The sequence below is a fragment of the Squalius cephalus genome (genome assembly GCF_949319135.1).
Source record: "Squalius cephalus genome assembly, chromosome: 6".
Lineage (NCBI taxonomy): Eukaryota > Metazoa > Chordata > Actinopteri > Cypriniformes > Leuciscidae > Squalius > Squalius cephalus.
Window position 1 is genome coordinate 34,690,567 of NC_137127.1, and position 72,089 is coordinate 34,762,655.

At 43.2% G+C, this 72,089-nt stretch overlaps 1 protein-coding gene across 1 annotated transcript; it reads left to right on the forward strand.

Moving 5' to 3' along the window:
- The first annotated feature begins 10,443 nt into the window (after window positions 1-10,443).
- On the forward strand, window positions 10,444-13,079 carry LOC307160267 (uncharacterized protein). Its single transcript, XM_079874226.1, has 2 exons — window positions 10,444-11,038; window positions 11,386-13,079. Exons 1-2 carry the CDS (start codon window positions 10,533-10,535, stop codon window positions 12,794-12,796), a joined length of 1,917 nt encoding a protein of 638 aa, XP_079730352.1. The 5' UTR covers window positions 10,444-10,532; the 3' UTR covers window positions 12,797-13,079.
- Window positions 13,080-72,089: the final 59,010 nt, after the last annotated feature.

The following is a 72,089-nucleotide window of genomic DNA, read 5'->3' on the forward strand; positions in this document are numbered from 1 at the left end:
GTGCGTTCCACTTCGTGAAGTGGATGAGGGAAGTTTATATGGAAAGATCCTCGTTCCCTCGATTTTGACCGAGGGAGCGAGTCTACTTCATATGTACACTTCAGGCACCTATATGTCCCACAATGCAGTACGACTGTGACGTCACCACATATCTCGTCTAAGCCCCCCTCTCCCCCCGCTCAGCCCCGCCCTCGGTTCGTCACCTCTATCTCCGCTGGGTTCTGCCCACTTTTCCAGCATTTTTCAAATATTGCCAGTGGGTGGAGTCAGGCTCTGACCAGGGGTTTAGTTACCCTTTAAAGGGAAAAAAAATAAATAATAAATAAAGTCCATAGCTGATTCCAAGTCTGCCCTACTAAGGCAAAAGACCTTAACTCACCAGAGTGTGAAACTGAGAAAAATGACTTTAAAGTTATCTTAATGTCCTGGCAATTGAGTTATAGGTATAATATTGTAATTTTCACATGTTGTAGTGTATACCTTTATTAACCCATCTACAAAAAAATGTTGAACTCAAATTTGACCTTTGACCCTTTTTCGGAAGTTACTGTATTCTGCCTTAGCATTGCCCACAAAATGACAATCGGTCATACCAAGGCAAAAGACCTTAACTTCTATTTTATAGCCAATGTTATGCTTAAAATGTAAGCAATATTAAAATTGGACTCACTATGATAAAAATGGCTTTACATGTATCAACAAGAAGTTAAAGTAGTGAGAATAGTTGGAAAAGTATGAATGGTTTTAATTAACATGAATTTCATAAAACAAAGTTGATTAACATCACTAAAGTATAAAAGATGTGGAACATTTAAAGTTTTTTTTTTTAAAAACTGACTCTAAAACTGAAGTGTGTGTGTGTGTGTGTGTGTGTGTCGAACAGCGTCCGCGCCTCTCTCTCTCTCTTTCTCACGCACGCACGCACGCGCACACACACACACACTTCAGTTTTAAAGCCGGTAGCAAGTTTTAAAAACTCGTGGTGGATGTAATGGATTTGCCTTCTCGTCGGTTGTTTGACATGGATTTTAACCAAGGTTCAACAAAAGGTAGGCTCTAAATTATTCCTGTTGCTGGTGTATAATGGGTGTGTCGTTGCGGCTCCAACCAACCAACTCGCGTAGTTTTCAGTCAGTGGACTGTCATTGGCAGGCGAGAGCTAGCTATGAAGCATATTTTATTTCAGTTGTACATGTAGCTTTATATTACGGGCTGTGAATTAAGATATCATACAAGCCTGCTCTATTCAGCGCTTGTTACTGGATAAATTGTTGATTATGGCTCGAAAAGTGTTTTTGTCTAGTTTGTGAAGTAGTATCGCTAGCTTAAGGCTACCGCTAGCTATTATTGGATGTTAAAGATTCAAAGCCATCTCCACCATCATTTTCCCCCGAGAGTATGCCATTCTTCAAACCTAACAAAAGCAATCACTGTGAAAAATGTACGTGTGTGTCTGAGGTGATTTAATTGCTACATCATAACCCCGTAACTCCAGCGCGGCAATACTTTGATGGTCGGTTAGAACAAGGCAGAGTGCCGTAACTTCACGGCAGTGCACCCGTAACTTCATTCGAGTGTTCAGGAGCAGCGAGAAACGCAGGCATAAAGCCGTAACTGACGTTACGGGCTTCTACCATAGTTTCCCCTTGGCTTTTTGAAGTTACGGCAAAAACATAATCTTATTCCACCCAAAAAACAATCGAATTGAAACTTGATGTTTGTCTACATGATAAAACTTATGTTTATTGTCCTAAAAATTACAATAACTCATTTTCGCCAAAAATTGAAGTTACGACCTTTTGCCTTAGTGCGGCAGAAGTGATCAAGGGCTTAGGACGTTCCAATTCAGCCCATTGCAGTTTCCGCCAGTAGTGGGCACTCGTGCAACGTATGCAATGGGTCACCGTGATTTTGCCAAGTAAGACATGTTTCTGGATCAACATATTTTGTTGATCCTGGAATAACATTCCTGCCCCAAACTTTAGTCCTAACCCTACCCCTACCCCTAAACCTAACCCTACCCAAACTTTTCCCTAAAATCAGAGGACACTGATGTTGAAGCACCTCACCCTGGTTTTAAGCCTAAACTTGACATAAACTGTAAACTTGGAAAGTTGTTCCAGGATCAACAAAGATGTTGATCCAGGAACATGTGGTACTTGGTGAAATCACGTTCACCGTATGCAATGACGTACATCTGAGTGAACGAGACGAAGGGAAGTTAGCGAGTGAAGGGCATGACAATTTTGGACTGGAATGCAGCCTTAGAAGGATCCTTCAACTTGGGACAGCCTTCGTCGCGCCGCTGTGACGCAATCGGCCTTCAAATGCGCCCTCTGGAGGATGCAGCCTCTGAATTGGGACACAGCTTTATTGTCCCAAAAACTAAATTTCCCATAATATATTCTACCATAATATAATATATTCTACACAAAACTACATTCCCAACCGAATATATAAAGGACACCAGGAAAGGCTGCGCCCTTTTAATTCCAAGCTGCAGTCATGCATCCCGGCGGAACCACGGGTAAATACACATTCAAACAAACTTAAATAAAATGTCAAACCCCTTTTTTTGGTTGTGGTTTCATTTACTTACTAGCATGCACTCTAGAAACAAATGGTTATTGGCTTTGTCGCTCTTTGAGGTTTAATGCGCACTAAAGAGACAATGTAGCACCTCCAGTTCCGATGTTTGGGTAAATGTTTAAAGAAACAAAATAATTACATAGAAATGTATAAATAAACAGACAAAAAATATCCCTTAGAGCAAACGAAATATCAATTTCTCATTAAAAAAAAAAAAGAAATTGTAAACTTGAACCATTCAAATGAAATGTTCATTCAGTGTGGCCTTAGCCATCACAGGCCTAATGGTTAGAGAGTCAGACTTGTAACCCAAAGGTCATGTGTTTGAGTATGTGACACCATACTTGGCTACAGTACCTCATGTCACTTTCACGTCATTGCTTGAAGACATAAGGATCCGATGAATCGGTTTTTGAACCGGTTCATTGAAACGAACTGTCACTACTATTCTGACCAAATAAATATTACAGTGGCAAAAGACTCATTATGTTCAGCTCTTTTAACTAAATCACAGTCGACATAGGTGGCGTGTTTTGCTTATGCTTGTGTGGCAGCTTTAACTGGAGGTGCACTAAAAGGTTTAGTAAATTCTTCTTAACCTATACGTTAGCATGGATAAACAGACCACAGAATAAGGTGGTGTAAGAATTGAGAAATTAGGAAATGCCAGACAGTCTGTTTGAAGAGTGACCAGACCCTGAGAGGACAAAGGACCTCTCTGGAAATTACCATTTGAACTCACCATGTGAGAGGCAAAGTCTCACCTCAGAACACATCTCTCCCCCTCTAACTGACTTTGACATTATTTTCATTAAAGAGTTAAAAGGAATAGTCAAACATTCGCTCACAATTAATGATCCACAGATATCATTAAAACCGTTTCATTTATGGAGTCAGATGAAATAACGAGAGAATACATATTCAAATGTATTGCATTTAATCAAAAAATACTTTGCCTCGAGAAAAGGACAGTAACATGTTAAGACCTTCCGCGCTGGTCGGACGCCGGTTTTGGGCCGATCGAGCTGCTACAAAGTTACCGACTACCCCACCCAGGGGCCTATTTCCAGGGAAATGCCCTTCAGACTAGAGCAAGGCTCACAGGTTCATTACAGCCGAGTCAGGTATCAGACATGGGTTGAGTATAAATAGAAAACTTGATTTTCCATCAAATAAAATATCCAATTTTATTTAACACACAAAACACCAACAAATGAAAGAAATCAAATTCACACAAATGACACATGGACGTTACCACTTCATAATTGGGTACTGGCACTCCTAGACAGGAAGGACACAGCAATCATACTTGCACACTCACACCAGGGCACGCCACACCTCACTGGGAGCACAGCATTCAGGCGAATAACCCACCACCACACCACACCACAGGGAGACGCTTATCCTCTGCAGCTGGCCACCCCCAATTCTGAAGGAAAAATAAAACAAAGAATGACAACACACACGCTCAATCAATTATTTAAAAAAAACATTAATCAGGGCGACATGTGTTTCACAACGCAGTTGCAAAGAGTTCACTATGTCAGTTCGGCCCATCTGATCGAGGTGCCGTGTCTGGCCACCACGACAACCAATTTTCTAATGGATGGAAACAGGCAGAAGCAGCCAACAATATTACTAAAAGAGACACATTCAATAGGACAACCTTAAGTCGATCACAATAATAAATAAAACACACAAACAGCTTAATCTCAAACAGGGCCTGAAGTTAACTTTTTTGTTAACAAAAGAATGAACTTTATCACAATATGCTAATTTTTTTAGAAGGACCTGTATGTTCCGAAACACTCAAACTGCGCTGCTTTCACAGATGCTTTCTTTACTCCAGTAATGTGCCGCCACATTTTTAGCTAAAATCCAACGAAACATACAACTTCGTTTGAATGTCAAAGAACAGTTGCAAAAAAAAACCACAAAAAAAAAAAAAAAAAACCTTCGCCCCTTTAGTTACTGTTGCTATGTCCGACAAGCTACACCGCGCTCACGCCAAACCATGATGTCACGCAATGAAAAACACATCGCGCAGCAAAGAGGACACTGACAACACGCTGACAGACAAGACAGTCCAGGTTACTTTTGATATTAAACAAAGTCTCAACGTTAAAATTTGGTCATTTTTAAAGAAATTTAGACAATACCGTTTTGTGGCTCTGTAATGTATCTTGACAGATCGCTGTGGTGCCTCAAGTTAAAGCTGCTCGTGAACCGATCATCTCTTCCTTCTAGTTAATTTATAGCATCAAATAAACATGAATGAACATAAGAAGGAATGTAGTTTTAACTGCGGAAAGATGTCAGTAGGCTTACTCAGTAGTCAGTACACTCCGTTTTTTCAAGTTCAAATCCTCCAACGTTGAACTCTCCTGACTGCTTTGTCGGACAAAAAAAAGGCGGATTCTTCTTCTACATGTACGTTTGTTTGTGTGGAAAGCCCGCTTTTATTAAGCAACTGTAGGAAGGCATTCGGAAATGTCAACAGGATGAGTGCATCAGCGCGCACGGAGAAACAAGCGCACTTAACATAGGCGCGCATGCACATGTTTGGTTGTCACGGCTACATAAACAAATTTGAAATTTGCGCACACAGGAAGACAGATGTTATGGTAAAATTTTACATGCATTTTAATCACAAAAACGAACGTTTGCATCAAGTGAAAGCATCAGGCACATTGGCTAACGTTACCTACATAATAAGCTGTTTTAAATTTAAAATGTTCAATGCCTTATCGCGCTGATGTGACCGAGCCCGACCCGAACCCGAACATAATTTCTAAATATCTGTCCGAACCCGGCCCGGCCCGTCGGGTACCGACGGGTCCCGTCGGGCTCAGGTCGGGTATCCATCCTCTAGTCCAGACCCATCTGAAGTTTGCCAATGACCATCTGGATGATCCAGAGGAGGAATGGGAGAAGGTCATGTGGTCTGATGAGACAGAAATAGAGCTTTTTGGTCTAAACTCCACTCGCCATGTTTGGAGGAAGAAGAAGGATGAGTACAACCCCAAGAACACCATCCCAACCATGAAGCATGGAGGTGGAAACATCATTCTTTGGGGATGCTTTTCTGCAAAGGGGACAGGACGACTGCACCGTATTGAGGGGAGGATGGATGGGGTCATGTATCGCGAGATCTTGGCCAACAACCTCCTTCCCTCAGTAAGAGCATTGAAGATGGGTCGTGGCTGGGTCTTCCAGCATGGCTACGACCCGAAACACACAGCCAGGGCAACTAAGGAGTGGCTCCGTAAGAAGCATCCTAGCCTAGCCAGTCTCCAGACCTGAACCCAATAGAAAATCTTTGGAGGGAGATCAAAGTCCATATTGCCCAGCGACAGCCCTGAAGAATCTGGAGAAGACAAACCTGAAGAATCTGGAGAAGTTCTGTATGGAGGAGTGGGACAAAATCCCTGCTGCAGTGTGTGCAAACCTGGGGCCGTATTTACAAAGCATTTTATCTTACCACTATGAGTACTCCTAAATCGCACTAAAAGATTTTAGCTAGGAGTTTTCTCTTAAAAGTTATTCACAACGCCTTTCAGACCTACTCTTAGTAAAGAAAAATGACAACTCCTAAACTAAGAGTGAGTCTTCGTTGCTATGGATGACGTCATTACTCATGCACGAGCTTGGCTGAAGTGACCACTTTGATTGGCTGATGATTGTAACGCAGGAATGATTCCTAACACCTCCCCTACGATGATGAGTGACAGGTGACAGGTCTGAGAATGCGTGCGCTACACAAGTAGTGCGAAGGACGGAAGATGATGAATAACTGAATAAATAGCCTAAATGAATAAAGAGTAAGGCAAAACAAATAGCCTATAGCCTAATGAAACATATGGATTGATGCAATATCTTTGCAACATTATTGAATTAATCTGTCACTATATGCCTCTGCCTACGTTTGCAAAGAGAAGAACATTTTAATTTGATTCACAATGATACGTTACAATTAGTTTACATGCAATGAGTAGCCTAGTTTTGGTTGTTGTTGGTGGCGTTATTGAATCCCTAGTTATGCCTACAATGCAAAATTGTTCCCCGATTGGAAGCTCCTGTAGCCGTCGCATACGCATTTCAAAACATCGCAACGTGAAATGCCACAAAAAGCGGTTTGTGAATAGGTCTTAGTGAGTTAGGAGTCCTCTCGACTTCTTTTAAGCTGTCCCAGACTTAGGTGCTACTTTTAGGGCTAAAATGCTTCGTGAATTACTCTTAGTGAAAAAAATTAGGAGTCCTAAAGTTAGGAGTGACACGCCCATTATTTTTAGGAGTTGCTCCTAAATTCGCCAGTTAGGAGCTACTTTTAGCCTTAAAACTCTTTGTGAATACGGCCCCTGGTCAAGAACTACAGGAAACGTATGATCTCTGTAATTGCAAACAAAGGTTTCTGTACCAAATATTAAGTTCTGTTTTTCCGATGTATCAAATACTTATGTCATGCAATAAAATGCAAATTAATTACTTAAAAATCATACAATGTGATTTTCTGGATTTTTGTTTTAGATTCTGTCACTCACAGTTGAAGAGTACCTATGATGAAAATTACAGACTTCTGCATGCTTTGTAAGTGGGAAAACCTGAAAAATCGGCAGTGTATCAAATACTTGTTCTCCCCACTGTACATAAATGGACCATGGTGAATGTATTTACACAGGTTTTCAACCCTGTTTGAATATAAAACAAAAAAGTTTAATTTAAAAAAGTCCAGTGCAAACGTTTCTCCTGCTCGTCATCAGCAGCTGTCACAGTTGCTAGGCGACAAGAACAATCCTCCGTAGGCTAGACCGGTCCGAGCGCTTCAGATGCGCCCTTAGATATGAGACACAGCTGTAGTTAGCAACAATTTGTTAATATTGTGACAATAGGCCTACATTTTGTTACTTTAATTTTCAAAATAACCAGTGGTGGAATGTAAGAAACTACATACATTGTTAAGTATTCACATACAAATGTAAAGTAACCTACTGAAGTACTTTTTTTTCCCTCACAGGACAACAACACTACAAAATTATGTTATTTTACCATATGATGCATAGTTTTACATTAAACTACACAAAAGTATATAGTTTAACAACCTTGAAAATATAAAGAAGTAAAATGCATCATGCGCAGTAATGCAGTAGTAGCCTAATATAAATGCAAAAGCATCATAAAAACCCTGACAAGGAGTTTTTTTTTCCTGCAGAATACATATCTTTAGTTCTCTTACGAGAGGTCTCTCGTACTGCGTAAGATATCTTACGCTAGGGGAAAATCCTTTTTCCGCGAGATATTGAAGCCAAAAATTATCCTTAATTTTTTAATAATGCAAAACGCGTTGCGGCAGCATACAGACATAGGCGAGACAGCTCGCGCGCCTATTGGCTGCTCTGCGGCAACTGCAGCAGCCTATCGAGCGAGGCCTGGGGTGACGTCAGACCCAATGAGGGCGCTTCGCGCCCGCTGCGTCACATCCCGCCGAAACGGGCGTGCCCTAGGCCTATAAATACAGCTCGCAGGCAGCTAATATCTGATTTTTCATCCTTCAAGCGAAGCACACGCATCGCTGGAGCTGGAGAGAAGCCGCGCCGTCTGAAAAAGCCTTTCAGCGGGACGAGTCGACACTCTGAAGCCGCTGGCCGCGCCGCCTTCAGTCGCCTTCCTGCTGCGCTATCCGGCGTTATATCCTTTCAATGCTACTGTGTTTTGTGTTTGTGTGTGTGCTCGCCACCGAGACACACACTCTCATTGCACTAAAAGAGCCGGGTGTCTTTTTCAAGACGCCCCTTTCCTGAGGATCACGCAGCTCTCGCGCTCGCGGACGGCGACTGCCCTCACTGCGAGCTAGTTGTTGCCTATGGTGACTCTTAGGACTCACCTGGCATCCTTCTCCGAGACTGCTCCTCCGCCCCCCCAACCCGCAAAGCTCGCCGGTTCACCCGCTTGCCTTGCCTGCTTGGGGGACGATACCTCCCTTTGTTCGAGCCACGCAAACCGCGCCGCTCACAGGGGATGTCACGGGGCTAGCTTTCTCTCTCCCTCTGTTCGAGCCGTGCAAACTGCACCGTTCACAAGGGAGGCTGGAAGCGGACGGTCGGGGTTAGTTTTTCTTTACGTTACAAGAAAGCTACCCTGCCCCTGCGCCCCATTCATGCGTCACTCACCTGCGAAAGGAGAAAGGAGTGTTTTTAGTCCCGCCGAGGATGGACTGACCTCAATTTCTCACATTTCTCAGTTCCCTGATCAGGCGACTGGAAATATCAATATTGCAGCAAACGAGCCTGTTATTTTACAAGCACGCCTGCAAGCAAACGCCGAAGAAAACATGTTGACGCTCTCTTATATGCTCGTGCATCTGAAAGCCTTTGTGTTCCCCCCTGTGGCTCAGTGGTGGAATCTTAGGTTTTTCGCACGAGAGACCGGTGTTCGAATCCCGGTCTAATGGCAGATAAATTATGCCGCCAATGCTCGGAACAGAGCGTCAGTTCCATGAAAGGCGACTGCAGATGTGCATTTTGCAGCCAACGAGCGCGTTGTACAACCCGCTCGCCTGCACCCAAACACCGTTCCTATGGTTCCCGTGCGTCACTGGCGAAAGGAGAAGAGAGTGTTTTTAGTCCCGCTGCGGCCGGGCCGACCTCCATTTTCTCACACATTTCTCATTCCCCCCTGAAGTTCGGGCGACTGGAAATGTCAATATTGCAGTGAGCAAGCCTGTTGTAATGCACGCACGCCTGCAAACAAACGGCAGCATGTTGACGCTCTCTGTTTCTATGGCAACTTCTCGCACGTTCAGTTACTGTAATGTGACTGTTCCAGTGTATTCTGCAGTAAGCAAGTCAGCGACGCAGCACGCTTGCCTGCACACAAACGCCGCTTTTAAGGCTACCCAGATAAATCCCATAAGAGTGATTTTTCTGGTGTCCCGGCCACGGCCGATGGTGTTTTATGTGTAGAAAAAATGCCCACTGCCCAGTGCCCATTCCTACACACAAGCACAGCCCGTCACACAGGGCTCGCGCACATAAAATCGACTCAGATCGATTGCGCATTAAACGTGGTAAATGTGCCCACTACCCAGTGCCCACAAACACTACGTTCTGCATGTCTCAAGGTTTCTGTAAAAACGAAACCAACGTGCATTCGCTTCACTCAAGCGGACAATGTTTTCAGTGTGGTAAATGTGCCCGCTATCCCGCGCCCACATCCACACACAGACATGATATTTCCTACGGGACTCGCCCAGCCCTCCCTCTCTTGGTTGACCGCCGCAGAGGAGTCGAGCGCGGGCAATCTGCCCGCTGTTATCAGCGCGCCCCCTGCCTCAAATGTCATAAGCGCGATGCTTATGTTACAGCACACCGAAGCTTCTCTGTCGCTGAGCGAACGGAGCACGCTTCGTATTCAACCCCTAGCCATTCATGCAGACGCATGGGCAAAGCTGCCTGGGGTTTTCGAAGTGGGTGCTAGACATTATAAAAGGAGGCTATTCGCTGCAGTTTCGCCGGCGCCTTCGCCGCTATGCGGCGCGCGTCGAGACCACGGTGAAAACAGAAGTAACACATTTACTTCGAGCCGAAGTCGCGAAACTATTGAACAAAGGGGCCATAGAGCCTCTCTCTCAAGTTCAGAGCGAAGGAGGGCTATACAGCAGATACTTCCTGGTGCCGAAAAAAGACGGGGGTCTCAGACCCATACTAGATCTAAGGCAACTGAACAGAGTGCTTGTGAAGCGACAGTTCAGAATGCTCACGACCAGAAAAATCCTCGCACAGATTCGCCGAGGAGATTGGTTTGTGTCAATAGATCTGAAAAACGCGTATTTTCAAATACAGATAGCGTCACGTCACAGGCGATTTTTGAGATTCGCCTTCGAGGGCCAGGCATATCAGTACACAGTCCTGCCGTTCTGCTTATCCCTAGCACCCCGTACATTTACGATGTGCATGGATACAGCGCTCGCACCCCTCAGACTGCGGGGCATGCGAGTACTGAACTATTTGGACGATTGGCTGATTCTAGCTCAATCTCGCCCAGAGCTCACAGAGCACACGACCATTTTACTCGATCACCTCGAGAATTTGGGTCTCAGAGTCAATTGGGCGAAGAACTCTCTGTCCCCCAGTCAGATGATATCTTTCCTGGGCACAGAGCTGGACTCGCTGTCCATGATAGCACAGCTATCACCACAGCGCACGGTAGACATTCAGCGGGCAGCGGGCTCTTTCCGCTGCGGCGCATCTGTCCCGCTCAAGAAATTTCAGAAGATGCTAGGTCTCATGGCCTCAGCATCATCAGTGCTTCAGCTGGGCTTGCTCCGCATGCGCCCACTGCAGTTCTGGCTGAAAGCGCGAGTGCCATGCCGAGCGTGGACCTCCGGTCTGCTTCGTCTCAAGGTCAATCAGAAGTGCATCACAGCTCTGAAACCTTGGAAGGCAAACGACTGGTACCAATCAGGTGTAAGCCTGGGGACTTCCTCGAGGGTGAGGGTGGTGTCTACGGACGCATCCACCTCGGGATGGGGAGCACTGCTCGAGGGCAGACCGTTCTTCGGCCAATGGTCAGAACGGGAGAAGCTTCTGCACATAAACTGCCTCGAAATGTTGGCAGTAGACAACGCGCTGACGCGTTTCTGTCCCCAAATAAAAGGACACCATGTCCTGGTCCACTCGGACAACATGTCTGTGGTGTCCTACATAAATCGTCAGGGCGGCCTCAGGTCCGGGAACCTGCACAGGCTAGCAGAACGCCTCCTGGTATGGGCTCAGTGCAACCTGCGCTCGCTGAGAGCAGCGCACGTGCCGGGGCTCCTAAACATAGGACCAGACAGACTGTCCAGGAACAATGTTCCGGCAGGCGAATGGTCTCTACACCCACAGACAGTCCAAATGCTGTGGAAGAAATTCGGCAGAGCGGAAGTAGACCTGTTTGCGTCTCAAGAAAACGCTCACTGTCTGGAATTTTTCTCCAAGAGCAGGGACGCGCTGGCTCATGTATGGCCCCGGCGCCCGCACTATGCTTTCCCCCCCGTCTCTCTCCTGGCTCAGGTGATAGAGCGGATCAGGGAAGAAGGATGCTCAGTACTGCTCGTAGCACCGTGCTGGGAAAACCAACCTTGGTTCCCAGTTATGATGCAGCTAGCGAGCACTGCCCCGTGGCTAGTGCCAGTGAGGAGAGACCTCCTCTCCCAGGCCCACGGCTCGATTTGGCATCCTCATCCAGAATTGTGGTCCCTTCATGTTTGGGCCATCAACGGGTACCCGCTGAACTCCCAAAAGGAGTGTTAAACACGATCACGCAGGCTAGAGCTCCGTCTACGAGACGTCTCTACTCCTTGAAATGGTCAGTGTTCTCGGGCTGGTGCACAGCCCGTGGCGTGTCACCCACAGACTGTGGGGTGACGGAGGTGCTCTCCTTCCTACAAGAGCTGCTGGATAAGGGCAGGACCCCTTCCACACTCAAAGTCTATGTGGCGGCTATAGCAGCGTTCTCGAGAACAACGCTTGGTCAGTCAATAGGAAGGAACAATTTAGTCATCCGCTTCCTTAGAGGGGCTAAGCGACTGAATCCTCTCAGACCTCCCTCAGTCCCTGTACGGGACCTTTCTACGGTGCTGGAAGCCATGAAAGGTGGCCCATTCGAGCCTTTACAGACGATTGATCTGAAACACCTGTCTTTCAAGACTGTGTTTCTGCTGGCTCTCGCTTCAGTGAAGCGCATAGGGGACTTACACACGCTCTCAGTGAGTGCGACGTGCATGGAGTTTGGGCCTAATGACTCAAGAGTTATACTCAAACCTAAGCACGGTTATGTTCCAAAATCCCTCAACACACCGTTTAGGGCGCAGGTCATTTCCCTGTCAGCCCTACCGGTCCCTGATGAGGAAGGAGACGCGAGCCTCCTCTGCCCAGTCAGGGCATTAAGAGCTTATGTGTCTCACTCGTCTGTTTTCAGACAGACAGAGCAGCTCTTTGTTTCATTCAGCGGGCGTTCTAAGGGACTAGCTGCGTCGAAACAGAGCCTATCCAGATGGATAGTTGATGCTATTGCGCTAGCGTACGCTTCCAAGGGCATGCAATGCCCGTTGGCTGTGAGAGAGCGCGCTCCACGAGAAGCATGGCTTCATCGTGGGCCTGGTCAAGTGGGATTGCCTTGCAAGATATATGTATGGCGGCAGGATGGGCCTCCCCGTCTACATTTATAAGGTTTTACAACCTAGAGGTTCCCGCCCTGCAGGCCAGGCTGCTGTCGGTCTAGATAACCAGTATTGTCTGTCCTGATGCTATCAGCTCAGAATGCTGCGTCTACTGAGCACAGCTCAATGATCGACAGTGTAAAAAAAAAAAAAAAAAAAACAGCACAAAGATGTGTTTTGGGCAAACTGTATAAGACCCACATTTCCCCATCAGTTCAGGCCGTACCCCGCCCTGTCTGTATGATGTAATTCGCGTCTAAGCGACGCTGCTATACGCGGAAGAGTGCAGCTTCGCCCCTCCCTTTTCCCGGACTCCCTGTGAGTTCCCTGGGTGATTGTGCACTATATGAACCCCGGGCTTTCGCCCTTGGGTCTTTGGTGTCAGATCCCAGCACGCACGGCGTCTTGCATTGGGTCCCCTAGCGTAAGATATCTTACGCAGTACGAGAGACCTCTCGTAAGAGAACGTACTCGGTTACTAACGTAACCTCGGTTCTCTCTAGTAGAGGGAACGAGTACTGCGTATCTTGCCGTGCATGCACACGCTCTGGTTGCTTCGATGATGAAAAAACAGATATTAGCTGCCTGCAAGCTGTATTTATAGGCCTAGGCCACGCCCGTTTCGGCGGGATGTGACACAGCGGGCGCGAAGCGCCCTCATTGGGTCTGACGTCACCCCAGGCTTTGCTCGATAGGCTGCTGCAGTTGCCGCAGAGCAGCCAATAGGCGCGCGAGCTGTCTCGCCTATGTCTGTATGCTGCCGCAACGCGTTTTGCATTATTAAAAAATTAAGGATCATTTTTGGCTTCAATATCTCGCGGAAAAAGGATTTTCCCCTAGCGTAAGATATCTTACGCAGTACGAGAGACCTCTACTAGAGAGAACCGAGGTTACGTTAGTAACCGAGTACGTTTTACTCTTGATACCTTAAGTACATTAGAGTATGCAAGATAATTTTGCTTAACTAAGTTTTGAAATATATGACTGGTAGTTTTTTCCCCAATGCAGTATTAGTAGTTAAGTGAAGTAGTTAGTAGTAGTAGTAGTAAGTACTTTAGCGTAATAAAGTATCTTGATATTTATTCAACCAATTACTTTGTCATAGCTCTAGACAATTTCTTTCCCTTCTTCCCCGAAATCAGACCAGACCCCTGTACTGCAGGATAAACCTTAATATCCCAGTGCTGGAAAGGTTTTTTAACGATGAAAACACGCGTCCTGATTTTCGGCTGAGCAGGGAGGCCCTGACAGTGTTGTTGGATCTGCTGCAAAGTGAACAGCAACATGGATGGGGTGCCACATTCGAGACCCTGGTCTTTCTTTTTCCGAAACCAGCTGTCTGCAGAGGTGTCTGCCCTGGAGGAGGTTCCCATTGACCATGACTATTTCTAACAGGCAAGTAAGATAATTGTAAAGCTGCAATGCCTAAGACAAATATTGAATGAACAATAGAATGGTTTTGCATGTTGAAATATTTTATGGTATGGTTTGAGGATGTGAGTTAATTTCTTTTACTCTTTCTGAAAAAAATCTCAGTGACATGGCAGCCGTCAATTGAGTCAGCCCTGCAAACCTGTTGGCAGACAACTTAGTGGATAGTGGAAATATGCACTCACTCTGGAGACCATCCCAGATGATGTCCCACCAGCAGAGAGGCTTTCCCAGGGTCTCTATTGTGGCAGCCCATCCCGGTCCAGCAGCACCACCAGTGTCTCCCTGCTCAGCTGAATAAAAGTCTACATCATTTTTCTTATTTTATGTACTGTAAATTTAAATGTTTATGCTGATTTTTATATGTTTAACATATGTTGTAAATAGTTGGAAAAAGTAATTTTATGTAGCGTATAGAACAAATGATTTTCATTTACCAATTTTATTTAAAAAAAAAAAAAGGTATAGAAGAATTTGTTTCTTGTAGAAATTATGACTGTCATTACAAAAATAAACAATGTCCAGAACAATTAATTATCTTTTATTTACACATTTAAAGTTGCATAAAAATAAATAATGTACAGTATTTTTTTTTTCCTTTTAAAAATAAAAGTGAAACAATATATAAAAAAATATATATATATATTTCAATCATTCTCTCAAGAAGAGAAAACGGCCTGTCCATCCTCTCCCTACTCTCCTGTGCTCTCCTCGCCTCTGCCTCCCTCTGTAGTTTCATGTCTTCTCCGATCAAGTCCCAAAACTCGTCCTCTCTGTCTCGCTGCCTTTGTGCTGGTGCTCCTACCGCTGGTGCTCGTGCTGCTGGCTCCTCCTCACACATTGCTGAACTTGGCCCTGGTGTGTCCTCAGGGATGGAGGCAATAAGGACAGGGGGGTTGGTGGAATGGCTCTGTCCCAACACGTCATCCATGAGGACAAACCACTGCCAAGTTGCAGCAGTGGGTTTCCCACTCACTCCCTCTCCTGTCCCCGGACACTTGCAATGCTAATGCAGAGCAAATAAAGCATGCCTGTTAACAACAACAGCACAATACATTTAAGCAAAGATGTGTTAAACTTTCGTACTTTATATATATATTTATATATATATATATATATATATATATTTTTTTTTTTTTTTTTTTTTTTTTCCATTCAGCAGGTCACCTTCCCCAGCAGGTCCATTTTCGGTAACACTTTATTGAAGGGGTGTGCATAAGACTGACATGACACCTTCATAATCATGACAGGACACATGAGTAAAAACAAGAGTTTTTATGCATGTTTATGACAACTGTCATTAAGTGTCATTCGCTTTAATTATGACATGTTTTATTTAAATATGACATTGATTGAGATGTCTTTGTTATGACAACTTGACATAAACCAATACGTTATAACCTGTCAATGTCTTTGTCATGACAACTTGACATAAACCAATACATCATAACCTGTCATAAACATGACATAGCAGATTAATTAGTAGTTAGCTTTATGGGTTAATATTACATTAAACTGTCTTGTATTTGGTTTTGACATTGGCTGTCATGAGGCCATTATAACTGTATCATGAATATATTTCTGACCACTTTTTTTCCACAGTATTCCAGTATTAGTTATAAAATAATTTGACAGCATTAACACTTAATGACAATCTAATGACAAATTAAATTTGTACCACTAGAAAAAAAGTGGTCAGAAATATAATGTAATTGTAATGATGAGTCATCGGATTGAGAATCCATCTGCAGCTTTATTAATTCAGAGTCGAAAACAGGTACAAACAAGGTCGAGGCAGGCAGCAAACATTCACAGAACAGAGGACAGGCAAGAGGTCAGGGCAGGTAGCAAACAATCAAAATCCAAAAGACAGGCAAAGGTCGGGGCAGGCGGCAAGGAGTCAAACAACAAGAAACAGTCCGAGATCAAACACATAATATAGTCCACAGTAGAAACGCTCAGAAATGATCACCACGGCAAATCAAGACTTCGCAACGATGGTGTGTGTATGGTGTGCTTAAATAGTGTTTGTGTGTGATGAACTGCAGGTGTGTGTAATCAGTCCCAGGAATGAGAGCCTATGGGATTTGTAGTCCAAATAGCAACAGTCAATATTCTGGTGAAAGTTCCCTCTGGTGATCTTGAGGAAGCGGAGAGGAAGCCTCTCCTGTAACAGTAATGTTAACCCATAAAGCTAAGTAGTGTCTTAAGTTTGATGATTAATCTGCTATGTCATGTTTATGACATATTTATGACAGGTTATGTTGTCTTGGTAATGTCAAGTTGTAATGACAAAGAGACTGACAGGTTATGATGTATTGGTTTATGTCAAGTTGTCATAACAAAGACATCTCAAACAGTGTCATATTTGGATAAAAAATGTCATAATCGAGCGAATTACACTTCATGACAGTTGTCATAAACATGCATAAAACCTCCTTCATATTCATGACATGTGTCATGTCATGATAATGAAGGTGTCATGTCAGTCTTATGCACACCCCTTAAGTAAAGTGTTACCCCATTTTGTCCAGAATTCTCCTAAAACAAGACAAAAGGGAAACACTTATGAAAAATATTAAGACAGGAGTGCAATCTGAACATTAGTGCAACCTTAACATTACAAAATATGACACAGCAGGACATGCATACAAAATACTCCAGAAATCACATTTTGTGAATCCAAGTTTGGTTAAAACATTTGTACACATACATGACAAGACTACAAAAAAAAACAAAAAAAAAACAACGTGAAAGACTAGTGCCTTATCCACTGGGCTTTGTACAGGGTTAGGGCTAATTATAATACACAAGAGAGAACCTGGTGGAAATATTACAAATGGGTCATTGCCTTACCTCCAAGCCACACTGGCTGAGTTTTTGGCCCCTGTAAATACTGTAGGTGGTCATTTTCGGCCCTCAAATGAATTAATTGAGCTGTCTGCTCTTTGCTCCCTTAATCAAAACGAAATATTATTTATTTATTTATTTTTGCCTCAGACCACTTAACAAATGAAGCTGCACAGTGGTAACATTTGTAGTTTAAGTCAGAATATGTGAGCGGATTGGAGCGCCAACAATTTCCCCTCCGTGTAAGTGTTCAATAATCACTCTGCTCCTGGGGCCGTATTCACAAAGCATTTTATCTTACCACTAGGAGTACTCCTAAATCGCACTAAAAGATTTTAGCTAGGAGTTTTCTCTTAAAAGTTATTCACAACGACTTTCAGACCTACTCTTAGTAAAGAAAAATGACATCTCCTAAACTAAGAGTGAAGGCTTGTTCGACTTCATGCAGCTCTGCGCAGACCGATCGGCGGCTGACTTAAAGCAGTGCATGCCGGTTAGAAATTTTGTCCGACTTGATACAGCGCCTACACCACGTGACTGTGACGTATGCCATCAAAGTACCGCGAGAGCGATTCGAGAGTAGCCGGAGAACTCAGCCAGCGCAGCTTCTCAAGAGCAGCTGCACGAGGGCTGATGACGACACAGCTGTTCCACGATTGGCCGGATTCACTGCATGACAACGATCACGTGTGTTTCGTGTTTATTCCTGGTTTATTCGAACACCTTTAGTTCCTCTAAAGCTCTCAAATCAGTTTTTTATAACAGTAAACACTCTTTTCATGTCGTTGCAATGTTATATTGTGTCATGTTTATCAAATTAAAACTGATTAAAAAACGTAGACTCCACTTCATTGAATAGTAGCTTATGTTGAACTTTATTCTTGTTCAAACAGACGCTGTATGAAGCAGTACATAAAGTATTGAATGAAAATGTCTCTGAAACATCTATTATTTGGCAAATATTGCATTTATTTCACTTCAGCTGTGGTAAAGTATGCAAACACCACGTGAGCGGTCACCACGGGAACCAGAAAGTGTCCGACTTCACGTCTCCGTTTGCAGCTCCTCCCCGCCTGCACGCGGCTACTCTCGCCGATCGGGTGCATCCAGCCGCAGCCGATGTCGAACACACCTTGAGTCTTCGTTGCTATGGATGACGTCATTACTCATGCACGAGCTTGACTGAAGTGACCACCTTGATTGGCTGATGATTGTAACGCGGGAATGATTCCAAACACCTCCCCTACGATGATGAGTGACAGGTGACAGGTCTGAGAATGCGTGCGCTACACAAGTAGTGCGAAGGACGGAAGATGATGAATAACTGAATAAATAGCCTAATGAATAAAGAGTGAGGCAAAACAAATAGCCTAGTAGCCTAATGAAACATATGGATTGATGCAATATCTTTGCAACATTATTGAATTAATCTGTCACTATGCCTCTGCCTACGTTTGCAAAGAGAAAAACATTTTAATTTGATTCACAATGAAACGTTACAATTAGTTTACATGCAATGAGTAGCCTAGTTTTGGTTGTTGGTGGTGGTGTTATTGCATCCCTAGCATGCCTAAAATGCTAAATTGTTCCCTCGCGATTGGAAGCTCCTGTAGCCGCCGCATACGCATTTCAAAACATCACAACGTGAAATGCCACAAAAAGCGGTTTGTGAATAGGTCTTAGTGAGTTAGGAGTCCTCTCGACTTCTTTTAAGCTGTCCAAGGCTTAGGTGCTACTTTTAGGGCTAAAATGCTTCGTGAATTACTCTTAGTCAAAAAAATTAGCAGTCCTAAAGTTAGGAGTGACACGCCCATTATTTTTAGGAGTTGCTCCTAAATTCGCCAGTTAGGAGCTACTTTTAGCCTTAAAATTCTTTGTGAATACGGCCCCAGGTTTATCATTTCCTACTCCGCGCTCCACTCCTCGCTCATTGACACAGAGACAACGCTCTGTCTTCCCTCAGTGAGGAAATTTCCGGCTAAATTATTTAAATAGCATATACTTCTGATAGCCTATAGCCTATAAGTTCTGTTCATAATATTAAATGAAAAAAAAAATAAAAAAAATAAACAATCCTAGGATAATTTCAACATGGTTTATTGGAACAGAACTGTTGTGTGCAATTTTTTTTTTCCTAAAAGTGTTTTTCACATGCCATTCTGGGGCCGTATTCACAAAGCATTTTATCTTACCACTATGAGTACTCCTAAATCACACTAAAAGATTTTAGCTAGGAGGTGCGAAGGACGGAAGATGATGAATAACTGAATAAATAGCCTAAATGAATAAATAGTAAGGCAAAACAAATAGCCTAGTAGCCTAATGAAACATATGGATTGATGCAATATCTTTGCAACATTATTGAATTAATCTGTCACTATATGTCTCTGCCTACGTTTGCAAAGAGAAGAACATTTTAATTTGATTCACAATGAAACGTTACAATTAGTTTACATGCAATGAGTAGCCTAGTTTTGGTTGTTGTTGGTGGCGTTATTGCATCCCTAGTTATGCCTACAATGCAAAATTGTTCCCTCGCGATTGGAAGCTCCTGTAGCCGCCGCATACGCATTTCAAAACATCGAAATGTGAAATGCCACAAAAAGCGGTTTGTGAATAGGTCTTAGTGAGTTAGGAGTCCTCTCGACTTCTTTTAAGCTTTCCCAGGCTTAGGTGCTACTTTTAGGGCTAAAATGCTTCCTGAATTACTCTTAGTCAAAAAAATTAGGAGTCCTAAAGTTACGAGTGACACGCCCATTATTTTTAGGAGTTGCTCCTAAATTCGCCAATTAGGAGCTACTTTTAGCCTTAAAATTCTTTGTGAATACGGCCCCAGATCAAAAAGAAGATCGAAATAACTTGTTCGAGGCACAAAGCATCTTTTAGCTTTAGGTAAGTGCCTATTACCAACATAATCCAATCTGAAGTTAATTAATATATATCGTTCGACCGGACATAACTGTTTTATATATATAAAATAAGTGAACCATAAATGAACCATTATTATTCATGAGGGGTAGCGCAAAATGTCTCGGGTTACGACTGTAACCCTGGTTCCCCGAGAACAGGGAACGAGACACTGCGTCCTGAGACACTATTGGGGAACGCCTCAGCGTGACTGGTATCTTATGCATTTGTTAAATCACGGCAATCCTATTGGCTGGCGACAGCCTATGACATCATACTAGTGCGACCAGGAAGTATTTAAGGGGCGTCTAGAGAACATGTCATCCACTTATCATCTGAAGGGATTGTTTCATTTCAAAAGGGAAATTGTACTGCGTCCTGAGACACTATTGGGGAATGAAATACCCACGCCGCCATGCTGAGGGGTGTGCATGCCAAGAAATGGCTGTAACTAAGCACAAATAATGGCAGTTTCAACAGAAATACCAAAACCAAAAAAAAAAAAAAAACACTCACACCCACTGGTCACAAACTAGGCTGTCAGTGACAGTACTCCCTATGGCCACTGCCCAAGCTATCACGCCTCAATGAGGAAGTAGCTTTGTATAGTAACAGAAGAACTTGTCAAATGCTGCTCAAAGGCTTGGAACCAGCATCTTCACTGGGAAGTGGTTCATTTAAGGGAATATGGCCAGGGGGCTGAAAGGAGCCCTGGCCAGTCACTTTTAGTTGAACATTGTGTCAACCACCAGAGCCACAAGGGAGGCTGACCCAGTTACAAACGAGGGGAGTTACTACAGAGCGCTTCTTTTTCAAAGCACTATGGAGGCTGGGTACTCTACATAGGATCCCTAATGAGAGGAGTACCTCCAGCTCTATCAGGAACTGATCTTCCAAGGGGGTTCACAAGAATCTCTCAACCTTTCAAACCTTTCAGCGAGGTTCTCTATAGGATGATCCTTTCAAACTAGGGAGTACCTACAGTACATCTCTAAAAAACTGATCTACCAGGGAGGTCTCATGGAAGTCCTTCGACCTTCTGACCAGACTCAGGGAGCAAAGTACTCTACAGAACGACCCTCTAAACGAAGAGAGTACTACCTAGGCTTGACCGAGTAGAGTATCGACCAAGCTCTAGAGCTAGTACCAGGGAGGCTCCTGTGGAGCCTGCGACATGATGCAACTCTACGGAGCCTGGATACTGAATTAGCTGGAAGTGTTAAAAACCTAGCTTGCCCCGGAGGATCGCCTTTCAAGGTTGCCCGAGAAGGGCCAACTACTTGGTAGCTAATCTAGAACTTTAGGGCTAGTACCAGGGAAGCTCCTTTGGAGCCTATGACATAATATCCATCTGCGCCACTCTAGGGAGCCAGCACACTCATTAGCTAAAATGCTAAGAACCTAGCTCAACCTGGAGGATTGCCTTCAAGGCGGCCCGAGGAGGGCCAACTACTTGGTAGCGAACCAATTTCTTGCAGAGATAGCCACCAGAGGTATGCTAGGCTTTAAATACTCATTCACATTGCCAACACAAGCGATGTACTCAACATAATGCTTTTCACCCTTTAAACAAGGAGAGTACAGATCTCAATGAACCAGACAGTCGAGGAGGCTTCTATATAGAGCCTACTACTCAAAAATATCATGGGCATGGGCTCGGGGCTAATGCTTGAGCTCTAAGGGAGCGTACTCAATACCGTCCTGAATAGGAGGGAGAACTTAGTCGGCTTGACCTGAGCATCATTGTTGTTGGACACCAAGGTCTTCAGAGCTCTGGGAGCAAAGCACTCTTAGAGGACCCTTAACAAGGGGAGTTAATACCAACTTGACCCGAGACAAAGCTCAAGGATGGAGGCCTGAACAAATAATGACTCTCCCTACAAGACTAAGCTAAGCTCTGGAGGAGTGGAGGCCTCAACAGGATGAAATTCCAAGGAAGAGGCCTAGGACACTCATCCCTGTGACTTGATGGTTACCATAAAGGAGCTTTCACAGGAGAGCCTGCTCTAAAATGCCACAGGCTAGATAATGCTACTAAGCAAAGCTCTAGAGAGTGGAGGCTTCAGCATAGTGCTTGTCACTCTCCAAGAGAGAGGATGCCTAACAACGCCCAAAAGACATCCACAGGGGAGACTTTCTATGAAATATCCTGCGACACCTATTTGTCTGTGCACTGGCTATTTGTCTGTGCACTAGGGAACTGTAGCTCCGCATATTGCTTTTTAACAAGAGGAGTCAAGCTCAACCTAGGCAAATTGAGGAGGACACGGGTCCTGCAACTCACTACCAAGCCTGGCACCGGACCCACAGAAGGGTTCCAATGATGGAACAAACTCATCAGTGGCCCAGCCTCAGGCCTGATATTATGAGCGCATGTGGGGAGGGGGAGGGAACGTTCCTTCTACGTGACCTGCTGTCTGCAGTCCTCAAACTGGGACAGACCAGGACTCCCTTGGTGTTTGGGCGTAGACTTGACCCGACACAGTATACAAGATTTGAATTCTGGTCTGGTCTTTCAGCGGGTCGGGTTGGTATGCTTAGAAGCACTGCCATAGTGTGCAGTGCAGCATGACCTGCTGGGGCGTATGTCCTGCCATATAAGGGCAGGGCCGGAGCTTTCAAAGTCGATGCCTCTCCAGCCGCGAGATAGTACGCAAACATCTTGTCTATAGGGGGCATCGACACATATCCATGCTCACGCACCCCCTCAGCATGCATAATTTGCAAGTTGATGTCAGCGGATGCAGTTCAAATAGCCGCGAGATTGATAACACCTTTCTCTAACTCTTCAACAATCTTCATCTGAGACCCCCGCAATCTCAGTCTCCTCTCAGTGAGAGGGATGAGCCACTGGGTACAGATGCCGGTCTGTCTTCCCTAGGGAAGATAGACAAATGAGATTGGGGTTTGCTTAAGGGAAACACTCACAGTGTGTGCAACCAGCTCTGTCAAGAACTGAGAACTTTATATTATTTTTGACCATAAATGCTCGTCTTGCAGAACTCTGCGAGGCGCCCCGCATTACGTAATCACGTTGTCAGGACACGCTGATCGGATAACATTCCGATCAGAAGCATCTTTACACTTGTCTTTTCATTGTGTATATGGATAACATCTGTATACAGGTCACATGTTAATGCCAAGTGTAAACACAGCCTGTGTTAACAACACAATCTGTTTTATGACTCTGTCTGTTCACACTTCACAGGCACATCTAATCCAATATATCTGTTAGATCTCTCTAATGGAACACTGATATGTTAGCACACCTCTCTGAGCTGTCAAGAGTTTTGTCATGTGCCTCCTCGAAATGGAAGAAAAACACACTAGCCATTTTCAAATAAAGTGTTCCTGACTGTCTATGAATTCCAGAGTGTGTGTATGAGTAGTGGGCGTTGTTTATGTTTGTATGTGTGTTTGATGCTGTTGTAGCAGGAGCAGGCTTCATTTATCTCTCTTAATGTGATCTTCAGGCTGACCGGTCGTTCACCTCATGGAATCAGGACCATGGGCAGGAGGTCTCGGGCTGGTGGAGTAACAGCGCAGGGCATTGTGGGACCCAGGGTCTCAGCTCCTGGCTTCCTGAGTCACCCCGCAAATCCTTGAAACAAACCCTCTCCATCAGCGGGTCACAAGGTTAACACAAGCCAATTACCAAAACAGTTAAGGTGGAGACAGGAAATACAATATTTATCAAATGACTGCCAGAGCAATGTGCCACACAGAACAGGGTGCTTTGGGTTAAAAAGTCTTTGTGTTCTCTTCTTAAACTTTGGAGGAAAGAGAGGGAGATAGCACACACTGTCCTGATCGCAGCAGTTTTACACAGAGCAGCAGTCTTCAAAGACGTGATTAGTCTATTTTCAAATATAAAGCTATAAATCTAAGATAATAAGAGTTTCACTTTTTTTTTTTTTTTTTTTTTTTTTTTACAATTTACAGTATTTCACCTGACACCATTTCCTAACCAGGAAAAACTTGTCTCTTCACACTAAAGGTGAAAATGTGCCACTACTCTTAATAGCAGTGCTTATATGGCTGTGTGGTCTTGGATTTTGGTCTAATGACATTCCATTGTGAGTGGGGCTATCTATCACAACAAAACCAAGGTCAAGGTTTGTCTGGTTTTCATTCAGTTTGCAATTTGCATTGCAAATATTTCATTATATTATATAGTAGATGTTTCACAAGTGCCTTTTTTTTTTTTTTTTTTTGGAGGGCTGTTAAAGTGGTAAATATTTTAAAATAATTTACTCTAATAATTTACTCTTAATAAAATTGTCTGTCATGTCTCCTGATTGAAATGACTATTTAAATTTTAACAGTTAATTAAAGGTAGATTTTGTCAAAACCAAAACCAGGTCTTTTAAACTTTGATCTGTGTTGTGACGGACATCTCAGATTCGGAGAAAACATGTGTTCATGTGCAATTTTCAGTCTGAAAATTGATAAATAAATCAGAACTCAATTAAAACATTTTAAGACATTTGTTACTGTGTTTTGCTTTTTTAGAGCAGTGTAAATTAAACTAAAGTCACGCACAATTTAAAAATCAAGCTTTTTATTGTATTCTATAGTATTTTTACTGAAAATGTAGGAAATGTGCTTTTACTTATAAACATGAAATCATTTGTTGAAATCGTTGCTACTAGTAATTATTTACATGCACCCATTGCAGACGTTCACATCAAACTTTGGATTGATGGCGGTTTTGTTGGGGTGTCAGTCAGAGAGGAAGAAAATAAAATACCATATATTCTCATGGCTTACTCAGGTTTGAGCAGATAATAATGCAGGGAGGGATTAGGACCCTCGCAGACCCCAGAGGGTGTAACCCTGTCTCTCTTAATGTCTGCAGCAGGGCTTTTAGAGAGCAAACAAAGGGTCATGCTGATTAAAACCAGAGATGAGTCTGGGAGACTCAGTGGGGTATGGAGGGAGGGAGGTTTCTGATTGGGCCTTTTCATGTCAGAAGACTCTTAGTTTCCCTTTTAGCCTGTGCACTCTGTCTCTATAAACTGTCTCAATTCATTCTGTCTCTCCCTCGAAGACAATTTATGCCATGTAATTCTCTTGGCACAATTTACTTTTACAGTTTGTGTGTGTGTTACATTTATATTTGGGGTTATGTTTAGGTCGGGTTAGGCGGTATAAAATATCATTAACCAGATATAAAAACAATGGAAGTCTATGAAATGTCCTCACTAATATGGTGAAACAAACATAAGTGTTGAACACAAAAATGTTGGTCCTCATGAGGAAAACAGCTTATAAACTGTTTTTTGAAGTTGATTTTGAAAATGTAAAAATGCATAAAGTTTTCTGTAAGGGTTGTGTTTAGGGATAGGGCTATGGTTAGGGGATCGAATGTACAGTTTTTACAGTATAAAATTATTTTGTCTATGGAAAGTCCCCATAAAGCATGGAAACCCAACGTGTGTGTGTTTGTGTCTATGTGTGTGTATTTTGCTGGGATGATTAAGACAGAAGCTGTTTGGACAGCCCGGTGTGTGTGGGTGGGTGGCCGTACAGTGACGAAGAGGAAATGTATAAAGTCTGAGCTGAAGTGAACTGTTGAAGGTGGTTGGAAATGCTGGGTGAAATCACAACATTCCTCTTTTCTAAAACCCCTCTGTAAGCTATTGGGTGAGATATGAGGCAAATGGCCATGCTAGCCTTTTGGGTGAGACGTTTGACCAGTTCTGCCGAGACCCATGTTTCTTCACAAAGCCCTGCATTCAGCGAGAAGCACACAGTTGTATTACTGGCTTTCTTATAAACTTTCACAAGTTCGCCTGCCCATCCAGTCTTAATAGTTAATGGTAAACAAACAAAGCTTGCTGCCCTTGAATGAGACTCAAACCTGAGGCTCCAACCAAGCTATGAGCTAAGCCCCCTATTACGGTACTATGTATGGGAAGAATGGGAGAAACAGAGGAGGAGAAGGTGAGGTGGAGGGATGCCGGAAGAACAGTTGCATTCTCCTAACCCGAACCCTAACACCTAACCATAACCTAACAGTCTACTGACAGTCTACTAATACTCTAATGAGAGTTAGTTGACATGTAGTTGAAAAGTTACTTATAGTTAGTAGAATGTCTAAAATCTGGACTATCGAAATAAAGTGTAACCTTTTGTACTTCTGGTTTGTTTGATCTATACTGTTTATCCCATTTTACGATTTCTAGCTGCCTACCTATTTGACCTTGCTTTGTCTCACCTGGATTATTCTCTATCGCTGCCTGCCTATTGTCTTTATTATGTTTTGCCTGGATTACTGATTTTTTGCTGTCTGCCCTGAACATTCCCCTTCTTGTGGTTATCGATTGCTGAATTATCCCTGTTATTGGGATAATAACCCCATATTTTCATATAAAATGCTTCATTATCCATTTTAAATGTGGAATTAAACCCACTTCCCATTCTTGCATGTTAAGCAATCATGTTTTTAGGTATCTTGCTTTGAATTGAAAAAAAATGATCTTTGCTTTTTCAGGCAATGAAAAAAGGAGGATGAGGAGGACAAGAGAGTTTTGGTGATTGAACCCCAAGCTATTTGTCTGGCGAACATGAAGAGGGAACACCAGCAAGAAGAATTTGCTTCGAATGCTGGAAGTCCAGATGTGAAACTGAAAATCAGTTTCTCTTGCAACTGCAAGTATTTCAATGGGGAAAAGTGTTCTTTATTTTTCAAGGAGGGAGAGTTGCTGTCACTCATGATTTTATTTTGCATCCAGACAATTTTAGAATGTGTACAAAGTTTGAGACTGACCTGTTAAAGGGATAGTTCACCCAAAAATGATTTACTCATACTCATACTCACCCTCATGTTATTCCAATCCTGTATAAGTTTCTTGCTTCTGTTAATAATAAGATATTTAAAAAAATTTTGGTTACCAGACAGTTGGCGGCACCTATGGAAGTCAATGGGTGCGGTCAACTGTCTGGTTACAAACATTCTTTAAAATATCTTATTTTGTGTTCGGCAGCAGAAGAAAGAAACTCATACAGGTTTGGAACAACATCAGGGTGAGTAAATGATGACAGAATTGTAGTTTTTGGGTAAACTATCCCTTGAAATTTTATTTATTTATTTTTTACTCCAGATTTACTCAGTTACACCGTGGGCCAGTAAGAGAATGATCATTTCAGAGAATGAGAAATGTTATGTTATTTAATTTATATATTATTGACATTTCACTGATATTACATTTTACTAATAAAGTTATACAAATCATTCCACTGAATTGACATAGTAATTTTTGCTACGATAAAGCTCTTGTTGAACCCCCATTCATTTCAATGTGTTTATGCTTTTTGGACATGCACATCATGATAAATAGACGTGTTTTACAAAACTTAAAGAATTTTTCCACTGATGTGTCATATATCACTAAAAAGGGGAGAATCTCAGCTTTAATGTGTTATAAGGCAAATATGCAGGATAACTATGGATAAAATGTGTTACAGTTTTAACAAATAACTTATTTTTAAATTGGAATTTCTCAAAAATATGATTTTCTGAGCCCGAATTTTTAGCAAATCTTTGACATGGCCTTACTCGGTTAATTTTAAAGATATCAAGGTTATATTTTCACAGAATGTTCTTTACATTGTGTAGGATGATTTTATGTAGAAAACATTGAATCACAAAAAAATGACTTTAGCTGGGTTTTCACAGGCAGGGTCACAAATATGCACTGCATGTTTTAAATGTGTTTAAATGGTGAGGGTCTCAGAGCGACAGGTTTCATTATTAAGCGGCTTGGTCTGCATTGTTAATGAGAAGAAACTCCAATCATTGCGCTGTATTCTGAATGAGATTGCATTACAACATAGAATTCAAATGTCACGAAAGGCTGTTTCAGGTCTGTTCACTCATCTCTGTCGTCTGTTCAACTCAGCGCTGTTGTCTTTCAGAGACATAAAAAAAGAGTGGATTTCTTTCATTCCTTAGCAATGCTGCGGGAAATGTATTAAATCCCGCCATGAGAGTAGTGTAGATAAGCCCGGGGAAACAGGGTCAAGCTACACCAGCCACGGAAGAGACAGACAGTCAGCCAATAGCCGCGCCACTAGGACTGCTCGCATCTGATAGGCGGAACTAGACCAATGAGACATCAGCTCCGACCCTATCAAAATTTGCATATCCAAACGCAATGAAAGCGAAGGCTGCACTGATCCAGAGCAGACACAACACAATAAGCACTCAAGCATAAGGGTTAAACACAGTGTCAACGGCGGTAGCGGTAACAGCTGTATTAACACTAGTAGCCATATACACAGAGTCAACAACATAGCGGTAACCACTGCATAGTTGGTTACAATAGTTCACAATACATGAGTAAGAAACTTAACTCACTGGAAGCACTTGCTGTTCTGACTATAGCCAAGCGAGCAATAGGTGTAAAACTCCATCAAACTGGATTTTATGATGACAGGACGAGACAAAATGTCAAGTTAATTACATGCCATTGCAACACAGTCGACCTAAAGCTTATAGTTCCTAAACAAGCCAACAACATTACAACGTCCATGAGTGAGGTCAGGTTGTTGAGGTCCGTGGTGCCATCACGGGACTTTGGTTAGGCTAACTGAAACAAACTGAAATTTTATGATGACAGGACAATGCAATAGCTACAATAACAGAGAGGTTAACGTCATTATGGCATTTGATGTTGGAAAAGAAACAAATACTTCAAATGTTGCGTTTCCAAATGAGAAAGCACGTCCGTTGAGTGAGTTCTGTACTCCGTCACTGAAACGGGTATCCGTGTGTGGACCACGGAAGGTCAGTGTCACTGACTTGCTGTCATGTTTCTGTTTGAGTTTGGACTGTTTTTGTGATTTGTATTCAGTTAATTAATTCATCTGTCTCACCTGTGCCCTGTTAATCACCTCGTTTAGTTATCTGGTTTGTTTTGCCCCAGCTGTGTCATATTTCCCTGATCTGTTTCCTTGTGTATTTAGTCCTGTGTATTCCTTCAGTCTTTGTCGGCCAATGTTTATGTCAGTGTTAATTCAGTACTCTGAGCACACGCTCCCTGTTTCTTGTATTTGCTTTATTGAGTATTAAAATCTTGGAATTATCATATTCTTGTTCGCCTCCTACTTCATCTACCCAGAAGCCTGACAGATTGACCGACCAAAACTATTGCAAAATCCAGTTGGATGAATTTAAGGACCACCATGGATCCAATATATACCCTCTGCTCCATCTTCCAGAATGGCCGCTCCATAGAGAAATATGTGAGTGAGTTTTTGACTTATTGCCACCTGGCTCCCCTGGACGATGCTAAAGTTAAAGACTGTTTCTGGATGGGTCTGGACCAGGAAGTGAGTCTCTATCTACCCGATGTCGACCCCAAATGTACTCTGGCCCAGTATCTTGATTTTGTGTTATTATACTGTGGATCTCTCTTCACTGTGGGCGAAGCCAAACCAACTCATACTGCTAGCCCAGACAAACCCACTGTACCACTCCCCACTAAGCCCCGTATCCGTTCTGGACCTCTGTCTGAGATCACATGGCCCAGAGCACGTAAGCTCATCTCTAACAGTGCTGATTTAACCTCCAAAATGTTTGACCCAGCTTGGATGTCTGTCCGGGTAGCTCTCAGATCTGTTCCACGCCCCACCAGATCCACTGATCCAGTCGCCAGTCCAGCCGAGCCTGCACTTCACGCCAGTCCAGTCGAGCCTGCATATCACGCCATTTCCCAGTTCCGGTGGTCCCGAGTTCGGCGGTCCCAGTTCCGGTGGTCCCGGGTCCGGTGGTCCCAGTTCCGGTGGTCCCGAGTCTGGTGGTCCCAGTGCCGGTGGTCCCAGTGCCGGTGGTCCCAGTTCCGAGTCCAGTTCCGAGTCCAGTTCCGAGTCCAGTTCCGAGTCCAGTTCCGGAACAAGAGCCTTCTTCACCGCTGGTCCCGTCCAGCAGAGACCCTTCACCGCTGGTCCCGTCCAGCAGAGACCCTTCACCGCTGGTCCCGTCCAGCAGAGACCCTTCACCGCTGGTCCCGTCCAGCAGAGACCCTTCACCGCTGGTTTCGTCCAGTTCAGAGCCCTCTTTGCCGCTGGTTCCGCCCAGCACCGAGCACTCTTCACGGTCCCTATCAGCCCAATCAGAGACTATTGTTAGCCTTCCTTATCCTATACCCGGGAATTTCTCCAAGTATTTTTTTGGGGGGACTGTTTTTGTGATTTGTATTCAGTTAATTAATTCATCTGTCTCACCTGTGCCCTGTTAATCACCTCGTTTAGTTATCTGGTTTGTTTTGCCCCAGCTGTGTCATATTTCCCTGATCTGTTTCCTTGTGTATTTAGTCCTGTGTATTCCTTCAGTCTTTGTCGGTCAATGTTTATGTCAGTGTTAATTCAGTACTCTGAGCACACGCTCCCTGTTTCTTGTATTTGCTTTGACTATTAAAACCTTGGAATTATCTTCTTGTTCACCTCCTACTTCATCTACCCAGAAGCCTGACACTTGCGTTGGAGTTATATCCGTGGCCGCATCACTGAATTTGGGGCGATTCCGTGATGGCTCCACGGATTTTGAGTTAAGGGCCCGTGGACATTTCACGGAATCCTGTGAGACCAGGTTGGGTAAACAGAACAGAACCAACATGAATGTTTGCAAATATATTTAATTCAAGATTTTAAAGTACAACATAATTTGAGAATTTATTCTGATTCAAGGGGAATCAGAATGCCAAATCCTGACTGGGCGAGAGGAGGAGCTGGGGATGGAGGAGGGTAATTAGCTCCTGAGAAACGCGATAGCTGCTGATAATACTGAAGGAGCTTTATAAGGTGATAAGCGTCGTATTCCTATAGGTAGATGTGGATCAGCTGAGAGTCATGTTTTCTCAGTGGATCAGCTGAGAAAACATCAAATACACCAATTAAACTAGTAATGTTACAGTTGATACCGGGGCTCTGATGCTCCGACACTTGTATACTTGTATCGAAATGACAATACCATGTGATTAATGACATTTGAAGCTTCAAACATCATGCAGTATCGGAAGCTTGGGACAGGTGGTTTGAATACATTTCTGCTTCACGACCCCACCTGATGCATGAAAGGGACACTTGGTTGTGTGTGTGTGTACACTTATTTGGGATTCCGTAGAATAGTTGAGTCAAAGTCAACTGTAACCTCAACACCAGACAGAAACTGAATGCACGTCACACCACTATTGCATTTAATCAGGTTGTATTGCTAGGTTCTATAGCTAACAGAAAATAAGTGTTTAACAGCTGACCCAACTACTCACGTCAATTATTAGCCTAATTATGATCACATATACTTGTATATTTTATAATCAAAATCAAAATGTTAATCCGTTGACCAGGCTATGACACGAGTTGTGGCCTCATTGGCACTGATTGGCACTCATTGATTTTCGGCACAATTTGATGAAAGCCTCAAACGCTTCAGAAAGCCTTGGTTTCCCATCACTAAATGAAACTAAACAAATTCCATTTAATGGTGTTGTTAGCCATGACACCAAAGCTCCAAGGCGTGTGTCAAAATAATGAAACGATTTTCAGTGAAGCGTTGTATCAATGCTTGATTCGTTAGATCAAAATCACGTGACTAATGACGCCCTAAGCTTCAGGCTTGTTCGACTTCATGCAGCTCTGCGCAGACCGATCGGCGGCTGACTTGAAGCAGTGCATGCCGGTTAGAAATTTTGTCCGACTTGATACAGCGCCGATGCCACGTGACTGTGATGTATGCCATCAAAGTACCGCGAGAGCGATTCGAGAGTAGCTGGAGAACTCAGCCAGCGCAGCTGCTCAAGAGCGGCTGCACGAGCTCTGATGACACAGCTGTTCCACGATTGGCTGGATTCACCGCATGACAATGATCACATGTATTTCATGTTTATTCTCACACCTTTAGTTCCACTAAAGCTCACAATTAATTTTTTATAACAGTAAACACTCTTTTCATGTAGTCGCGATGTTATATTGTGTCTATGTTTATCAAAATAAAACTGATTAAAAAACGTAGACCACTTCATTGATAGTAGCTATAGGCTTGTGTTGAACTTTATTCTTGTTCAAACAGCTGTATGAAGTATATACAATATGTACTCAGGACATAAAATATTGAATGAAAATGTCTCTGAAACATCGGTGTATTTGGAAAATATTGCATTTGGCCCCATTTACATGAAGGGAAGATGCAGATATTTCCCTGCGGTTTGGCCTTTCATTTACACGAAAACCCCCTTTTTATCACAGAAAACGTACTCGGTTACTAACGTAACCTCGGTTCTCTCTAGAAGAGGGAACGAGTACTGCGTAATATCTTATGCTAGGGGAAAATCTCTTTTCTGCGAGATATTGAAGCCAAAAAATTTGCCTTAATTTTGCAATAATGTAAAACGCGTTGTGGCAGCATGCAGACATCGGCAAGACAGCTCGCGCGCCTATTGGCTGCCCTGCGGCAACTGCAGCAGCCTATCGAGAGAGGCCCTTCGTGACGTCAGATCCAATGGGGGCGCTTCGCGCCTACTGCGTCACGTCCCGCCGAAACGGGAGTGGCTTGGGCCTATAAATACAGCTCGACAGGCTGATAGAATCTGGTTTTCCATCGCCGAAGCGAACCAGAGAGTGTTGCAGGCACGGCAAAGATACGCAGTACTCGTTCCCTCTTCTAGAGAGAACCGAGGTTACGTTAGTAACCGAGTATGTTCTCTTACGAGAGGTCTCTCGTACTGCGTAATATCTTACGCTAGGGGAACACAGTGTAAAACGCTGTGCATGCTGAGACCCAACACCAAAGTCCCAAGGGCAGGTGCCCGGGGCTCATATAGTGCATGATCACCAGGGACTCGCAGAGAGTCCGGGAAAGATGGGCTAGAACAGCATCATTCCCGTAATAAGTAGCGTCCTAAGGAGCAAATTATATCAATAGTGTTCCACACAGTCAGGGCGAAAAACTCGGCCTGAACCGATGAATATTAAGGGTCTTACACACTGCCCATAGAGTTATTTGATCGATCAGCGAGCGGCGCTCAAACAGTTTCAGTATTCTGAGCCGACAGCGTCGGGGTAGACAGTACTGATTTATTAGACCGAAAGCAGCTTAGCCTGCAAGGCGGGAACCTCTAGGTTATAAAACCTTATGAATGTAGACAGGGAGGCCCAGCCTGCCGCCATACAGATATCTTGCAAGGCAATCCCACTAGACAAAGCCCACGACGAGGCCATGCCTCTTGTGGAGTGCGCTCTGACACCTAACGGGCACTGCAGGCCCTTAGAAGTGTAAGCCAGCGCTATAGCATCAACTATCCACCTGGATAGACTCAGCTTTGACGCAGATTTTGCGTCATAGATTTGACGCAGCTAGTCCCTTGGAACGTCCGCTGAACGAAACAAAGAACTGCTCCGTCTGTCTGAGGACAGTCGAGCGAGACACATAAGCCCTTAATGCCTTAATGCGCGGTCACCTTGTAGGAAAAAATCCATCCAGCCGGTTGTTCGCAGGCTCCACGGGCGCCGACCACTCAAGGCCGAGGCTCGCTATGGCCTGCGTGAGCAGACACATCAGCTCTGCTTCAATGCTGGCCCTTTTCCCGGAAGGCTCGCGAGCAGAGGGGGCGAGGTCCACAGAGCAGCTGTCAATCCTCCACAAACTTCTTCGTCGTCATCCAAGATGGAAGCGGCGGCAGATGGCGGCCTCTGTCTGGGAGTGAGAGACTCGGGGGAAGCAGGCGGCGAAGCTGGCGGGCGAACCGCGAGCTTTTGCAGGTTGGAGGAGGTTCCGGGACCCGATGAGCACGCCGCTTTTTACGCCGTGGCACCGCAGCGGGTGGAGGTGCAGTCTCGGCGAAAGATGCCAGGCGAGTCCTCAGAGTCACCATGGGCATCAGCTCGCAGTGAGGGCTGCCACCATCGGCGAGCGCGAGAGCTGCATGTTCCTCTCCAAGGGAGGGAACGCAGATGACATGGCGGTCCCCGTTGCTGAGTGGGGCTCGACACGAGCCACAGAGGGTGTGAGGCATTTTAAAAAAGACGCTCAGCTCTTTTAGAAAAGAGAGAGTGTGAGTCGCAGGGGCGAACACACACTAGCAGAAAGGATATTGTACGCCGGACAGTGTAGCAGGAACGGCGACTGAAGGCGGCGAGTTGTCGGCCAGCGGCTTCAGATACGAAGGCTCGTCCCACAGAGGGTTTTCTCAACGGCGCGGCTTCTTCCTCTCGGGATCCAGCAATGCGAGCGCTTCGCTGAAGAGATGAAAAATCAGATTCTATCAGCCTGTCGAGCTGTATTTATAGGCCCAAGCCACGCCCGTTTCGGAGGGACGATAGGCTCTCGATAGGCTGCTGCAGTTGCCGCAGGGCAGCCAATAGGCGCGCGAGCCATCTTGCCTATGTCTGCATGCTGCCGCAACGCGTTTTACATTATTGCAAAATGAAGGATAATTTTTTGGCTTCAATATCTCGCGGAAAAGAGATTTTCCCCTAGCGTAAGATATTACGCAGTACGAGAGACCTCTCGTAAGAGAATTATTATTTCTAAAAACTCCGGCCAAAGTGGAGATTTCTGATAACGCCGGTTATGTGTTGCCGCGTCAACTGGGAGAAATGGGGTTTTAGGTTCTCAAACGGCACATTATGCGCCAGAAAATGCTTAATGTCATGTGAGCGCCCTATGTTTACAGTTCTGATTGGCTTGCATGGTGTAAGACTGAAATAACTGTAAGACTTGAGAAATTAGATAAATGCCAGGCAGTCTACTTGAGGCCCTGAGAGGACAAAGGACCTCTCTGGAAATTCCTTCTCTCTCATGCAAAGATCACCTGAATTCACCCAACAATCCATAGGTTTAATGTGAATAATTATCATTGAGTATTATACATGTTTAGTATCATTTGAAATGTCTCAGGGCGACTGGTACAAATGTCTCATTTCCAAATAAGTAAAACAAAAGGTAACAAGGTTTTTAAAAGTTTAGAGATAATTGGCACACAAGGAGGGTTGGTCTCTAGACAAATGGTCTCCTACCCCGAAAAGGTGTCAACTCTGAATGCAAATTACCATTGTTAGCAAATGTTTCCATAAGAAAGAGGTTCTGTCTATATAATGGAATGCAGCTAAGGGTTCGGGGCCTTCTGTGCTTCAGATTAGCCCGTGAGGCTGAGAGTGGCCGAGACTCTCAGCCTCATGTATTTCTCAATGTCGGGTTCGCATCTCTTCTCTTTAATCCAGAGCTTTTGATGTTTTGTATGGATTATCTTTGAATTGATTATGTAATTGGCATGATACATTTACCTGACATAATAAATTGTTACATTTGATTATTCTCTACTATCATTATTTTCATTAAAGAGTTAGTCAAACATTCGCTCACATTTAATGATGCACAGATATCATTAAAACCTTTTAATTTATGGAGTCATATGAGAGAATACATATGAGAAAATGTGTTGCATTTATCAAAAATACTTTGCCACGAGAAAAGACAGTAACACGTAGAGACCTTCCGCGCTGGTCGGATGCCGGACTTTGGGCCGATCGAGTGCAAGTTTGCAATGGCTTTATCCTTCTCCCTACACTGCCGCCCATAGGTTTGGCATAGTTATGATGGCACTCGATGGCGTATTTATGCAGGTTGATGTTAATGACAACTTTTTTGAAAACGATTTTGTGTGCACAATGTTATTATTGAAAATGGATGGGGGGAAATATTTGTTTCTCTAAATACTCGGCTATGTGTAAATGTGGCCTTTATTTCACTTCAGCTGTGGTAAAGTAGAATGTCGAACACACCTTTCGTTTCACAAACACACCCACGTGACTGCTTCGTAATCTGATTCAAAAATGCGTGACACAGGGCGTGCCCTCGTGGTTTGTTAAGGTGTATTGTGCTGCATTGAACTGTTTGTTGTAATGCGAGAGTTTCTTGTTGCAGTATGAAATATTCCCATTCCACTGTGTCTGCATTTCTTAAAGCAGTGTCACTATCATTTACATACAACAGCTGTGTCCCAATTCAGGGGCTGCATCCTTTGAAGGCTGCGTCCTTCGAAGTGCGCGGCCGACACAGCCTTCGAAGGACGCACCGAGTCATGTTTAAAGGGGAAAGTATAGCCGATTGCGTCATCGCGGCGCGACGAAGGCTGTCCCAATTTGAAGATCAATTCGAAGTCTCCTTCAAAACGCAGCCTGCAAATGCGTCCTTCTTTTCCCATGAATGTAGGATACATCAGAAGGATCCTTCGCAGTCTTGCCTACCCCAGAATTCATTGCGTGCCGGAGATGAAATTGCCAGACTACACTTTTAAATGTAAGTATTGGGTTTCAATTTAATCGAGTAATCTAATGTATCTAATGCTAAAAATAATAATAATAAAAACATACAATAAAGGTTCAAATGTTGACTTATATGTTACCAGTATGTGATTTGATATAGGTTAGTTTATACACTTTAGACTTTATTATGCACTTAAATTGACCATGGTGAACATTTTTAGACATTCTAGAACATTTCAACCCCGTTTTGTTTGTATGCAGTTACAGTATAACTATATATTTATATATTTATAACTTACATAAAGTTTTATATATAAAGTCCATTACAAATGTTACTGCCACTCGTCACAACAGCTGTCACAGCTGCTAGGCGACAAAACTCAGCTTGCAACAATTTGTTAATGTGCCAGTACATTTTGTTAGATTAATTTTCCAAATAACCAGTGGTGGAATGTAACGACATACATTTACTCTGTATTTAAGTATAAATTTGAAGTTCTTTAGATTGTTACTCAAATCTTGTTACTTTGATTGTTACTAGTTCAACATTTTGATATTAGATATTGTTTTTTAAAAAAAATATGAACAGCATATAAAGAGAAACACTAAAAATATGTCTTCTAGATCAGGGATTGGCAATGTTGGTCCTGCAGAGTTTAGCTCACAGGACAGTTTTGCATGTTAAAATATTTTATGGTTTGATTTTTGTGGATGTGAGTTAATTTAATTTATTCTTCCCTCTTTCTGAGAACATCTCAGTGACTTGCAGCCCACGCCTGAGTCAGTCCTGCAAACCTGTTGGTAGACAGTGGAAATATGCACTCATCCCAGATGATGTCCCACTGGCAGAGATCTTACCAGAGTCTCTATTGTGCAGCCCATAAACCAGGATCTCCTGCTGGGCTCAATAAAAGTCTACAGAAAAATGTTTTCTTCCAATCTGTTTTATGTACACTGTTCATTTAAACTTTTATTTAGTTTTTAACATATTAAATGTAATTTATCTTTAGTTATAAAAAGTTATGTAAGAAAAAAATTATAGAACAATTTATTTTTTATCATTTACAAATTAACTGACATGACAAAAATAAATGCACAGATTAATTTATTAATTAATATAAGTTTTAACTTGCATTACAAAAATAAACAATGCACATAAATCATTTTTTGTTTCATTTACAAATTATAACTTACATGAAAATAATGTAGCCTATACGATTGTTTAATTTGCAAATGTAAATTCACATATTCGAAAGTTTATTTATCTACCAATCTGTCAAGAAGAGAAAACAATCTTCCCATTCTCTCCCTGCTCTTCTGTGATCTCCTCTCCTTTGTCTCTCCCTGAAACTTCATAGTCCTCCCTAAATATCTCGATCAGCTCATCCTCTCGGTCTCGTTTCTCTTGGCTGGTGCTGGTTCCTCGTTCTATCCTTCGCAGCCCGGGGATAGAAGGGCGGTAGGCAGGGTTGCCAGGTCTGTGCAACAAAAGTAACCCAAAAAGCCCATCGACTCTTCTCCATCAGGCGGCCGAAATCTCCACTGGTGAAACTCCCCTGTTTTGGGGGTGTTGGAGCACCGAAATCGTACTTACGAAGGTGGAAATCATCCCGCGGAAAAATGTTTTGCACAACTTAACAACTTAAAAGTAGCCCAATTCTGCGGGAAAACCTCGGACTTGGCAAAATCGACGGTAGGCTGCATTGGAAGGAGCCTTCAAATTGGAACAGCCTTCCCCATAGGCCAAAAAAATATTCAGACTTATAAGCATTTTTTTTTTTTTTTTGAATAAATAAATCAAATAGTAGGCTATAAAATAGGCCACATTTCAGAGAAAGATTTTCTCAATCTTTTCCACTGACCAAATAGTATTTTTAATTGATTTATATTTTAATGGAAACAGGCCTTGTTGTGCATTATTTGCACGAAAATATTTTCTCAGACAATCTTCTATAATCATGATAAGCAATTCTCTCTGTAGTTAAAACATTAAAACATAGCACGCCACAGGAAAAAGTGTTCAAATGCATCGCATCCACTACAAATATTTATATTTAATGAATATATAAAATGTTGTAACTTCTCAGTAATGATTTCATGTAATTTAAGTGTTTAACTCCATTTGTCATGATTCTGCCTTCATGTCCTAGATCTTTCTTGTTTTGAGGCAGGATCATGACAGACCCATGTTTTGTGTACAAGCACATGGCCATTTGTTTGGGCCATGTGCTTGTGTTGTCTCGTTCTCTGCCCCGCCCCCTTGTTATCCTCGTTTTGTCTTGATTGCTTTACCCATTATCACCTGTGTTCCTGATTAGTTTGCTCCCTATTTAATCCCCTCATGTTTTCTGTCCTGTGTCGGTACATTGTCTTACATTGTCTGTTATCCCCTGTGGTACATTGCTTGTTCTACACTGTGAGTACTTTGTCAGAGACCTGTTATTTCAGTATTGTGAGTTTGTCTCCCGTCATTGTCAAGTCAGAGTTTAGTCTTTATTTGTTATCTAGTCTTAGTCAAAGTTACCTGTCTTCAGTCCTGTTTTGCCCCCTCGTGGGTTTTGTTTTCTGTTTTTGTGTATTAATAAATCTTGAGTGTCTGCACCTCGTCTGCTTCTGGGTTCATCTTCTCTGCATTCCCATGACAGAATGTACTGACCAAAAGAGAACCCAGCAGACAGAAGGTCCTCGCCCGTCGAGTCCCAAGAAGACCTTCTAATAGAGTGGTGGCACAAGACGAGCTCTGACGTCAGAATCGGCAAGCTGCCGATTCCTCCTCAGGGAGAAAGGTCCATTAAGGAGTACGCTCGGGTCGCTCATGAGAAGAGACTCTTCCTTCCTGACATCCTTCTAAACCGCTACTTCATTGCGGGTCTCAACGCTCCTCCGCCTCTTGCTGAACGGGAGAGGTTGGTAGACCGCCCGTTTGCTGATATGGTGGACTGCCTGTCACGAAGGGAGTTGCGCTGCTCCATCTTCTCTCCACCCGCCTCGCTGCCAGTTGTCCCGGAGGATCGCGTCCTGGCCATTGTTGCCCATGGTGATAAGGCTGGTTCCACTTCTCCTGAGGTCTCTTCTCCACCTATTGAGCTCCGTGGTAAACGAGGGAGACGGGTTTCTTGGGATTCCCCGTCTGAGTCTTCCTCCACCGAGTCAACGCCGCCTGAGACTTCCCTGCCATTACCAGTTACTGTCTCCGCAGAACTTCTCCAACTGGTCGCTAGTCCAGCTACGGATTCGGCTTCGCGACCAAGGAGAAAGAAGAGGAGAAAGGGAGCCTCTCGCTCTTCATCTCAGGCTGTCCCAGGCGCAGTCTCAGAGCCCGCTACTGCAAGCGCTGTTCCAGAGCCCGCTACTGCAAGCGCTGTTCCAGAGCCCGCTACTGCAAGCGCTGTCCCAAGCGCTGTTCCAGAGCCCGCCACTGCTAGCGCTGTTCCAGAGCCCGCGACGGCAAGCGCTGTTCCAGAGCCCGCGACGGCAAGCGCTGTTCCAGAGCCCGCGACGGCAAGCGCGGTTCCTGAGCCCGCGACGGCAAGCGCTGTTCCTGAGCCCGCCACGGCAAGCGTTGTTCCTGAGCCCGCGACGGCAAGCGCTGTTCCAGAGCCAGCTTCTGCAAGCGCTGTTCCAGAGCCAGCTTCTGCAAGCGCTGTTCCAGAGCCAGCTTCTGCAAGCGCTGTTCCAGAGCCAGCTTCTGCAAGCGCTGTTCCAGAGCCAGCTTCTGCAAGCGCTGTTCCAGAGCCAACTTCTGCAAGCGCGGTTCCAGAGTCTGCAGTCATGAGGGCTGCAGAGCGAGCAGCGGCCAATTCAGCTGCTAAGGCTGTTTTACGCTCGGTTGCTGCGAGTCACGAGATGCCGATTGTCATCGCTGCAAGAACCTTGTCCGAGTACCTGTCCAGTCTAGCCAAGATTCTGGAGAGCCCTGTCCCAGCTGATGTGTCCAGCCCTGTGCCAGCTGATGTGTCCAGCCCTGTCCCAGCTGATGTGTCCAGCCCTGTCCCAGCTGATGTGTCCAGCCCTGTCCCAGCTGATGTGTCCAGCCCTGTCCCAGCTGATGTGTCCAGCCCTGTCCCAGCTGATGTGTCCAGCCCTGTCCCAGCTGATGTGTCCAGCCCTGTCCCAGCTGATGTGTCCAGCCCTGTCCCAGCTGATGTGTCCAGCCCTGTCCCAGCTGATGTGTCCAGCCCTGTCCCAGCTGATGTGTCCAGCCCTGTCCCAGCTGATGTGTCCAGCCCTGTCCCAGCTGATGTGTCCAGCCCTGTCCCAGCTGATGTGTCCAGCCCTGTCCCAACTAATGTGTCCAGCCCTGTCCCAGCTGACAGGAGGATGTCTGTGTCCAGTCCTGTCCCAGCTAATGTGTCCAGCCCTGTCCCAGTTAATGTGTCCAGCCCCGTACCAGCTGTCACCCGACCTCTGTTTGTCTCCCCGGACGCCCCTGTCTCCACTTCACCCCGGGCTGTTTCCCCCAAGACTGCCCCTCGTGTGTCCCCATCCATGTCTGCCCGGACCCCTCGCCGTCAGCCCTCGTCCTGTCCACCCAAGACCCCTAGTCCACCCATCCACCCTGGACTGCCCCCTAAGGACTTTGTGTTTCCCCCCAGTCCTCCCATCCACCCTGGACATTCCCCTATGAACTCTGTGTTGTCTCCGCCTCTTCCTTGTTTTTTATTTTTATTATGTCACCCCAATCCTGTCATTGTGTATTCATGTCTGCCTTTATTAGTTTTTGTCATGTATTGTTGGTTTGTGTCTATGTCTCAGTCGGTCTTGTCCCGTGTTTCATGTTCCCTCTAGGGAGCGTCTGGAAGCCGCTCCTTGGGGGGAGGGTTCTGTCATGATTCTGCCTTCATGTCCTAGATCTTTCTTGTTTTGAGGCAGGATCATGACAGACCCATGTTTTGTGTACAAGCACATGGCCATTTGTTTGGGCCATGTGCTTGTGTTGTCTCTTTCTCTGCCCCGCCCCCTTGTTATCCTCGTTTTGTCTTGATTGCTTTACCCATTATCACCTGTGTTCCTGATTAGTTTGCTCCCTATTTAATCCCCTCATGTTTTCTGTCCTGTGTCGGTACATTGTCTTACATTGTCTGTTATCCCCTGTGGTACATTGCTTGTTCTACACTGTGAGTACTTTGTCAGAGACCTGTTATTTCAGTATTGTGAGTTTGTCTCCCGTCATTGTCAAGTCAGAGTTTAGTCTTTATTTGTTATCTAGTCTTGGTCAAAGTTACCTGTCTTCAGTCCTGTTTTGCCCCCTCGTGGGTTTTGTTTTCTGTTTTTGTGTATTAATAAATCTTGAGTGTCTGCACCTCGTCTGCTTCTGGGTTCATCTTCTCTGCATTCCCATGACATCCATTAATGAGAATGGCATATTTAATCTAAATGCTTATATCAGAAGTAAATAGTTTAAATCATTCTTTTATTTATTTAAACTGTTATTGTGAACATGCAATGTATTTATGATTAGGACTCATAATGAAGATTTACGGTTTTACTTCATCTGCCGTTATATATGCCGTCAGTTTCACTAAACGGCTCTACGCGCTCGCTGGCGCGGACATTTAAAAAGGGATGGATATTTGCTTCAAGTGATAGGCTTGGTGAGTGAAATTATATTTGCATTATCAGTCTGTGTCATTTTCTTTACATTTTCTGTCTAAAAGTGACCAAAAAGACATTTAACTCCAGCTCACCATCGGTGTCGCCAAACTGCTCCGTCTCCAAAACGTTCGTACGCATGGGTCAGAGTTTGCGTGCAGGTACGCAAATTTTCCAGTCAAGTTTGTTTTTATAAATCACAACTTATGCGTCGGATGTGGCGTACGCCTCTTTCAAAGCCTGTTTTGTGCGTACGCAACGGTTATAAATGAGGCCCCAGTTATTCTAAAGACCACCTCTTATAATAATCATTAAGCATAAAACCGCTACCAGCAGAGGTCCTCGTCGAACTCTGATTTGAAAAGCTTCGAGTAATGAACCTTTTTCCGATACAATTGTGTTGAAAGCTTCACTGGTTCAGAAAGCTTTACTTCGCCATCACAACCATTTAAGTTCACCAGAGCAATCCATGCAGTCATTAAACTTATGTTTGAGCAGTAAGCAAACAGTTTCACAAACAGGATTGGGAAATAAGTTGCAGACAGCCATGCGGCAGTATCAAACAGACCCTACAATTACTCAACTGCTTTCTGTTTTATACCATACAAAGTACGCTCTTGTGTCCCCCTAGTGGCTAGGAAGAGCATAGTGACCATAATTGCAATGAATAAACCTTGTGACAGGCAGTGACTGTTACACCCTGTTACTTGAAAAGGGGAACAAGACACTCCATCTCATTGACATGCCTCAGGCTTGGCTGCTTATGTCTCCTTCAGACAAAGAAGTTGATGACATGTACTACAGGCACCAGGCACTAGTTGTCAGCCAATGAAATTGTTGCGTTTAAATGTGCTTCAGACACCGGTTATGCTGATGACGTTCCCCATAGTGTCTCTTGTCAGACACAGTGTCTTGTTCCCCTTCTCAGGGAACCAGGGTTAAATTTGTAATGTTTTGTTTACAGACCGAAAGAAGCATGTTCCGCTAAACTGTACAATTCATAGGTAATAAATAAATATACAGATATCCTACTTCAAATAATTGTTTATTCATTTTTTAATGTCTATTAATAAATTTAATATTTTAAAAACCATAGATTGTGTTGAAGTTATTGCTATTTGGTGCTGAAGAAATGTAAAATCTGGGTACCCTGTGAAATCTAGTAAATCTTACATATTAATGGGCACATTTAATCTTCCATATGATCATTGATGTGCTTGGATTATTTGTATTAATTAAACAATAAATAAAAACAAGATATGGTTTGTTTAAATTGATTATAAGAGTCCATATAATACTGTTTTTTTATGATTAAATATGTTAGAATATTTTTACTGAAACGTTAGAGTAACATTAGGGGGACATTAGGGGACCATTAGACTAACATTAGAATAACATTCCTCAAACCAAAAACTAATGTTTTATTTCTGTTGAGAAAACTTTCCTGGCTAACCAAAAACAAACCCTAAAAAAGAATGTTCTGTGAACCAAAAACTATTGTTCTGAGAACCAAAAATTGTTAGCTGGGCTAACAGTTGTTGCTCAACTGACCATCCCAGCATTTTATAAGTAGCGTCCAATGCACAATAAATACAACATAACATCACAAAAAATGTCATAACCTATTATAACATTTATTTAATAATATTATAGATACTATTTTCATAGTATTTTATATAGTTTTAATTGACAGCATCTATTTGTGAAAATGAGTATGTATGTTTAATATTACTTATGCTTTGTCAATGTTAAAGGTCCCATTCCATGGATTATTTTTATTATTTAATAATGTTTCCAGGGGTGCCCTTATAATGTTAGTATGTTTTTTAGATCAAAAATTGTTATAATTTAGAAATAAAAGGCATATTTCCTAGCCTGATTTCATTCCCTGGTTTGAACACTCTGTTTGAAGGGGCGTGTCTGCTGTGAGACTTCAGTGTAAACGCCCTCTGCTGTGATTGGCTGACATGCTTGCATATGAAATATCTGGCATTACATGTGGAACTATCTGGAAAACTTTTACTATTACAGCTATTATACGTTTTTACTATTACAGCTATCGGGATTAACGAATCATGAGAAGTTTTTTAAGTATTTAGATCTATTCCCATCACATAAAAGGTTGCAGTTATGAGCATTGAGCAGAGGACAGTCTGTTGATCGCGTGAATGAAGATCTTATCATTGCAACGCAGTTTCTGCACTCACTAATAATTTCACCAATGCAAACATGAGGTATATAAATACAGTAAGAGCTTCGTTGTGCAGTGTAACAGCATCATTGATTTCATAACGAGTTTTGGCAAGTGTCCAGATAAACTCGCGCTGTGTGATTGACAGCAGGTTTGGGCGATTGGAAAGGGATTGTTCTTTGATCGCTTTCTGTATATTAATCACAGTTTAAGTAAGATTATTTTCATCCTACTAAGAGAAACGAACGATGTGAAGAGTGATCGCTATTCGCTACTTCCATATTAAATCACTACTTACCGCTTGCTGGAATATAGTTGAAATTGCCCCCTTCGTCAGTATGAAACGCTGAGAGAAGCCTGCTTGATATTATTACAGGTTAGAAAAACAGTCCGTGGTGAAATGGACAGAGCAAACGTACTCGGTTACCTAACGTAACCTCTGTTCTCTCTAGAGAGGGAACGAGTATTGCGTAAGAAGCTTACGCTTCGGGTAAAGTCATCTTTTCTCGAGATATGAAGCCAAAAAATTATCCTTAATTTAATATCTTGTCAACGCAGTGCGGCAGCAAGCAGACCTAGAGCAAGCGAAGTCGCGTGCTCATTGGCTGCTCTGCGGCAACTGCAGCAGCCTATCGCTGAAACCTTAGCGTGACGTCACGCCCAATGAGCGCGCTGGGCGCGCTCACGCGTCACAGCCCATGTGAGGAGGCGTGGCTTTAGCTTATAAAAGAAGGTTCAGAGGCTGCTATTCTCTGGTTTTTGTCGCTGAAGCGAGTGAGCTCGTGGCGCGAGCACGGCGGTTTACGCAATACTCGTTCCCTCTCTAGAGAGAACAGAGGTTACGTTAGGTAACCGAGTACGTTCTCTTACGAGAGGTTCTCTCGTATTGCGTAAGAAGCTTACGCTACGGGAACTTCCCTTGTCAACGCCGTGCGCGCCCCGCATCCACTGAATGAGTCCCAGGGAGAAACCCGGGGAACACTATAACAGGGAACCGGGCGGCCAAGAATGGCTAGCGCAGTACATAAGCACACACATAAGGGGCTCAGAGCGGCGTGGCCGGTCTGACTAACAACCCCAGAATTGAGCTCAACCAGGAGAGCTAAATCACACAGCAGTAGTCTGCACACAGAGTGGGCTGGCTACGCGGGACTTAGACAGATAAGAGTTTAGCCTGCAGGGCAGGAACTTCCAGATTGTAAAATCTCACAAATGTAGAGGGGGAGGCCCAGCCTGCCGCTGTACAAATGTCATGAATGGAAATTCCACTAGACCAAGCCCATGAAGAGGCCATGCCTCTGGTGGAGTGGGCTCTGATACCCAGCGGGCACTGCAGATTTTTAGACGCATAAGCGGCTGCAATCGCGTCCACTATCCACCTGGACAGGCTGTGTTTCGAGGCGGCGAGACCTTTGGTGCGCCCACCAAACGAAACGAAAAGCTGCTCCGAGCGCCTGACAGCGGCGGAGCGTGTAGTATAATTCCTAAGCGCTCTGACAGGGCAAAGGAGTTTACCATCGATCTCGCTGCCGGATGACGGCAAAGCGGAGAGAGAAATGACCTGCGCTCTGAACGGTGTGCCCAGACTTTTGGGGACATAACCGTGTCTCGGTTTGAGGATGACTTTAGAGTCATTAGGTCCAAACTCGAGGCATGCAGCGTTAACTGACAGCGCGTGAAGGTCACCCACGCGTTTAACTGACGACAGTGCTATCAGAAAAACGGTTTTTAGCGTGAGATATTTCATATCCACTGTTTCCATGGGTTCAAAGGGATGCGCTTTCATGGCCTCTAAGACCAGGGAAAGATCCCAAATAGGAACCGACGGGGGTCGCGGCGGGTTCAATCTCCTCGCTCCCCTGAGGAAGCGGATGATGAACTCGTTCCTCCCTAATGCGCGGCCCAGCGCCGAGTCGGCAAAAGCTGAGATGGCCGCAACATAAACTTTGAGCGTGGAGGGGGACCTGCCCGCGTCCAACAGCTCTTGGAGGAAGCACAGCACCTGCGATACCCCACATGTTAGTGGATCCAGCCCTTTGGCGGTGCACCATTTACTAAACACAGACCATTTTGAAGCATAGAGCCGCCTCGTAGAGGGGGCTCTAGACTGTGTGATCGTGTTCACAACCCCTGTTGGCAAGTCAACGGGTAACCGTTGATGACCCACGCATGCAGAGACCAGCGCTCTGGATGGGGGTGCAAAATCGAGCCGTGGGCTTGAGAGAGAAGGTCTCTCCTCACCGGTAACGGCCAGGGGGCTGTGTCCGCCAGCCGTATTAGATCCGGGAACCATGTTTGATTCTCCCAATACGGGGCTATGAGGAGCACCGTGTGGCGCGCTTCCCTGAATCTCTCGATAACCTGCGGCAGCAGGGAGACCGGGGGAAAAGCGTAAAGCGGGCCGCTGGGCCAGTTCTGGGCCAGCGCGTCCTCGTTCTTTGAAAAGAACTTTGGGCATTGCGCGTTGTCTTGTGACGCAAAGAGGTCGACTTTCGCTCTGCCGAAACGGCGCCACAGTAACTGGACTGTTTGGGGATGCAAGGACCACTCTCCCGGGGGAACATTGTCCCTGGACAGTCTGTCTGGACCATCGTTCAGGCGACCCGGCACGTGCGCGGCTCTCAGTGAGCGCAGTGAGTGCTGAGCCCACACTAGGAGGCGTTCCGCCAGGGTGCAGAGCATTTTGGATCTGAGACCGCCCTGGCGGTTCACATAGGCTACCACTGACATGTTGTCTGTGCGGACCAGTACATGGTGGCCTTGCAGGTATGGGAGGAAGTGCTTGAGCGCATTCTCGACCGCCAGCATCTCTAGACAGTTTATATGAAGGCGACACTCCTGGTCTGACCAGCGGCCATAGACCGGTCTGCCCTCGAAAAGCGCTCCCCAACCTCCGTTGGACGCGTCTGTCGAGATAACTTTCCGGCGTGAGACAACTCCCATCGTCACCCCAGTGCGATACCATTCGGCTGCCAGCCAGGGTCGAAGGGCTGAGACACAGCCCTGACTCACTCTGACTCGTAAGCTGCCGGCCGTCCAGGCTCGGTGAGGCACTCGCGCTCTTAGCCAGCGTTGAAGCGGGCGCATGCGCAGTAAGCCCAGCTGAAGCACTGCAGCCGCTGAGGCCATGTGTCCCAAAACTCGCTGGAATGTTCTCAGCGGAGTCTGGTTGCCCGTCTGGAAAGATGCGGCTAGGTGTCGAATGCGGCGCGCGCGCTGCTCTGACAGTCTGGCCGTCATAGCCACCGAATCCAGTTCTATTCCGAGGAACGAGATAAACTGGCGGGGCAGTAATGAGCTCTTGGCCCAATTGACCGAGAGACCCAAATTTTCCAGATGGCCGAGAAGCGCTGTCCTGTGAGACAAAAGCTCTGACTCTGAATGCGCTAGAATTAGCCAGTCGTCCAGATAGTTCAGTACCCGTATCCCCTGAGTTCTCAGGGGAACGAGAGCCGCGTCCATGCACTTCGTGAATGTACGGGGTGCCAAAGATAGACCGAACGGCAGGACGGTGTACTGATATACCCGGCCGTCGAAGGCGAATCTCAAGAATGGCCTGTGACGGGGAATTATCTGGATCTGGAAGTATGCATCCTTCAGATCGAGAGAGATAAACCAGTCTCCCTGGCGAATTTGCGCGAGGATTTGTCTGGTTGTAATCATTTTGAACGGCCGTCTCATGAGGGCTCTGTTCAAGTGTCTCAGATCTAAAATGGGTCTCAGCGTCCCGTCCTTCTTGGGTACGAGGAAATAACGGCTGTAGAAGCCCGACTCGCTCAGAGAAGGATGCACTTGTTCTATAGCCCCCTTGTGCAACAGCTTTGCTATTTCTGCCCGAAGCAGATGAGCCACTTCTGTGTTCACACTCGTCTCGGTCCGTGCTAGAAAGCGAGGCGGACGGCGAGCGAATTGAAGCGAATAGCCGTGCTTTATGGTATTCAGCACCCATTCTGACACGCCCTGGATAGCTTGCCATGCGCTGGCACATCTCGCTAGGGGTCGAATGGTCTCTGGGTTCAGATCGCCGCGCTGTGCGGGATGGGGAACCTGTATCAGAGAAGATAGGGGGACGCGCGCATTGCGCGCGTCGCCGGTGCTCGAATACGGGGGCTCGCAGACAGCGGGGACTGGCTGTGCAGCATTCAATGGCTCGATCACTGTGGACGGGGCACATTTTGACGCTGGGAGCCCGTGGCGCGAGAGCGGCATGGGGGTAAACGTGTCTGATTGTAAGTGCGCGCGCTCGTGAGCGGGCGCGGGGCTTACATACACAACACGGCCAGTGCTGGGGAGCTTTAGAAGATCTGCATCCCGGGATAACTGAGTGACAGAGCGTGCAGCGTGTAGGTGTGGGCACAGATTCGTGGGCACATTTTCTACACTTAGCACTCGAGCGGCGCTTGCCCGCTTTATGAGAGTGCGCTCTGTGAGCGTTACCGGGGAAACTGTGTTTGTGTGTAGTGGTGAGCACGTGGGTGTGGGCACATTTTCTACACTCATGACACCTTCGGCGTGAGCCGGAAAACCCGAAACCAAACTCTTTATGAGATATCTCTGGGTCGCCGTAAAAACGGCGTTTGTGTGCAGGCGAGCGAGTTGTGTTACTGGCTCGTTGGCTGCGATGTGAACCACTGCAGTAGCCTTTTTTAAGGGGACTGACAGGGCTGAGCGCTTTGATGGCAGTCCGGCCGCAGCGGGACTCAGCCATCTTTTCCTCCCTGCGGCTGCTAGGAGGACTTCGCGGGCTCAGGTTTCAGCGCTATCCTAGGCCGGGGTCCCCGGGGGGGAGGCGGTCTGCGACGGCTGACTGAGCGCTGTCTAGGGCGGCCGCCCTGGCGTCGCGAAGATGGAGGCTGAGCAGAGCGCTGTGTCGAGCTGCGTGCAGGAGGCTGATCCTGAGAGCGGCCTGCAGCGGAGCTCGAGCGGCGGGGCAGAAAGAGGTTCATAGCCTGTGAGGCTTTCTGCACCTCTGAGAAGCGATCCACAATCCCACTGACCGCTGGGCCGAACAGGCCGGTGGGGGAAAGCGGGGCGTTGAGGAAAACTGCGCGCTCCCTTTCGCTCATATCCGCCAGCGTCAACCAAAGGTGCCTTTCGGTGACGGTGAGCGAAGCCATGGACCTTCCGATGGCTTGTGCCGCTGACTTGGTGGCGCGAAGCGAGAGGTCCGTCGCGCTGCGCAGGTCAGTCAGAGTGTCCTGATCCGGGCCTCTCTCGTCCAGATCACGGAGGAGATCGGCTTGGAGGATCTGGAGCACAGCCATGGAGTGCAGGGCGGAAGCGGCCTGGCCGGCGGCAGCGAAAGCGCGGCCGACGAGGGCTGAGGTGGTCCTGCAGGCTTTTGACGGCAGGGCAGACTTTGAGCGCCATCTAGCGGATGGCGGGCAAAGGTGCGTTGCCACGGCTTCTTCGACCGGAGGGATCTGTGTATATCCCTTCTCGGCGGCCCCGTCCACTTGGGAGAGGGTCGCGGAGGCCGGTGAGCGGAGTCTCGCGGAGAATGGGGCGTTCCACGATTTAGCGAGCTCAGAGTGGAGCTCAGGCAGGAAGGGTGCTGACCTAGAGGCGGGCGCTTGGCGGCGGCTAGGCAGAAAACACCCGTCGAGCCTGTTAGGCGCGGGGGCCTTGGGTGGGGACCAGTCCAGTCCCATCTGGTCGACCGCTTTGGTGAGGAGGCGGAGGAGTTCCGCGTCGACACTGGCGCGGGACTTGCTAGACTCCTGTGTCGAGGAGGCGGAGCGGTGAGACCCCGACCATGCCTCGCTGTCCGAAGCCATGAGAGAACAGCTGTCTGATAAAGCGGCGTCGTCCGCTTCATCCCCTAGGGCGACGGCAGTGCGGGCGAAGGCCGGCCGCTGCGCGTCGGGAAGGGGAGAGGGAGATAGCGAGGCTCGAGGGAGGGGCTCCGGCGAGCACTCAGCAGCTGCCGCGGGTTCCGGTGGCCTCTGAGAGCGGCGCTTCTTCTTGCGCGGCCCGGTGGAGGCAGACGGTGAGACAGCGAGAGCGTCGAACGAGGCGAGTCGAGCCCGCAGGGTCGACATCGGCAGTTCTTCGCATAATTCACAGCCGCCCGCGGAGAGAGCGAGGGCTGCGTGGTCACGACCCAGGCAGAGAACGCAGATCACATGGCGGTCTCTTTCGCTGAGCGGAGCTTTGCAGGAAATGCAGTTAGGCATGATGCAATGTAAAAGGATATAATCGCCGGATAGCGAAGCAGGCAGGGATAGCTGAAGGCGGCGAAGACGACCGGCTTCCTCAGGTAATCCTCGGCTTGCAAGGCGCTTGTTTCAACGGCGGCTTCCTCAGAGTCCAGCGATGCGTAGTGCGTCGCTGAAGAGACAAAAATCAGAGAATAGCAGCCTCTGAACCTTCTTTTATAAGCTAAAGCCACGCCTCCTCACATGGGCTGTGACGCGTGAGCGCGCCCAGCGCGCTCATTGGGCGTGACGTCACGCTAAGGTTTCAGCGATAGGCTGCTGCAGTTGCCGCAGAGCAGCCAATGAGCACGCGACTTCGCTTGCTCTAGGTCTGCTTGCTGCCGCACTGCGTTGACAAGATATTAAATTAAGGATAATTTTTTGGCTTCATATCTCGAGAAAAGATGACTTTACCCGAAGCGTAAGCTTCTTACGCAATACGAGAGAACCTCTCGTAAGAGAACTAACAACTTCGAATTAAACTTTTGCGGTATCCGATTATAGATAAACATCAACCACGTCTGTTGACATTTCGCCATCAGCCTGTGTTCCTGTGGGCGGAGGTTACGGTTCTAGTGACATCATTAATGAAGGAAGTAGAGGGGTGTAGTCCAATCCAGCCGTTTTTTGTAGTCAACTTCTGTTAAATAAAATATCTCGCTTGGCATTGAACTTTGAGCTTTATAATTTTACAGATATTATTTATACTCTAACAACAACATTACACACTAACTAAAGTTTGAAACATGGGATCACATAGAACGGGACCTTTAAGATTCTTTTTAATACGGCGAAAAATACAGCTGGCTTTCTCCAGGTCTTTATCACTTTATTAAAATTAGGCAAAATAAAACGACAAATGTTTACTTTCATGAGCCATCATGTATTTGCAAGCTTGCAGTAGGAAACTCTTAAGTGAGAACGAGAAGTTTAAAGCTTATAGGCTTCCATATGTTGTATGCCCGCATTGTCTAATGGTTTTATTTCTAATGGTTCGGTTCTCTCGAGTTTGCATTCAATGCATCCTCAAGAACACATCCGGTCACTTTCATGCATCCTCTGTACTTGTGTAATATTGTGTAATATATACTTCTTTAATATTGGAATTGAACTTCGACAATTGCTAATGATGCGGTACAAGTAGAAAAGGATGCATGATCGCTTAAGAACACATATTGAGAAATGGCCCCGATGTACTTGCTGAAGCACTATTTTCCAAAATCCAATGTGGAGAGCACTGAGAGAGCACGCAAGAGAGCGGAAGCAAGCACTTTGAACGAGAGATGCAGTTTGCAGCTTTCTTATTTCTGCTTTAAAGGGATAGTTCAGCCCAAAATGAAAATGAAGTCATCATTTACTCACCCTGGTGTTGTTCTAATGTACTATGCCCTTTCTTTTATGGACCACAAAAGGAGATTTTTTTTTAAACTGTCCCACTTGTGCTTGTCCATATAATGGCAGTGAATAGCGAACAGCATCAAGCTTTTTAAAAAAGATGTAAAAGTATCATAGAATAATCCCATGCGACACATGCTATATTTTCAAAGAGTTATGGGGGTATACGATAGGGTTTAGTGAAAGACAAACTGAAATGACATGTATTATTCAACAAAATTCTTTGGCCATTGGGCTTCTCTGCACAGCTGCATGATGTGAGATTATGTTAGTGCCACAGTTCACTCCATGTCACCCAGAAAAAGCACACAAGTTTTGAGAAATCACACAAACAAAAACGTGTCATGAAACACAATGCCTAGAAATCCCCAAAATAATCTATGTACTTTCTCCAAATGAGTCAAATATCACTGGTCCAAAACTCCATTTGTCTGATGACAGAAAGAATGACAGTTGACAGATGTGAACGCGATAACTTCTTGTTAGGATGAACACAATGGCAAACAAGAAGGTACATGTGGGTTGTATTTTAAGCAAACAGTCTAAAAAATATATCTTACAGATATAAATGTAAATCAAATAGACATCTCTGTTATATGTCCCCAAAAAGATGTCAATATCCAAAAACTTTTTTCTTGTGGGAACATTTATGTTTTTTTGAACATGAACATTTGAAAAATGCATAAAGTTCTCTGTGATGTGTAAATTTAGGGGTAAGGTTAGGGGATAGAATTTACAGTTTGTACAGAAAAAAATATCATTATGTCTATTGCCCCCATAAGACATGAAAACCCAACGTGCATGTGTGTGTGAGAGAGAGAGAAAGAAAGAGAAAGAGAGAGAGAGAGAGAGAGTGTGAGTGTGTTTATGTATGAAGATAGTAAGCTGCTCTGGCAGAGACACGAGTTAGAGTCTGCAGGGTCATTTACTCAGCAATGGCTTCCAGATGCCAGTTAATTATACCGCCTGCATCTCACTGCTGCAGGACACATGCACACACACACATATGTGTATGCATTTGGATGGCATCCTACCTCCCTCCTCTGCCCCTCAGGTTTCCCTCCCTGATGCTCAGCTCTTCCCACGCCTGGCTGTTGCGGTACAATAGCTGCAGTGTTCAGACGCGTCAGCGTGGTCATGCTGAACACTGGCAAATGAGACAGCCAATAAAACCAGGCGCTGCAACACGGGTCACAGCCAATGACACACAACCTCTGTCTCTCTCTCATTCTCGTGTGTGTGTGTGTGTGTGTGTGTGTGTGTGTGTGTGTGTGTGTGTGTGTGTGTGTGTGTGTGGATGCATGTATGGGCTTGTGTGTATGGATGTGTGGGTGGGTGCAGGTGTGTGTGTGTGTGCTTATGGGTGTGAATCAAGTATCAATCTGTCTAAATGCTTGTGGGTTGAACGTGGTGAAGGTCTTTTTTTATTTTAGTCTATGACTCTCTCCTCACCCCAGAGAGAGTGACAGGAAGAGCAGAGAGAGACGGTGCCACATTTCAACACTTTCATTCCTGTTTCCTCACATCATCCAACATCTACACTAATGCAAGGAAAGGGACAGCTCTTTGACTTGTCACAAATGTTGACTACGATTCATGAAAGCTGTCATTTTATAAATTGGAGTCAGCTTGTTGTATCTTGTCTTGTCTGCTTTGTTATGATAATGTTCCATTACAGATAAATTTCACATGTGAGAAAAACTTATGGAGAAACTGATGTACAAATTAAAATCAAAAGCCTGTTCTCCTTACAGTGTAATGATACTGTAAATTATAATAGTGGCTACTATCATATATATCCTGTATTTTTGTTGACCAATACTCCAGTACACAGATGATCATAGTCTTTATAATTTAGAATTTCACTCTGACATCTACTCATCTGTAGAGGAACTCCATTTTCCACCCATTCAGTATGACAAATATATTGTAAAGGATTTTTTAGGCTTTCTCTCATTTTACAATCTTTCAATAATTTGGATTTCATCTGTATTTTAGCTTGATGGGTTGATGAGAAACTAAAGTGATTCTGAAAGCAGATTGGTTTGAAAGGTTACCTGTTTAAATGATTGTGATGATGAACCAGATCGACGACATCATCACTAGAGTGCCAGCCTAGTGCTATTAGGCGGTGGGCCGGACCTTGAAATTAGGAATTTAATACTTACCTCACCGCTGTGTACGTTTTTTTTGTTTTGTTTTTTTGCCGAGGTCATGTAAAAAAAAATCTTATAAGTACTACAGACATTGTTTCCAACTTTTTTGTATGCACATTGGACACAAAATGTCCTTAGAAACTCTTCATTTTTTAAACCGGCAAATACGCAGGATTACTAATCATAACGTTAGAAAACCTATTGTTTCCTTGACAACCAAAGTAAATAATGACCAAAGATTCTAGAGCGGAGCCAAAGGAATCTTTGTCGGTGACCAGGAAGATGCGTTCTTGAGAATTAAATTTTGCTTTTATCATTGAAAATGTAGTGTATATTAAGATTTTGTACAGACAAACTTGCTCTTGTACAGCAGATTACGATGGGCTAGCCTCAATTTCAGTGGTGAGATGTAGCGTTTTTGTCTTTCTATTCTAACCGATCAACACAATGTAACAACACACAATGTATGCAAACATCTTATAAGTATCAAACGGCTCGTGCTAGTAATACTGAGGTAAAAATGAGGTGTTGTATCCACTTAGCTTCAAGTGTAAAAAGCCCTGTAACCCCCTTTTCCCAGACAAGTTGGGCAAAGTTTGAGTAATGTACACACTTATGGGTGAAACTGTAAACCATACAGAGTACAGTAGTTGAAAAAGCCGTATTGGCATTTATCTTAAACTAGAGCAAGTAGTGCTTCATTGTCTCAGAAACATACATTACAGCAATGGAGAAGTGTAGGGGAGCAGTTATTCATTAACATTGCAGACAGCATGTACACTGTATTAATATAGTATCAATGTAAGTGGATGACATTACTAGACATAATATAAATAAGCAAGGGGACAAGTAAAAAAGGCAGTGCAATATGTGTGTAAGTGGGGTCAAATGTTCATAGAAAATTTAAGAATAATAAAAATAAAATAAAAAACAGTGTAGCAGCCTGATAGTGTAAACTAGGCACGGCAAGGCAAGTTTATTTATATAGCACATTTCATACACAATGGTAATTCAAAGTGCTTTACATAGAAGAAATTAAAATAATCCAAAGAAATAAGAATAATTAAAAGAATAAAAGTTTAGAAAAAAAATAAAATATACAGTACAAATAGTCGGACGAACAGTGGCACAGTGCTCTTTCACTAAATGCACAGCTAAACAGATGTGTTTTGAGTCTTGATTTGAATGTGACTACTGTAGAAGCACAGCTGGGGCCCGTTCTTCGTACGTTGCTTAAAACATCCGAGATCAAATGAGACATCCAAGATGATAGTGGCGTTCGGGTTCAGAAACAGGGACACCAAATGAATAAACCAACTACGCCACCCTGGGGGCTTATTACCAGGGAATCGCCCTAAACAAATTAGGAGCACACAAGGCTCACAGGCTCGTATTGGTTGGAGTCAGGCATGAGACATGGGTGAAGGATACAAACAATAAAATCACTTTATTGATTAAAATACAAACAATAAAAAAAAAAAAAAAGAAAATAAAAAAAGACAGTAATCAGAAAAAGGATATTCAAAATGGGACACTCCTGGCGACAGAAATTGGGAACGGCAGCCAAATTACTCCACCCAAGGGGCCTCCCTATTCTCCTAAAAGAAAAGAAACAAAGAAAACCACAAACACACGTGCACTCACACTGCACTCAGTCAAACACCTCCAGGTGGCACAGCAATCACTCCAAAATACCACCACCAAGATGAGGAGGGCTGCCGCCCTTAGTTTCCTTGCCGCCCAGGCCTACAATAAAGAACACGCATCAGACTCATACACCACAAAATAAAGAAAACAAAAAGGAAAAAAACCAAGAAATACACAAAAACAATTATTTGACCCAAATGCACAATGTTCGTCTCAAACCAGTATGATAACAAGCATTCTCATCATAGACAGATACATTCCAGATGATCGTCACCTCACAACATTGTTGAATTTTACACGTTCACCACTTAAATCAGGGTACTCTCATGAGAACAATTGGATAACCGGATATCCTAGACAGCATCCGGAAAATACAGACCAGGTGTTTGGTTAACTCGTACCGGGCCACAAAGACCGCACTTGAGCCAAAAAGAAAGAATTAAACAAAACACACATAATAATAAATAAACCAAAAAAAAAAGGAAAACTTAAATCAAAACAATGAACAGTGATGACTAAGAATGAGCATCAAAAAGCCACTTTATATACACTCTTTACATTCTGAGTACCCAATATCAACCCCCGGGCAATGAAAACATCCACACCAGTTCTCATGGAATGAAAGAGAAAAGTTAACGTTGTTAGTGCCGTTGGGATCGGAGATGTCGCAGTGACGCTAGTCAATAAGGCTACACAGCAGAGCAGCACGTAGTAAGTTTGTGGTCGCTCAGCATTCATATATCCGTGAAATCAAGCCAAACAGCAGCACGCAGTAAATGTGTGATCGCTCAGCAGTTTATGTTGAACCGGACTGTTGATTAAAACGTCCAGTGAACGACAATGACGACGACAGCCCACCATAACCTTAAACAGGCATATGAAACACACCTGGATTAAAACAAAGGAAACTCACCAAGCGGACTTGAGTTGGACTAAGGCATTAAATATAAAAGGTTAAAAACATACCTGAACAGCACGTCATTAAAAAACCACGAAACTCATCCGCTTCTCTAGAAGTTCGCACAACAACGAGCGCCGCCGAGTGTACGCCGATTAGTTCCCCTGTCCACTATAACAAAGAAGTCTATATTACCCAGTGCCACAGGAATCATTTGCAACAGAGTCGCTAACCGGCAGCTCTTACCTCTCCAGCTCTTGCACACCGCGCCGGAACAACAACGACATGACGTCACGTGTAATGCCCTCACAGGTAACGTACACCAACCGCATTTATAGTCACCATAACTAGAGCTAATCACCATCCAGCCGAGCATTAATAGGCGGAGCTAATGCCTACTGCTACAATATCATCGTGCTAATCATGATCTGGCTAATTAGGTTCTTCGAACACACTTGCCGGATATGATTAGTATAGCTGGATTGTGTTATCTGAGGGTCATTCCACGAAATCGGTGCCTTTTCAACTTTAAAAATTTGAAAAATATAATTGTTTCAAACTGATTTTTTTCAATACCAATTAATTCAAGACATCTTAACGTGACACGAAATTGTGTTGGGCCATCTCAAGCTATGCCATTTATTATTTTATGACTGTTTATTTATTTCATGTTTTGATATTTTCCTCAGTCCTGTTACTGACTAAAGTGATACTATATATAATACTTCCAATTACAAATATGCAACAGTTTGCACATATTTAAGTAGTATTTTGGTCCCTCTTTTCATTCAGATTATGTCATATTTAAAAAAAAAATGTTTTATATCATAATTGCCATTCAGATTACTAAAAATGTCCTATTTCAGGGATGACATCACATTACAATTAAGAAATATGTATACTATGACAAGACATTTATTTTAAAAAGGGTCTTGTCCAAAATGCAGTATAGTACATGTTACTATGGTGAGATCTGTTTGACTGTCAAATGTCATTTTTCTTTTAAAATATCAAATTAATGACAGTAACAGGACTGAGCTCTCAATAACCAAGATGGTCTTTAGTCACCTATTGTTTGCCATTGCAGTTAATTGCATGCATTATGGACAAGAGTTATGAACTTATTTACGTACTAGTCACCTATGGAACATTAGGCCATGACAATCTGCTTCCATATGGGAGGTAATCTAGAATTACAGAAACTGAGATGGACTAAATCCAGAAGAACTGCGGGAATGTCTCCGAGATGCTTGAAGAAACCTTGCAAAGCTTCCTGAAAAACTATGCGCAAGTGTACTTGGACAAAAGCCGTTTTAAATGCAAATGGTTGTTACACCATATTGCTTTGAATTAGTTAATAGAAGTTTTATTTTTGAAAGCATTCTCACTTTACAGCATTTTAACACAAGTGCAGTACTTTTCATAGTACTGTAGCTTTGCAGGAAGGTTTCTTCAAACGTCTCGGAGATATTCTTCTGGATTTAGTCTCTCTCAGTTTCTTCTGTTTTTTCATGACGGACTCGATGATGGTGAGATCAGATCAGACCGGCTGTTGTCAGACTCCTTGTGCATACACAAATCTCACTGGATTATTACAGTTAATGGCAAAAAGAATGTTTGGAAAATGTAAACTGATATTTCCTACTGACACAATACAGCAAAAGATATAAATAACTGACTTAAAACCATTTGGTTGATTTAAATCAACTTTGGATGTATAAAATGTATAAAAACTTTCCCTCCTCTCTGGATCCTGGTCTGCTTCTCAGCTGCAGTTAATGACATGTTACTAACAACTGTAAAAGTGTATAACAAATTAAGTGGTGTTAATTCTATGCAAATAAGACAAAGTACAAAGTAAGGTGCATAAGTATACAAATGAAAAAACGATGCAGAAACAAACAATGGTACTAAGCAGCATGTGCTTGATGCTCATATGCTGCTGACTCATATGTCGCTGGTTTTAGCTTAAAAATACACAAAATAACCTTTATAAATGTCTATGTCCCTGAGTTGTTGTACTAATCCTTAAATTGCAATTGAATGTAAATATCAAATACACCGTCTAAGACCTAGTTATGCAGCTGGGCTAGAATCTATGCCCCCTATTGCTCTGGTATAGTAACAGGACTGATGGTAACAGGACTGATGATTTGATGCTAATATGCTAATTTCTAGCTAACAGGTCAATGTCAGAAAGGCACATGGTATTTAATCTGAAAGGTTATTACTTCTAGATTTTGGTAATATCAGGATTAATAAATAATTGTTTATATGTACACTTTAAAAAATGGTAACAGGACTGATGTTGTATGCCGACCCCTCTCTAACAACCCTGACAAAACATGAAAAATAGAATATTTAAGAAGAGAGAAAATTACCCTTGCTTACACTGTGGAATCCACTTGCTCTAAATGATGTCACTTCCTTGAAATTATGTCACTTCTGGTTTGTACCATTATTTTATAGGGGGGTTTTGGTGTTAGTAACAGGACTGATATGAAATTAGGGGACAGTGATAAAATTACTTATATTTCTAAGAAAATATATCTATTTATGTCAAAACCATTGCTTAACAATGAGATTACACTTGAGACAATATAAAATTGTGAAAATTGTTTCATTTTACCAAGATTTTACAAATGAGAAGTCCTGTTGAAAAAGAACAACCATAGTGAGGGACAGGCCAAAATCCTTACCCATAGCATATAATATGTGATTTTAATTATTTAAAATTATATTTTATTGGCTTTTACCTGGTCTTATATTGATGCATATGATCTATAGTAACATTAAGTTTTTTAAATGACACATTTATTTGTTGTTAAAGCAACATTAGAACTGATTATTTGTAAGGGACGCAAAAGGCACCGATTTCACGGAATCACCCCTGAGATAATTGCGCGTTCATGCGAAGTTTCAAAGGGGATATGTATCGATAGTAGAAACATTGATCAGCAACGCTGCTATTGGCTGCTCAGCGTGGACAAAGAGCGCACACAGTTTTTCTCCTCAGCAGAGCAAGAACTAATAGTCGAAGTTTATTCGGAATTTTAATGTTTAATCAAAACGCCAGGGAACACCTCAAAGTCTGCAAAAGCCAGGAGAGAGGGCTGGCAAAAAGTAGCAGACAATTTAAATCCGTTAGAAGTGGCCATGTTAGATGTTTTTATCACTTATTAGCCTATATTTTTGTATTTTAATAATTGCATAATTACTTTGTTCATTGTAATGTCAGTCACCACACTAGAACATGGGAACAAATAAAAGTGAAGTACAAAAATATTCTACATAATGGTAATTTTTAGTTATATAGTCTCTTTTATAAAAGACACTGTTAAATAAATGGTTGTCTGATTATAAAAGCAACCAAGAAAAAGGCTGAGAAAAAAATAGAAAAGATCTTAGTAGCCTACACTGTAAAATCATTTTTGCTGCATTAAATTAAGGCCATATAGTCATTTCAACTGTTACATCTTGAGTAATAATGAATTGCTTTGACTTGTGAAAGTGAAAACTGATAAACTTATGTTAATGTAAAAATATTTTGCCATGAGTTATTGATCACATTTTTCCCGAGTGTAGTTCATTGTAATGACATTGTGTTTTCCTCTTTTGTCCACTTTTACATAATACACCAACACTTGTATCTGTTCCCAAGAAAGTGGTGGCTGAAATATGTGCAGTAAGTGGACATTTTCTAACTTTCCAAAGGAAAGAAAGTATAAGACTTTGTAATGTCCATTTGTTTCCATTGCACTGGACAGTAGCCCCGTTTACATGTAGCATTGTATTCCGATTATAACCAGGTGCAAGTCCAATCAGAATGAAAATGCTCCATGTCAACACCTCAATCGGAATAAAAATGCTCAAACCGATTGAAATTTCAGTCGGATTGAAGGGGGTGGAATAAACCTTTGCATGAACCGATCAAACGAAAGATTACACCATGTAAACGAGCTGATCCGATTACTTTGAGCGTACGTCTTTCTGCGCATGCCTGGGTTTGCGCCAGATAATTCTGTCAGCTAACATAATGCCTTCTGTTTGTGATCCGTTGTGGATTCTGATCACCGAATAAGGTAGGAATATTTATACCCGATGCAAAAAACTATGCACGCTAACCATTACCATAGTAAACATGGTAAATACGCTTGAAGAAATCAGACAAATCATAATCCTGTTTTTATTTTATCTTTCAGTAGCCTATGTCTCGGACTATCCTCTTTTTCTCTGACTGAAAATATAACTGTATCCTTCTGGGAGAGAGTGCTAAAGCTCCTCAGGTCATATTTTTGGTGGCATATTTGTAGAAATGAACATTCTTTCTAAATGTGATGTAAATACGTCCTGTTACTAGGCTACCAAATAAACAGAAACAGACGCGAATAAGTTTTGTGTCCTCTTTCTTTTGTAAACGTTCACAAACGTCATAAACGGTAAACCACTTTATTTCTGTGACTAATGTGCAATTTTGACACAAATTAATTCATTATGATAAATGTATCGATTTTTATATTAAACCTGTGGTAAAACATCTATTCTTGGGTTTTAAATATTCAATTAAACATTTACATTTACATTTATTCATTTAGCTGACGCTTTTATCCAAAGCGACTTACAATTGCTATATATATGTCAGAGGTCGCACGCCTCTGGAGCAACTAGGGGTTAAGTGTCTTGCTCAGGGACACATTGGTGTCTCACAGTGGATTCGAACCCGGGTCTCTCACACCAAAGGCATGTGTCTTATCCACCACGCCACACCACAAACAACAAAAATGCCAGCAAACAGTCGCTCTTGTTTTGCGATCGATCAGGCTGTTTCCAGTGATTTCTTTCTGATCAGTTTTCTGATAAAACTTCCTTTTTTTCTTCTTTTTTTTTTTTTTACAATAATGATGGCCTACACTCTAAAATTGGCTGGGTTAAAAACAACCCAATTGGCAACCCAGTGCTGGGTAAATATTGGACAGAACACATGCTGGGTTAAATTAACCCAGTGACATTTAAACCCAGCAGGCTGGGTTGTCTAGAAACCCAAGATGTAGTAATTTTTTTTACCATTAATGGATTTGCTATTCTGGGTTATTTTTGCTGGGTTATTTTTATTTTTCTTATAATTTCACCTGTGCTTTACTGTAAAACTTTGAATTAAGAAACAATGAAGAACATGTTTAGACTGTTAAAATAATTTTTAATGCTTGTCAACTGACATTCACAAATGTGTTAAAATTGGCAACAATGACAACAAACTGCACATTAAATTTAAATGCAAAAATCATTTAGTGCTGACATCAAAGTAGTTCAATATTGTCAGTTTTAATAAATAAATAAAGATTAGTTCTAAAACTATTACATGTTTAACGGTTTAAATACAGTGACATTGACAATTATATTTTAAATTCAGCAAATGCAAAATCATTTAAAAATACATCAAGTATTAAATAGTCAAATACAATTAAAGAAAGAAAGAAGATTAGTTCTCAACAATGACATTTATACGTTTAACTATTACATGTGTAACGGTCTAAATACGCAGTGAAATCAACAGACAATTCATTTCAGCAAATGCAAAATCATTTTTAAAATATGCAAAAATGTACACAAGTATAGTTAAATAAAGTCAAATACAGTTAAGAAAGAAAGAAAATTAGTTTTGAACAATGTAATTTATACCATTTAATTCTTAGGAAATTAAAGTGAAATTCACAGATGTGCAAAATTGTAGGCCTATTTTACAGTATGTACACAGTGAAATTTACTTTTTTTTTGACTCCGAAGAAGAAGACGACTCTTAGACGCGGGTTTTGTAGACTGCCCGGTTTAGAAACTCCACCATGTGCGTTCCGACCTATAAAAGAAAATAAACACAAAAATACAGATTGTTTAAATGGCAACGGTTTCATTATTCAGTTGAAGTCAGTTCAGTGTTGATTCAATTCAGTTCAATAACTGTGTGAAGTTTATCATGAAATGGAGTTTATCATGATTTCAACAATCAATATTTTTATTTGGCGAAAAGCCATATTATAAGTGGTATGCTTTACATTATGTCTTGTTTGATCTTGTTTTTTTGTCTAGGATCAAAGTTGCTTAACAGGAATTGTTTTGAGGTATTGTACATCCAGTCAGTTTTCATCACAAAATAAACTCCTTCAGGGTGATACGAGATCCCTCCACTTTGTGTTGATTACCCTGTTGAAGTTTATTCTGCAATATCAACTGGTTGGATGTACAGTATCCCTTGCGTAATGCACAGGCAGTTCCAGTCGGGTTACAATGCAATTTAAATAGCAGTTATGCGGTTTTATACTTACTAGATGAAGATCAATGAAAGCCTTTCTAGCTTCGTCAATAGATGGCCGATTTACCTTCTGACCATTACACTGTGGCAGGAAGAAGAAGGGGAAGGACCAAAAGAGCAAAATCACCTCTATTCTCTGCAGAAAAGAGACATAACATCTCAGAAACAGGACCAGCTACAACAAATATACTAAAGTTTGTGCAGTAAGCTACAGACATAAAAAATAAATATGCAATAATGATACTAAATACCTTGCCTTTTATGTTGTATTGAAGATTTAAAACAACAAACATCACCTTGTGGAATATTTTCCAAAGACTGATTCAATTTTTGTAAATTGCATTCCTTAAAATTCTGTTACATAAAATAGGCTATCTCCCTTTGGAGTGACTGATTTTTGTAACCTTACAGATCTTTTTTATGCAAACAGCAACACAACACACTAACTAAAGTTGAAAAAATTAAAAAGAATAGTAGGGCCCCTTTAAGTAATTTTTTTACTTTAAAAAATGAACATGTAGGCCTAGCTACTGATATTTATCCAAATGAATCGACATTGAATCAAGGTCAGAATCGAACCACAAGCTTAGGTATAAATTGCTAAATTCAGAAGTTGGCAGCCTTGTTGTGAGCTACATTTAAGCACGGATCAAATTTATATGCGTTAAGTTCCGCGAGGTTGAGTTGATTATCACAGGCAGTCAATTATAGATGTAAAAGCAGCAAAAGTGTATAATAAACATGAACTTACCGTTTAACTTGTCGATAAGACTGGGTAACTGCCACTCGAAGAGAAGAGTTCATATCCATATGGTTTTCTAACTAGGAAAAAAACACGAAATTTTAAATTACATCACTTAACAAAAACGAATTTATGTAGCCTATGTAAAAATGCACTGATGCACGCACGCACTTTGAAAGTGTTCGCGGTGCTGATAAGTCGATTCATTTCCGGGAATCATTTTGTTTCAAACTTGCAAGTGTGAACCGGTTTATTTGAACCGGATAGTAGTTTCTTTTATACCTGCGGTCCCACGACATTTACGTAGGCTACTTTTTATGTCTTTTACATGTCGGTAAGGACAATTGCAGGCGTTTTACCTAAGAGCAGCGAGTCATATTACTCAATTAATTGTTTTGTTTTGAGTGACTCGACTCACTTTGTTCAATTCGCTTGTCAGTGACAGAAACGACTCTTTACTCTGTTTTCACAGATATTCACATATTTCATAGTTCCGTGTGATACAGAATCATTAACTGTATTAATCTGTCGTCTCACATTAAAATGACTATGCGAGTCAATATCTGATTCTGAGGTAATAACTGTTTGTCGTACAAGTTGCATCACCAATTTTAGTCTGACTATATAAGTTTAAGAATTATTGGTGCGAAAAAAGTTATAATTGTGCTAATTCAAACTAATTATTAATAAAAAATAAAATAAAACATTATATAAACTTACCTTAAAACAGTTGGACCCAGCTGCTTTGCCCCTTTGTCCTCTCAAAATGACAGCTTGGGAGCGAATTTAAACATCTCCAAGGCGGGAAGCTCGTGAAACAACCCAGCGTTGCGACCCAGCAGGTTTAACCCAAAAACTGGAAAATTAAAACTACCCAAAGGTGTTTAAAATGTGATAAAATAACCCAACAAAATTACCCAACAGACTTGACCCAGCATTCTGGGTTAAAAAACAACCCAGCATTTTTTAGAGTGTATATTTAATTATATGCTATAATGAGTGTGATATGAGTATGAGAATGAAAAACTGATGCAAATACAAAACAAGACAATAATTAACAAAGAACAATAGCCTACACAATACAATAAAATGCCACGTTTATGGCTCGCACTGGCCCGACAGTGGAAACGCGTCTCATGCCTACAACTAAACGCGACAATTAAGTGATGCACCATCTTGACAGGATTGAAAACGTGGAAATAATGAGCTTCCAGATCCGGCAGACAAGCTGTGTGCGCATGTCAGAAAATGACTTCGATTGAAAGCGTCAGCACATGTAAACACCAGATCGGTTTAGATAACATCCCATGTAAACAGTCAACCGGAATCCGTCAATCAGAACGATCTCAATCAGAATAGCAAAAAAGTGTGCATGTAAACGGGGCTAGTGAATAAACCCTCTCAGATAACTGTCATATGGAGGAACTAGCCTACCTGCAAGTGCATAAATAACTTTACTTAATTTATACTTGTATGCTTTATGGCTGCAATATAAGTTGCAGGATTCCACATCTACAGAAAGGCCTACAGAAGAGTCTGCACAGACAGAAGAGATATAGGCCTACAGGTGGGCAGTGTATAGACAACTTTTCCTTTTTATTTGTTGCATGTGGCATGTGTCTAATATCTCTTGTTGCAGACACTTGACCACTGGCTTTTCTTTACAAAGAACAATTGAAATAAAACTCAAGGAACTAAGCATATTTGTCTTTTATTAAACATTTAATGAAAAGTTTTTTTGTGTTTTTTTTTTTGTTGTTGTTTTTTTGTTTTTGGCAATGTTGTGTAATATGGCACATGCAACAATGTCACAGGCCCTGTCAGGTGTGCAACCCTCAGACTTTTCAGATACTGACATCTTCCCTATAGTTAGCCAAAGTTCATTTCATTGTGTGCCCTTGTCCTGGCTAGAGCTGCATTGTAACTGGTTTGGGTCAGGGAATGGGGTCATAAAACACCTGTCTGCAGGAACATGTCATAATCACCTATGAAAAAATGCAGTTCTGTTAGGATCAGCATAAGTGTATGTGATACAGTGAGCTTGATATTTAATTGTGGAACTTTCCTTACCACTTTCAAATAATGTGCATAAATGTGAATCTCTGAAAATGCTTAAGTCATGCACAGACCCTGGACATTTTGCTTTCACATTTGTGATATGGAAGATTTTAGTCAACTGCCTTTTTTTTTTAATTTGATATAATATTACTAATCTGGAATATTAAGAATCACAATAGTAACTGGGCAGCACATTTACATTGTGAACCTCCTTTCTGTTCACATAATCCCCTTCATTGAGGCCTTGATGGCAGTCTATATCCTATAGTCTATGGTAGCAATCACGTTAGTGAAGCCTGAGTGACATATACTGTAATCGGCATGGTCATGATTGCATGATCTTTATAAAAAATTATGATAGCCTAAAAAAAATAAACTGCTTTAAAAAAAACTGCTTTACAACATTGGGTCTTCAGTGGCTTGAAAATGCCACACAAAAAAAAAAAAACTAAAACTGTTTTTTAAACCTAAAAGCGCCAGGTAAACTCCGAATGACACGACAGACAGCACTTTCCATCAAGTTCTCAGCATCTCCAATAGTGTAAAGGAAAGAGCCACTCGCAAATATTCTTAGGGCAATGCAAACAGTTTGTGCTGTAGTTAAAGCTCGACTCCGACAAGTCGAAAATAAATGTGCGTTTCCAACAAATTAATAATGTAAACGACAATCTCAAGAGTCACGAGAAAAAAATATATATCTCAGAAAGTCTATACATCGCGCTGCGCTGGACTTCCCATATCAGCTCCACTTATGAAGACGCAGTCTAATCCTGTTAACATGAAATAAGCCTGCTCGCGAGCAGGTTTAAGATTGCGCACCTGTTGCTATGACAGCAAGTCCAGGATGAGCGTTGAAGAACCAAACAATCCAAGATCATGCCAAATCGCCAACAATCAAATCCTGCTAACTAAGTTAGTCACGTACGAAGAACGGGCCCCTGATCTCTTCTGGATGCTGGTTCCAGCATAATAGCTAAACGCAGACTCACCTTGCTTAGAGTGAATCCTTGGTATTTCTAGCTGATGTGATCCTAATAATCTGAGTGAGCTGTTGGGTTTATATTCAGTGAGCATATATGCAATCCTAGGCCATTGAGTGATTTATATACCAGTGATAATACTTTAAAATCAATCCTAAATGTAACTGGGAGCCAGTGTAAAGACCTGAGGACTGGTGTGAAATGTTCGTATTTTCTGGTTCTGCTCAGCGTTCTGTATGAGCTGCAACTGTCTTATAGTCCATTACAATAATCAGCAGGGTGGCTGGTGATGAAAGCATGCACAAAAGCATGCACATGAAATGTGTGCATGCACATGAAAAAGCATGCACATGAAAGTAAACCACCAGCGTATTTGTGCAAGAGTCAATCAGCTGCCCTTAGGTTATTGGGGGGGGTGGGGTGGAAGGAAGAAGCTCTCTATGATTCCTCTATAGAAAGTTGAGAAGATGGTTTTCGGGAGGTGAGCCTTCCTCAACTGTGGGAGGAAGTGCAGAAGTTTTTTGGCTTTCTTGGCCAGGTTCTCTTGGTGGTGTCGATAGATCAAGATGGGTCATCTGTGATGTGGATACTAAGCAACTCCGTGACCTAGACCTGCTCCATCATGGCGCTGTTGATGTGATGATTGTCAACGATCAAGTCATTTGGGTGTTGAGAGATATGATGTTGTCCTCTCCGTGTCTGTATGTTAGATAAACAACTGAATTATATTCAGATAAATAAACACAGAAAGCGCACTGTAACGCAGTTCAGATGTTATGGGAAGAAGGAGGCGGGAACTGGCGAACATTCAAATATTTTAATAAATAAACCAATACAAAAATGAAAGTATAAGCCAGCAGCCCCTCGCGGACGACTGCTGGCCACACGAAACAGGAATAAAACATCAAATAAAACTCAGGCCTGTTCCTCTCTCGCTCTTCACTGTCGTCGCTCCTCCTTTATGCTTCCGCTCCTCCGTGAGAGATACGAGACCGGTGCGTTGCGCAGGTGTCGCTCTTCAGTAATCACGCCACCGGCCTCGTGCCGCCCTCTCACGGCCCTCGGCCTCGTCCTGCTCGCCACATACCCCCATGGCTCCTCACAGGCCGGGGGGGGGGGGGGTACCAACGAGACTGTGCTCTACTCCCCCCCTCCCCCTCCTCCGGGGAGACCGGACACGGTGGCTGCGGTACCTGGGGGTGTGGACAGACGAGGCGAGAGAAAAGGAGACGGAAGCATGAGGAGCGACAGAGACGAGAGAGGGGAGAGAGGGAAAAAAAATAAAAAATCTTGGTCCGGTTCCCATAACGCGCTGCCATCTGGCCCTCCACCAGCTGGGTGATCTTCTCCGCGGTGCTTGGCGGTGGCGCTGGATAGCCCTCGGTGGACGGCTCGACACTCCTCCGCCGCCTGGTGGACGGGGACGGCTCCTCCGTGTTCGGGCAGTCGGCAGGACTCCCCCGTTCCCTGCTCCTCCCCGTCATGGCGGATGGCAGCAGGCTCCTGCCCATGGCGAACGGCAGCGACTCCTCCGCTCCCTAACGGACGGCAGCCGCCCCTTCAGCACCCAGGCGGCCAGCAGCGAGCTCGACCGCCCCCCCGGCAACTCACTCCAGCACACCGCCTCGAGCGTCCATGGCGATGGAAACTGTCCGCCATGCTCGATGGCACCGCGGATTCCCCACAGCGGCAAGGGCTCTTTGACAGCACGTTTCTCCTTCTTCCCGGGTTTCGGCACCAGTGTAACGCAGTTCAGATGTTATGGGAAGAAGGAGGCGGGAACCGGCGAACATTCAAATATTTTAATAAATAAATAAACCAATACAAAAATGAAAGTATAAGCCAGCAGCCCCTCGCGGACGACTGCTGGCCACACGAAACAGGAACAAAACATCAAATAAAACTCAGGCCTGTTCCTCTCTCGCTCTTCACTGTCGTCGCTCCTCCTTTATGCTTCCACTCCTCCGTGAGAGATACGAGACCGGTGCGTCACGCAGGTGTCGCTCTTCAGTAATCACGCCACCGGCCTCGTGCCACCCTCTCACAGCCCTCGGCCTCGTCCTGCTCGCCACACGCACATTACCAGAGAAATTTAAATCACATTTTTCATCTTGACATTTGTATTAAGATGCTAGCCATCTAAAACAAACTTGACAAGACTACTGCACTTAGTGCAAAACCCTTAAATGTGTGGGAGGGAACTGCACTTGCAAAAAGCATAAGCTACCATACACAGAATTGTGTCATTGTATAAACTGTGACAATCTACCATAATTGGCTTAAATGACTCCATGACTACCACAATAAAGTTGATTTGAAATAATTTATTTGTTTTGGTTTGCAATCTTTTTAGCTGATAATTAGTCTAGGTTACTTGTAGCCTAGGTAGCTTGCTGTAAACTTCACATACCTGTCAACCATCCCGTTTCCCCCGTGATTCTCTCTTATTTAGACTTATTTCCCGCTGTCTTCCCGTTTAAATATTTTCCCGTAATTATCCCGTATTTGAATACTCTTTTCTTAGTTCACTGTGCATACACCGAATTATTATTTTGGATTAGGCTAAGCAACGTAATGTTAGACCTAGCTTTACTGCTCCACTACCAACATTCTTTCATGGCTACTATTCTCATCAATGACAACACATATATTCACGGCGAAGTATAGCTTGCAGTCTTAAATACAACTTATATGAAAAGCATTAAGATATAGGGGTTTATAATCATTGTAAAACAAATCTTACCTTGACGTTGTCTTGTCGAGATACACCGGTGTCTCCAGGTTGGGTTGTAGACTCATGGCTTCAGAATGACGCCGGTTCAACGAATAACGTGATTGGCCAAATCAATTCAACAAGGTAACAACACAAGCTTTGATTGGATCTCACTCCGGCCAACGTTTGTGATCAGCTAGCGAAATTAAATCTATTTTTATACTTTAATGTGCAACAATTGGCATTGGAAACAATCGGCAATCTTTTTGTGAATTATTCATACAGCCGAATTTAAAAAAAAATAGCCAAACAGCTGCTGGGTAACTATCAAATCAAAAACTAAATGAGATAGACGGACTTGGCCCACTGTCTATATTTTGAATTTACTTGGTGTGCTGATTGCAGGAATAGTTTACTATGTATTGTATGTTGACAATCTATATGTGGATGGACAATACCAACATCAAGTGTTTAACGTGTTAATGTTTTGACTGATAATAGAGAGCCATTGTTTGTTTTAAATTATTTCTTTGTTGCGTAAGTTTGCATTTAGCACATGTTAGATCTTACCTGTCTGAGCCAGTGTTTTGGAGGTGGGCTCTGGTAGTGTGCATAGCCAGAGCGTACCATTTTTCAAGATGGAGAGAGACATGAGTGCTATGAGGTGTTAAATGTTTGAGTTTGTGTTGTATGTTATGTATGTTTGTATTATGATTATTGCATGTCGGAAATGAGTTCTTGAACATTAGTTATATTATTTAGGTGTCAATGTTTTGCTGTGGGATTCAGTGATGAGTGTTATGGGGAAAGGTTCCACCCCGTGACAATGGTTCGTCCCACTAGTGTTTGGCGGGAAACTTGTATATTTAAACCATTGTCTGAGCATGTTTGAGGGGGAATGCTGCATCCTGTGTATACTGGAGTAAGCAAATGCTTGAACATGTCTGAGGTGAGATATGCTGATATTTTTTGTGGATGTGCTACTAGGCATTGTTTAGTGCCAGTTTTGCTGCTCACAGCATTTTTTCTTTTGTTTTTTAGCACCAGTATGTGTTGCAAGTTTTTTTTTTCGTGACATTCCCTACTCTGCCTTCTCTTATAAAATAACCTTTTTATCATTGTAAAATCTACATATCATTCCCAACAAATGTATGGTTTAGCGTAAAACATTTTGAAGATTAGCAAACAGGCTGTAGATTACCTAAATCAGTGATTCTCAACTGGTGGGCTGCGAAGCGCCATCTGGTGGGCCATGTAGGCAGTGGTAGACTACCACAAAAATATTTTTTAATTAATAAATCTTGTTATTTTCTAATTATCTTGAAAATATAATATATATTGTTCTTATGAATTTATATGATCAAAAACACTCAAGTCAAGATGCATTATCTAAAAGCTAATTTATATTTAAATGTCGCAACACCAATGGATCATTATATGGATCGTTTTCTGAAAAGAAAAGCAGAAATGGGAGACTGACCTGTGCAAGCAAAAGCTTCGAAGTGTGTGGTGAGAAAATACGATGCTGAATACATAAAATTTGGTTTTATAAGGGCAGGTACTGAGACTAAAGGAGGTTGCACACCGGAAGAGAAGCGCAGCGCCGAGTCGCGTCACATCTAGGACAGCTCGAGGTATCGCACACCGGATGTTCACTTTCTCAGTTTATGGCCAACAATATTATGTTTAAGGACATTATGAAATTAAGATAATGTCTGTACTTAGTTATGATTGTACTGTAGCAATTAAATACAATCGTTGTTGAGTCTGCAGTCTGAACACTTTACCTCAGGACGTACATTAACTGAATTAATTGAGAATCTCACCTGAAAATCCAACGCTATATCACAACCAATTTGTACGAGTGATTAAAAGGTGGCTAATTCGTACGAATTCGTACGACCTCACTCGTACGAATTCATACGATTTGTCTAAACCCACAGGATGGTTAAGTTTTGGGGTGGGGTCAGGGGTAGGTAGTTCTAACAAATTCATACGAATTTGGCAACTCGTAAAATGTACGATTTAGCAAAAATTTTACTAATTCGTACGAATGAGTTCATATGAATTTGTACGAATTAGCCACCTCGTAAAATTCATACGAATTGCCGTGAGATTGGGTTGGAAAATCCAATAATTTTCATCCACGCAGCTGATTTCTGTAAATTAATGTAAAAACTAAATGTATCTTGCAGCACAGAGTGAAGTCAGTACATACATTAATGACGATTTGAGACAAATATAATGTAAATTTAATATAAAACTATGTAAATGGAGCTCTGTGGCGCAGCAGGATTTTGAACAGGGTCCTGAGCAGTAGCTGGGCGCAGCGGACAGACGCCGAATGGCGCTGCCAGTGTGTATGTGTGTACACTCATAGAAAATAATGTGTTCGAATTTCACAGTGTGTTGAATGTGGAGAAATTTTGTCAAATGAGGTGTTAAAACCATCAAAGTTGCGGAGACATTTGAACTCAAAACACCTGTGTTGTGAAGCGAAAAGAATATTGTTTTAAACAGTCATATTAATATCGCTAATTGTATTTGATAAATTACACTTACAGTATGTAAATTGGGATGAATGAACTTTGCTGAACATTTCTGCTAATGAATAGAGAGAATGTTCCCCTCTTGTGTGTGTCTGACCTGTTGTTACAGGTACGTTAGCCTGTTATTGTTACAGGAATGGTGGCTGAGTAAACCTGCCAAGTCTTTTTTTATACAAGGACAGTTTTCATCTATATAGCTGACTTGACCTAGTCTGCTGCAGTGGCATAACAGATTAACAGCAGAGTATATCATTGTACTTTTTGAATGCTCAGTTATTCTGTGTTCATCCTATCATATTTGGAAAGGTGGTCCTCGGAATGTTTTTAAACAGTCTTCATTGGTGGGCCATGAGTTGCAAAAGGTTGAGAACCCCTGAGCTAAATGATACGGTGTTTCCTCACAAAAGCGATTTGTTCAGTGTA

What these genes read in the sequence shown, in the direction of transcription:
- LOC307160267 (XM_079874226.1), top strand. Translation starts at nt 10,533, where the DNA reads ATGTGCATGGATACAGCGCTCGCACCCCTCAGACTGCGGGGCATGCGA. An exon ending in CCTTGGAAGGCAAACGACTG is followed by an intron (nt 11,039 to 11,385) that starts GTACCAATCAGG and finishes CGCTGAGAGCAG; the next exon opens with CGCACGTGCCGGGGCTCCTA.